Genomic DNA, 52,441 nt, shown 5'->3' with positions numbered 1-52,441 from the left:
CTGCCACGCCCACCAAGCCACACCCACAGAACCAGTAGTAAAAAATTTTGAAACCCACCATTGGTGGAGATAGTTGTAGACTTGTTGGAATTCTTGAGTAAATCTTGGACCAAATACATCTCCAAACCAGAAAATTGTTAAGGGTGGAAATACATTTTCACTGGTATTGTGATAATGTTTACTAAAAGTAGGGCTATATTGTACTTCGCTTGGGAATAGGAAGCTCAATGTATCTTCCTGTTATTTATTTATTACCTGGAAATAAACACCATTTGAAAAAGTAGTATTAATTGCTACCATGCTACCAAAGGCAACTTCTGTTTCACCATATTTGTTCCTACAGGCATGCTTTCAGTTAGATAAAATGGGCCTTCTAACAGATTTGCAAATGATGATTAGCACAACTACTCACAGCGCTGGGCACCACAGATAGATGTGTGAACATAGACGCCTTCCAGGAAAAAAAATACCCTTCAAAATTTATTTATTACATGAATGTGCTCTAAAGTTTCTCAATAAATTTCCATTAGTATAAAGATAAAGTATAAAGACAAAGTATAAAGATCAGTTCCCCTTTTATGTAGTGGTGGGTTTCATTTTTTTTTACTACTGGTTCAATTTTTTTTACTACCGGCTTGGTGGGCATGGCATGGCATGGTGGGCATGGCTTGGTGGGCATGGGAGGGGAAGGATACTGTATGGCATTATTAGGGAAGGATACTGTGGGCATGGCTTGGTGGGCATGGGAGGGGAAGGATACTGTAAAATCTCCATTCCCTCCAGGGAAAAGATACTGTAAAATCTCCATTCCCACCCCACTCAAGGGAAAGGTTACTGCAAAATCCCCATTTCCGCCCGATCAGCTGGGACTTGGGAGGCAGAGAATAGATGGGGATGGGGCCAGTCAGAATTTTTACTACCGGTCTCCGAACTACTCAAAATTTCCGCTACCGGTTCTCCAGAACTGGTCAGAACCTGCTGAAACCCACCTCTGGACACAGTCGATCCTACATACATGCTGCATTCCAAGCACCCAACTTTTGATCCGGTTTTTGCAGGGTTGTTGCAATGGTCACAAGTGCTGGGAGCAGGCATATCACTTGACCAGTCACTAAACAAATGGCTGTAAGTTGAAGACTATCTGTGTGTGTCTAATCTGCAGAGATTTCAGGGGATTCAAAAAAGTCAAGATGGGGGCAATAATCTTCATAAGATTTAGTCGTCCAGGAAACTACTCAAAATTTCCGCTACCGGTTCCCCAGAATCGGTCAGAACCTGCTGCAACCCACCTCTGCTTTTTATGCAATTTTGGAAGAATAAGGGAAAGTCCATCTCATTCTCCAATTTAATGTTGATTTGGCTCCTGTGGACAAAGGATAAATAAATACAACAGTAGAGATGAAGTATGCATGGCCTTATGTTTTGTTAACATTATGCCTCTAAGAAAACTACAGGAACCATTTGCAAAGGTTTTTCCTTCCTTTTCCTAGGTGTGTGTGGATTGTTTTGTCCCCTATGTCTGGGATGCCAAGTTGCCGCAGATATGGATGAATGCTGTCTCTGTGGTTTAAGCATGGCCATTCGATCTGTCTATCGAACAAAATACGGCATTCCGGTGAGTAGAGGATCTCTACAGTACTTCCTTCCTCTTTTCATTTGGCTCTTGCAAATACCTGATTGAACCTGGTTGGCTATGGAGATTGTCAATCATCTAGCTCATGGTTGTCCCAAAGGTGCTTTTTCAAGAGGTAACTGGACTTTCTTGGTTTTTGTCTTTGAAAACATTCCGCTTCTCATTCAAGAAGCTTCTTCCGTTTTGAAGAACTGAAGCAAAACATTTTAAAAGATTTTTTTTAAGAAAAAAAATGTTAAATTTAAAAAAAAACACCCAAGAAAGTCTAGTTGCACTTTTGAAAAACCACCTTTGGGATGTTAAGCTGTTTCTTGGATTAACCTTTTTCTGAATTTGTAAAGGTAAAGGTTCCCCTCGCACACATCAATCAAAATATTGCCAGTTCAGCGGTTCGAATCCCTAGTGCCGCCTAATGGGGTGAGCTCCTGTTATTTGTCCCACCTTCTGCCAACCTAGCAGTTCGAAAGCACATAAAAAATGCAAGTAGAAAAATAGGGGCCACCTTTGGTGGGAAGGTAACAGCGTTCCGTGCGCCTTTGGCATTGAGTCATGCCGGCCACATGACCACAGAGACGTCTTTGGACAGTGCTGGCTCTTCAACTTTGAAATGGAGATGAGAACCGCCCCCTTGTGCGAACCAGGGAACCTTTACCTTAAATCAAAATTGCCTTTTTTTGGGACTACATGTATTAATTAATTAATTAATAAACTGGAGGATTCCTTCCTGAATTGTCAAATTCAAGTCTGAGAATTCTCAGCAGTGATTGTCTTGGCTGGGGACTTCTGAAATTTGAAATCCATACATCTAAATGACGAGCAGTCGGAAAAGGAAGTTCTACAGTCTGAAATATTTACGCCATCCATATTTGACATGTGAACAGCCCTCAAGCATTTCATTGGTTTATCATGTGACTCTCTTGTCTACTTGTAAAAGAATCGTTTTGCTCTTAACCCATCTTTCTGCTTAACAGGGATCCCTCATGGGCGACTTTTTCGCAACAATATGTTGCCCTCTTTGTAGTGTTTGCCAACTCAAGAGAGACATCAATCAACGAAAAGACAGGGGAATCTTCTAAGAAGGTTGGTTTTTACTCGCTGGACATAACGTGCTAAACCTCCGGCATGCAATCTGAGAAGCTAGGGAAGAATTACAATAGGATACAAAAGTGGCACAGTGTCATGTCCCCCTCCTCCTCTGACGGCCGGGTCTGTAAAGTCTGTATCAAGCGTGGCCACGAAGCCTCTGCAGCTTTGCCAAAGTCCTATCAGAGTCCTCAGGGCAGGCAGGAATCCAAGGTGTGACTTCAGCAACCAGATTAGACGTTGCCTGACTCAAGGAATGCCAGAAAGCAGATCCTTTATATAGGCCATGGGGTGTGGCTCTATGACTCAGCACTTATCCAGGCCTGCCCCTCCCTTCCTTTTGCTGACGTCGCCTCTCCATTCTCCGGAAGCGGAGATCTCTCCACTCTTCGTCTGCCTGCCCAGCTGCCGGAAATTCTAGCTCGTGACTGGCTTCATGCTCATCATGCTCACACGCTGTGGGCGGGGGGGAGGTTTATTTGCTCAATCTGTCCGGGCATGGTGCCAGGACTGGGGGCTGGAGGCATGCCAGGCCCTTCGTCTGCACGATCAGTCTCTGGCTGAGATAGCAGGAGATGGGAGGGGCCCGGCTGCGGAGAGGGGGGCGGGCGAGGCACAACACACAGGTGCTCTAATGGAATCACAAACTCATAGGATCTAAAAATACAGGTAATCCTCGACTTACAGCAGTTCATTTAGTGACCGTTCAAAGTTACAATGACACTGAAAAAAGTGGCTTCTGACCATTTTTCAGACTTCTGACCAGGGGTGGTATTCACTGACTTTCCCTACCGGTTCGCAAATGTGAGCATGCACGCACACTCACTTCGCTCGCACGCGCCCCGTCCATGCATGCACCTGGCCTTCCATTCATGTGCTATGTTGGCGTGGCATAGAGCCGGACTGGGCCCACCTGCAATTTCTGCTACCGGTTCAGGCGAACCGGCCCGAACCAGCTGAATACCATCTCTGCTTTTGACCGTCACAGCATCTCCATGGTCTCCTGATTTACGTTCGGATGCTTGACAACTGGTTCATATTTATGACGGCTGCAGTGTCCCCCGGGGTCATGTGACCATCTTTTGTGACCTTCTGACAAGCAAAGTCGAGTGGGGAAGCCAGATTCACTAAACAACTGTGATACTAATTTAACAACTGCAGTGATTCACTTAATGACGGTGGCAAGAAAAGTCATAAGATGGGGCAAAGCTCAACAAATTTCTCACGTAGCAACATAAATCCTGGCCTCAATTGTGCTCGTATTTCAAGGACGACCTGAATAAAAGGATGTTTTCCAGACTTCCATTACAGGAAAGTCCAGATAGTCCTTGACATATGACCACAATTGAACCCCAAATTTCCGTTGCTAAGCAAAACAATTGCTAAGTGAGTTTTGCCCCATTTTATAACCCTACCACAGTTTTTATGGGAATCAGTGCTTTGTTAAGTTAGCGACATGGTCGTTAAGTGAATCTGGCTCCCCCCTTGACTTCACTTGTCAGAAAGTTGCAAAAAGGGATCACACGATTCTCTGATACCACAACACTCATAAATAAAGGTCAAAATTTTGGTCATGTGACCAAAATGCTGCAATGGTCGTAAGTATGAAAAATGGTCATAAGTCATTTTTTCCAGTCCCGTTGTAGCTTTGTGCAGTCAGTAAATGAATGGTTATAAGTCGAGGACTACTTGTATGGCCTAAAAGAGAAGGGAGGAGAAGGTTTTGTTGCCAAAGGAAGCATTTTCATTATTGGTCTTAACTAATAATGTGCTAGTACCGTGTTTCCCTGAAAATAAGGCATCCCCTGATAATAAGCCCAATCAGGCTTTTGAGCGCATGCACTAAAATAAGCCCTCCCCTGAAAATAAGCCCTCCCCAAAAAAATAAGCCCTCCCCGAAAACATTTAAACGCATGCACAGCCAGCCCCCACCATTTCTTCTGGTTAGGTTAGAGAGACAGAGCTGGAAATTAGGTAAGATGGCAAGAGGAGCCCTAACTTACTCTAAACGCCCCAAAATAATAAGACCTCCCCGAAAATAAGGCCAATAATAATAAGCACTTATTTTGGGGTTCAAAAAAATATAAGACAGGTTCTTATTTTCAGTAGGAACCCACTGACATAAGAAAGTCTCCAGAGACAATTAATGTTCACTATTCTAGGATCCTGTTAATTTACAGCAAAAAATGAAAAATCATTAAAAAAAATTAATTAATTTTTTATTTATTATTTCTTAGTGCTTAATAAACATCGAGTTCTCTGGGTATTAAATTTGCTTAACAATACATATTACAATTTCAGTCTCCACCCCTTTTTTCCAACCACTGATAAAATAGATACCATGTTTGGTAATAGTCCGTATCTTCTTTCTGTTTCATTTTTAATGTCACTCTGTCCATTTCTGCACATGTCTAGTATCTTCTTAATTATTTCTTCATCTTGTGGTTGTTTCTTCCTTTTTCCAGCATTGCACAAATACAATCCTTGCTGCTGACAAGATGTGCAATATTAAATGCATTCTTTTCTTTACCTAATATTATTTATTACCTAATATATAATAAGTAATATTGTTAGGTTTACCTATTATACCTATTAGGCATATTAGGTAGTTTGCCTAACTGCCTAATATTTATATAAGTTTATTTATAAGTTTACCTAATATTATACCTAATAAAAAATAGTTCAGGTTTAAAATCTACATGCTTTCCAATCATCTTTTCTAGCCATTTATGTATTTGCTTCCCAAAATTTTTTGCTTTGCCACAAGTCCACCATATATGATAGTATGTGCCCATTTTTTGATTACATGTCCAACATTTGCTAGACATATTTTGAAACATTTTAGCTAACCTAGCCGGGGGTAAGTGCCATCTAAAAAATAATAATTACCGTATTTTTTGCTCCATAAGATGGACCTGACCATAAGATACACTTCTGTTTTCGGCCTCCCCGAGTCCTGTTTTTGGCCTACGTGAGTCCCATTTTTGGCCTGCGTGAGTCCCGTTTTTGACCTGCATGAGTCCCGTTTTTGGCCTCCACACATCCCATTTTCAGCCTCCATGCATCCCATTTTTGGCGTCCACATGTCCTGTTTTCAGACACCGCTTGCCCCATTTTTGGCTGCTCCAAGACTAAAACTGGGGCGCGCAGAGGCCAAAACTGGGACACGCAGAGCCAAAAAACAGCCGGCAGGTGGGGGCCGGTAGGTGGGGGCTGGCAGGTGGGTGGGGCTTCAACAATATTTGCTCTATAAGACACACAGACATTTCCACCCACCCAAGTGCATCTTATGGAGCAAAAAATATGGTACATTCTTTACTCCTGCACTGCAAATCCAATAAAATTTGCTTCCAGAACCCTGCCTTCTAACCAGTGGTGGGATTCAAGTAATTTAACAACCGGTTCTCTGTCCTAATGATTTCTTCCAACAACCAGTTTGCCAAACTGCTCAGAAAGTTAACAACCGGTTCTCCCGAAGTGGTGTGAACTGGCTGAATTCCATCACTGCTTCTAACTATGTATTATAGATAATCCTCAACTTCTAATTCACAATAAGGACCAGAAAATTCACTGTTAAGCAGTGTAGTTAAACGAGGCATCAGAGGACACCATCAGATTTTGCAACTGTTCTTGCCACGTTGTAAAATAATCGTGTGATTATGACTTGCCGCTTCCTGCCGGTTTCCCATTACTTGATGGAAGCCGACGAGGTCGTAAAATGAGACCACGTGACTGCAGAACTCTACAACTCTCATAAAGTGTGAACTGATGGCCAAGCGCCCAGATTGTGAGGAACTTGCCCGCAGGGATATTGCAATGGTCATAAATTGGTCGTTTGTCCCTTTTTTCAGCACCGTTGCAACTTCAAACGGTCCCTAAATAAATAAGTCATAAATCAAGGACCACCTGTAGTTTGATATGCTAATATTTGGACAGAGAGTAAAATATTTCCAGCAAAATAGAGTAAGAAAGTTTAAAAAGCCCTAACCCACACCCAAACTAAAAGAATTATAAATGTTTGACTTTGAATTTTCTCTTTTCTCTTTCAGGTTTGGCTGTATTTAGCAGTGCACGTCCTACCATCTCAAATCCATTTTATGCTTCCCAAAATAGCTTTCATAATCAAACCAAATTGTTCTTTGAAATGATCCCCATTAAATGCGTTCTCTGCAAGATAATACACCAGATACAAAATAATACAGCTTTTTGAAGAAAGATAATGTGTGTAGTTTTCTTATTGGAAATTTATTAAGAATTAAAATGAAATCTTATGCCATTTACTCACCCTCAGGTAGGCAGAAATACAAATACAAACACACACACAAATTTGCTGTCTCAATTAAGCGGTGGGTCAGTGACTAAGACGCTGAGCTTGTCAATCAAAAGGTCGGCAGTTCAGCGGTTCAAATCCCTAGTGCCGTGTAACGGGGTGAGCTCCCGTTACTTGTCCCAGCTTCTGCCAACCTAGCAGTTTGAAAGCACATAAAAAATACAAGGAGAAAAATAGGGACCACCTTTGGTGGGAAGGTAACAGTGTTCCGTGAGCCTTTGGTGTTTAGTCATGCCGGCCACATGACCATGGAGACGTCTTCGGACAGCACTGGCTCTTTGGCTTTGAAACAGAGATGAGCAACGCCCCCTAGAGTCAGGAACGACTAGCACATATGTACGAGGGGAACCTTTACCTTTATTGTCTCAATTATGGTGAAATGAAAGCAACTCTGAAGAGGGAATGAAGGTATTGTTACGGCATTTTTTTGCCATATTGAGATGAAAGTTGGAAAGTGGGAAAAGTCAGCTCCAGATTCATTTTAATTCTAAGCAGAAGCAGTGTTTCATGTACTTTCGGATTAGTTACTGGTAGTCCTCAATTTATGACCACAATTGAGCTAAGCGAGACATTAGTTAAGTGAGTTTTGCCCCATTTTACGACCTTTCTTGACGCCATTGATAAGTGAATCATTGCAGTTGTTAAGTTAGAAACAAAGCTGTTAAGTGAATCTGGCTTTCCTGTTGGCTTTGCTTATCAGAAGGCCACAAAAGGGGATCACGTGACCCCGAGACATTGCGACCGTCATAAATATGAACCAGTTTCCAAGTGTCTGAATTTTGATCATATGACCATGGGGATGCTGCAATGGCCATAAGTGTGATAAACGATCCTAAGTCACTTTTTTCAGTGTCATTGTAACTCTGAATGGTCACTAAACGGTTGTAAATTCAGGACTCTCTATTTACTATTTCAGAATTGAATGATTCACTTAGAAACTAGGTTATCTTTTGTTTTATATAGGGCTTTCAATGTATGCAGAGTTTTATGCTATAAAGCACAAGAAATGAGCGATTGTCCATAATGTCAGGAAAACAGTAAAAAAAAAGAAATAATAGATGGGGATAACTTTAGCTGAAAAGCTATATTCAGAGTTTGGAGAAAGGTTTAAGGCAGGACATCAGTACATGCGCAGTAGTAACCATGGGTTATATTTAACAAAGCAAAATCTCAAAATGAGCATGACAAATATATGAACTTACCAGTGGTGAAAATCAATTTTTTTTACTACCGGTTCTGTGGGCATGGCTTGGTGGGCATGGTGTGGTTTGGTGGGCGTGGCAGGGGAAGGATACTGCAAAATCTCCATTCCCACCCCACTCTGGGGCCAGCCCAGAGGTGGTATTTGCTGGTTCTCTGAACTGCTCAAAATTTCTGCTACCGGTTCTCCAGAACCTGTCAGAACCTGCTGGATTTCACCCCTGGAACATAACCAAACTGCTTATTACTACTCCTAATAATAATGTTACTATGGCTAGTTTTATGATAGATATATAGACAGTATGATCACTCCATCCATTACAGAATTATGATATGAGACATCCTTCAAATAGATCGGCAGATAGCATTGATATGCTGTAAAGCTCACATGTTACATAGCAAGACATCCACAGACAGAAAGACATCCATGCAACAAACCTGTGCACATTTATCAAAGACATATTCTAAACCAGTCCTGTGTTGTGAATGCGTAATGGATGTGTGTGTCACTACCCAAAGTAAAACCAATTTTATCCAATTCTGGGTAATTTGCCCAGGTCTGAGAAGCAAGTTTGACCCTCTAATAGCCATAGTACTTAGACTTATATACCGCTTCACAGCGCTTTCCAGCCTTCTCTAAGCAGTTGACAGAGTCAGCTATTGCCCCCAACAATTTTGGTCCCACCTAAATTACCTACCTCAGAAGGATGGAAGGCCTAAATTACCCACCTCGGAAGGATGGAAGGCTGAGTCAACCTTGAGCCTGGTGAGATTTGAGCTGCCAAATTGCAGGCAGCTGGCAATCAGCAGAAGGAGCCTGCAGTACTGCACTCTAACCACTGTGCCACCGCAGCTCATATAGTAAATGTAAACACCATGTAGTCTTGCATCCCAGTGACAGCTCAAACATAAACCTGCTGGACATAACAGATATATTTGCCCACAACTCTAAATAGACATATGATATGGATTGAAGCTGTGAGGGTCACCAAAGGAAGCCATCACTTAAACCAGTGGTAGTCAACCTGGTCCCTACTGCCCACTAGTGGGCGTTCCAGCCTTTATGGTGGGCGGTAAGGGTTTTGTCAGATACTGAAGCACTTTTTTTTAAAATTTAATTGACTTTTTAAAAAAATTTCATAGCATTATTTTAAAACATTTTCATTAGGTTTTCATAAAATTCCCCGTGAAAATTTAAATTTCTGAAAATATACTATTTGTATCGCCCGCGCTTAAGTTTAGTTCACGTTACATCAGTGAAACTAAATGGCGTTATAGTGCGACCGCAAACAAAAGAGCCTTATCCCAGAATAGCTCGCGCATCTCCCCCCACACCACCCAGCTGTAACAGACAAGCAGAGCTGGTAGCCGGCGCCCCCCCCCCCAAACCCAATCTACGATGCGCGAGAGGCATGCACAGATGACGATACATGGCACATTACTGTGGAATCGGTGGGCGGTTAGAAAATTTTACTACTAACAGAGATACAAAAGTGGGCGGTAGGTATAAAAAGGTTGACTACCCCTGACTTAAACAGAAGGGGAGATATTGTCAAAACTAGGAAACAAGTAACCACGCAGCTGATAACTCAGTGGTATGAGGAAGGACCCAGGATTCAAATGTTGGGATTAATACATACAAAGGCCAAGATTTTTAGGTGTCTTTAGGTGGGTGATGTCTTATAGACTTATACAATAGGCATGGGCTCCTAAATACCTGCATTGAACCTATTATTTTATTTATTTATTTGTTTATTTTATTTATTTATCTTGTTGAGTACATATTAGATAATATATATGTATAAGCATGAATTGAATGCATACAATGAATACAGTTAAAGGGAGCATTAGGATTATTAATTATTAGCATTATTAATTTAATCTTCTTGTCTGCTTTATTGTGCAAAGCTTAAAACATAGAATAATAGAGTTGGAAGGGACCTTGGAGGTCTTGTAATTCAACCCCCTCCTCAAGCAGGGGACCTTGTACCATTTCAGACAAATGATTGTCTAGTCTCTTTTTGAAAGCCTCTAGTTATGAAGCACCCACAACGTCTGAAGGCAAGCTGTTCCATTGGTTGATTGCTCTCACTGTTAGGACATTTCTCCTTGGTTGTAAGCTGCTTCTTTTCTTGGTTAGCTTCCAGCTATTGTTTCTTGTCTTGCCTTTTCGTGAATTAAACGGAGAATCTAATTTCCATACATGTAAGAAACAAAATCTAGACAGCATACTAAAAAGCAGAGACATCCCCCTGCCAAAAAAAAAGTGTGTATAATCAAGGCTATGGTTTTCCCAGTTGCAATGTGTGGTTGTGACCATAAGAAAGGCTGAGCAACAAAGAATTGAGGCCTTTGAACTCTGGTGCTGGAGAAGATTCCTGCCAGTCCCTTGGACTGCAAGGAGATCAAACCGGTCAGTCCTAGAGGAGGTCAACCCTGACTGCTCTTTAGAAGGCCAGATCCTGAAGATGAAACTGAAATACTTTGGCCACCTAATGAGAAAGAAGGACTCACTGGAGAAGAGCCTAATGCTGGGAAAGATTGAGGGCAAAAGAAGAAGGGGACGACAGAGAACAAGGTGGCTGGATGGAGTCACTGAAGCAGTAGGCATGAGTTTAAATGGACTCTGGAGGATGTTAGAGGGCAGGAAGGCCTGGAGGAATGTTGTCCTTGGGGTCACGATGGGTTGGACATGACTTCGCAACTAACAAAAAAAAAAAATACCCAAAAGTTTCACATCTATGCATACATTGATAATCTGCCTGGAAGAAAGAGGAAGCAATGTAACTTCTCATTTTCTCCTGATGATCTTATTGCTGATAACAGTTCCCACTCAACAGTTCTTACTCAGTTCTCATTTAGCAATAGGAAAGCACTAATTGCCTTCCTTGTTGTCAGGAAATGGTTACTGTTGGGTTAAGGGGATCCTCTTTTGTATTAACCTTATAGTGAGGATGGGTTTGAAAGATTGGAGGTGAAGCCTTTAAGATGAAGCTATGATTCAACCAACTGGGGAGAAAAATATGTGTATATGGAAGATTCCAGAATATTGAATTACTCTGGATTTCAGAATAGAAACCGCTGCACAATAAATCTATTAAAAAAATGAAGTTGGAATTGAATAAATATCTCCAGAATTGTTGGGGTTTACTTAACATGTAATAGAACCGTTGCTGGAATAGATACCACAGCTCAGAAAAGTTCCCCCAAATAAAGGAGAATGCCATCATAGTTAGCAATAATGAATATATTAATAACAGATGCTTCCAAAACTGAAACACCGATCCAAATGAATAACAGAACACAATTCTCAAAGTGAGGATGAATAGAAAGCAAACAATTCATGAGGTCCTGTGAATTCTTGTAAGAAAAATCTGAAACTTTGATCTTTTCAAAATATATATGTAATATACTCTCTGTCCGTCATGCATCCAGCATAGAGTTTGTGCTGTGGCCTGTCAGCCACCAGCCCCTCCAGGAACCAAATCAGATGAGGAGGAGGCACAGGAGTCAGGGCCAGCATCAAGGCAATCTGAGAGCTCTGAGGGGGAAGAGGGAATGGAGCTGTCAGAGATAGAAATAGAGGCAGAGCCTGGGCCGTCCATCAGCCCTCAGATGGAGAGTCAACAGCCCCCAGGTCTGGAGGTGGCTGATGGGGAAGAGGAGGAACAGCTGGGTCCAGTACCTGATGTGCGGATGAGCAGAAGGCAGAGGAGAGGAGAGCACTGGAAATCCATGGGCCGGTCCTTGGGACGAAAGAGCCACTACTGCTAGTGAAGCCCCACCCTAGCTCTGGGGATAAAAGGCAGGGGGAGGAGATGAATAGGTGTGGCAGACAACTATTCATCTCCTCACTGGTCCGCCACTGATAGCCTGCACTTCCAAATTCTGTTGAAAATTGTCAGAATTCTTCTTGGAATCTGTGTGTGTCTCTGCTGCTGGAAGAACAACGGTAGGCACGTTTGTGCACTTATGCACTCCCCTTATGGTCCTCTTAGGAATGGGGTGAGGTCAATAGTAGAAAGTTTTTGATTAAAGCTTTTAGGATTATGGGAAGAGACCACAGAGTCAGGTAAAGTATTCCAAGCACTGATGATTCTGTTACAGAAGTCATATTTTCTGCAATCTAGATTAAAGCGGTTGACATTAAGTTTAAATCTATTGGTTGCTCTAGCATTATTGCAATTAAAGCTGAAGTAATCTTTAACAGGAAGGACATTACAATAGATGATTCTATGAGTTAAACTTAGGTCTTGTCGAAGGCGACGGAGTTCCAAGTTTTCTAAGCCTAGGATTTCAAGTCTGGTGGGATAATGTATTTTGGGGCGTGCATATAAGCGCACAAACGTGCCTACCGTTCCTGTCCTATTGTTTTTCTTTTCTTCTTCCTATATATATATATATGCTTATACCTCCTTATATTTACTCATATATGTGTTTATATACTATATAATCTTTTTGTATGATACCTACATATATTGTTGTGACAAAATAAATAAATAAATAAATAAATAAATAAATAAATAAATAAATAAATAAATAAATAAATAAATAAATAAATAAATAAATAAATAAATAAGAAAGCAAACACACCTTCCAGGACTTCCTTTGCAAATGTGGGAAGAGAGGGAGAGAGAGAGTCCTGGTGTGTTGGGCCAGTTCAGGGGGAAAGGGAGCAAGCGTCACTTTCCACAGGACTTAGAGACTTTTTTATTTATTTATTTATTTACATTTATATCCCGCCCGTTTCCGAAGATTCAGGGCGGCTTACAGTGTATAAGGCAATAGTCTCATTCTATTTGTATATTTACAAAGTCAACTTATTGCCCCCCCAACAATCTGGGTCCTCATTTTACCTACCTTATAAAGGATGGAAGGCTGAGTCAACCTTGGGCCGGGCTTGAACCTGCAGTAATTGCAGGCTACTGTGTTCTAATAACAGGCTCCTTACAGCCTGAGCTATCCACTTCATAGCCTGTTGTGAGAGAGTGGCTGCTGGCACCCCTAATAAAGGGAACGTTTCCTTAACTATAAAGGGCTTGCGGTGTTTGGGAGCCGGGTCAGAACAGTTTGTGTATTTTTATTGCTGTTCTTTAAAATGTATCGAGCTCCATCTGGTGGACAAACACAATTTTTTCCAACTTTTTGGAAAGTTGGTTTTGGTGGTTTTAGAGCACCCCATCATTCTGGAAAAAAGGTGCATCCTGAGAAGCCAGACTCCATTTTGTAGCTTTCTGAGGTAACAGAAACATCTAGAAGAGTCCAGCTTAGTCCATGAGACATGTTCTTCTGAGGACAAAATCTATAAGGGGCGTGCATAAGAGCACAAACGTGCCTACCGTTCCTGTCCTATTGTTTCCTTTCATTATATCCAATTAATATAGTTATTACATACTTATATATATGCTTATATATTATATAGTTACTTTCATGCTTATGCTTATATATACTGTTGTGACAAAATAAATAAATAAAAAATAAATAAAATAAATATATCCCATACATGGCATCACTATTTCACCTATCCTGTTCTTTAATAAAGTATCAAGATCTATGTTTACAGTCTGGCTTATTGAGGTATAGAAGGATTTAGCTGCATGTCGAGCTACACAGAGGGTAATATGTAGTGAGGCCAGAACAGCCCCAGTGGCTGGAAAATGGGCAATAGAAAACCAGTTTTAAAATGGGATTCAGAGAATCCAAGAAACTGCAGGAAAGAACACCTTCAGGACAATTACTTTAGTTTATGAAAAAAAGAAGTTTCATCTCACTAATGTTTTTCACTTTTTTTCAGATAGCTGCCTCCAAATATACAGCCTTTTAAGATTTTCAAAAGGTTTTCAATAAAGCCTAAAATCGAGATGTCAGAGCAGCGTTAGCAGTGCTGGAGGAGATATAAGAGTCAGGGTGTCAAAAAAATTAGTTCTGGAATGAAATCTCCTAGCACTTAGCAAGTTAGTCAAGCCAACTGTTGATATCCAACTATTTAGGGTTGTTCAGACTAAAAAGGGTATGGATGTGATCTCAGAGTAAATAAACAAAGAGTAAAATGATATCACTGGGAATGAAGAAAAGAAAAGAGAAAAGAAAAGAAAAGAAAAGAAGAAACAAAAAAGGAAAGGAAAGGAAAGGAAAAGAAAAGAAAAGAAAAGAAAAGTTTTCAAGGAAAAACAAAGAAAGTCCAATTGCCTTTTGAAAAAGCACCTTTAAGACAACCATGACTGTTAGATCGGGCAATGGAGGGAACACGAGACCAAGCTAGTGACAACAGCTGTTTTATTTAGTGTGAGACTTCAGCAAAGAATACAGGCAGAAGGTCCCCCTTTTATACACACCTGGACCAGGTGTCAGCCAATAGGATTTGAATGTTTTCCCGCTGGAAATTCACACCAATAGGAACATACACAACAATGACCTGGCTGACTGAGAATCACCATAGAAAAAAGAAAGAAGAGGAGAGGAAAGGAAAGGAAAGGAGAGGAGAGTGAATGGAAGGGAAGGTAGGAGAGGAAGGGAAAAAGAGGAGGAGAGAAGAGAAGAGAAGAGAGAAGGGAAGAGAAGAGAAGAGAAGAGAAGAGAAGAGAAGAGAAAAGAGAAGGGAAGAGAAGAGAAGAGAAGCACCTGGTGGTGTGTAAACAAGAAAAGAATCTTGCAAATATCAATCCAATTATCAAATGACCTTGGAAGACAGGAGGAAGACTAGGCAAAGGTCAGATAAGAGGCAGCTGAGCCCACAGATAAAATGGGGCATGGCAAAGAAGGGACCCTTTGGTGTGTGTTTTTTTCTTGGACACTAATGGTGGGGAGGAGGGCAAGATGTACTTCCAGACTGGGAAGATTCTGTTAATGCAACCTTACAATAAAAAGAGAACTGGTACTCCTGCATTTGATTCTTGTCTGGACTGCCCTGCAAGGCTGATACAAATACTCTTATTAAAGATCCTGAGGGGGTCTTGTTGCTTGTGGAAAGCAATGCTATCTTGCTTCATGTTCTGAATATTAAATTAGGCTGTTCACCAGTTTTAGAAAATCTGGAAAGATTTTGATACTTCCCCACAAAGTGCAGGGTAGCAAAGACATCACTCCTGATTCCACCTCCGTACCGATTTTTCGTAGACCAGAAGAAGATACAGAAACGTGGTGTGAAGAAGCCGATTTTCACAAAAAATCAAAGAAAAACAAAACTTTTTTTTAAAAAAATTCTGTATAGAAGCAGAAGGGGACGTCTCTTGGGTTTCATAGCCAAGGAACCTTCTGGAAATCAGTTTGAGTTATTTGTATACAATTTACCACAGAAGAGAAAAATAAGAGAATGGCTGATTGATTACAAAGTTACATGACAGACACCCATTCTCACAAAGCAAAGCTATCCCATAATATTCTATTAACTTCTTACTCCTATTTCCTTACCATATACCGTATTTTTCGGAGTATAAGATGCACCTTTTCCCCCCAAAAAAGTGGGTGCAAATCTGGGTGCGTCTTATATTCCGAATGTAACCCTGTCCAGCTTCTCAAACGGAGGTTTCAGAGGCTGAAAGAAGCTTCAGAAAAAAAGCCCCCAAACAGAGCTTCAGAAAAAAAGCCTCTGAAAGGAATTTCCAGAGGCTTTTTTTTTGAAGCTCTGTTTCGGAGGCTTTCACAGTCAGAAAAAACAGTTTTTTTCTGAAACAGAGTTCCAGAAGTTTCAGAGGCATAAAAAAAGCAGAAAAAAGCAAGGCACAGAGCTCACAACCAACGAATCTTTTGCCAAAATTCACCTCTGGGAACAGCTAATTGGGGATATTCTGGGAGGCCGATCTACCTGCCATTTTTCTTATTTTCCTCCCCAAAAACTATGGTGCGTCTTATACTCCAAAAAATACGGTATGTTCACTATCCCTTGTTGTGTTTTTTTACTTATACTTATAATAAACTTTGCTCATTTTTGGATCCTTGTGCAGACTGCTTAAGCTAAATATCATGCCATTTTCCTGAATTCCAGTATTGGGCTCAATTGCATTGGTAGCCATTTATAGGGTGGCCACACACTCTGGTTCTTGCTGACAGAAAATGTTACTTCTTGCAAGGGAATGCATGGCTAATCTAGCTGAAGTTAATTCAGAGCTATTATTAGTATTATTATTATTATTAATACTATTATTAAAAATTATTAATAAAACTTAGGCAAATTTCCACTTGTTCTACATTATATATTCACATTTAAGAGTTGTTTTTGAGAGCCAGTTTGGTCTAGTAGTGGTTAAGGCACCCAGTGAGAAACTAGGAGACCGGGAGTTCTAGTCCTAGTACTTTAGACATGAAAGGGCCTCTGGTGGCTCAACAGACTAAGACAGTCTGTTATTAACACAGCTGCTTGCAATTACTGCAAGTTCAAGTCCCACCAGCCCAAGGTTGACTCAGCCTTCCATCCTTTATAAGGTAGGTAAAATGAGGACCCAGATTGTTGGGGGCAATAAGTTGACTTTGTATATAATATACAAATGGATGAAGACTATTGCTTGACATAGTGTAAGCCGCCCTGAGTCTTCGGAGAAGAGCGGGATATAAATGCAAATTTAAAAAAAAAGCTGTCTGGCTTTGGGCCAATCCGGTATGTGACAACTTGGTGCGGTCAACTCGCCATGGCCAACTCGCTACAGGACAACTTGCCATGACTAACTCACCACAGGATAACTCACTGCAGGACAATTCAACAATGGGGCATGGCAAAGAAGGGACCCTTTGGTGTGTTTTTTTTTCTTGGACGCTAATGGTGGGGAGGAGGGCAAGGTGTACTTCCAGACTGGGAAGATTCTGTTAATGCAACCTTACAATAAAAAGAGAACTGGTACTCCTGCATTTGATTCTTGTCTGGACTGCCCTGCAAGGCTGATACAAATACTCTTATTAAAGATCCTGAGGGGGTCTTGTTGCTTGTGGAAAACAATGCTATCTTGCTTCATGTTCTGAATATTAAATTAGGCTGTTCACCAGTTTTAGAAAATCTGGAAAGATTTCGATACTTCCCCACAAAGTGCAGGGTAGCAAAGACATCACTCCTGATTCCACCTCTGTACCGATTTTTCGTAGGCCAGAAGAAGATACAGAAACGTGGTGTGAAGAAGCCGATTTCCACAAAAAATCAAAGAAAAACAAAACTTTTTTTAAAAAAATTCTGTATAGAAGCAGAAGGGGACGTCTCTTGGGTTTCATACCCAAGGAACCTTCTGGAAATCAGTTTGAGTTATTTGTATACAATTTACCACAGGAGACAAAAATAAGAGAATGGCTGATTGATTACAAAGTTACATGACAGACACCCATTCTCACAAAGCAAAGCTATCCCATAATATTCTATTAACTTCTTACTCCTATTTCCTTACCATATACCGTATTTTTCGGAGTATAAGATGCACCTTTCCCCCCAAAAAAAGTGGGTGAAAATCTGGGTGCGTCTTATATTCCGAATGTAGCTCCGTCCAGCTTCTCAAACGGAGGTTTCAGAGGCTGAAAGAAGCTTCAGAAAAAAAGCCCCCAAACAGAGCTTCAGAAAAAAAGCCTCTGAAAGGAATTTCCAGAGGCTTTTTTTCTGAAGCTCTGTTTCGGAGGCTTTCACAGTCAGAAAAAACAGTTTTTTTCTGAAACAGAGTTCCAGAAGTTTCAGAGGCATAAAAAAAGCAGAAAAAAGCAAGGCACAGAGCTCACAACCAACAAATCTTTTGCCAAAATTCACCTCTGAGAACAGCTAATTGGGGATATTCTGGGAGGCCGATCTAACTGCCATTTTTCTTATTTTCCTCCCCAAAAACTATGGTGCGTTTTATACTCCAAAAAATACGGTATGTTCACTATCCCTTGTGTTTTTTTACTTATACTTACTTACACTTATAATAAACTTTGCTCATTTTTGGATCCTTATGCAGACTGCTTAAGTTAAATATCATGTCATTTTCCTGAATTCCAGTATTGGGCTCAATTGTATTGGTAGCCATTTATAGGGTGGCCACACACTCTGGTTCTTGCTGACAGAAAATGTTACTTCTTGCAAGGGAATGCATGGCTAATCTAGCTGAAGTTAATTCAGAGCTATTATTAGTAATATTATTATAAATACTATTATTAAAAATTATTAATAAAACTTAGGCAAATTTCCACTTGTTCTACATTATATATTCACATTTAAGAGTTGTTTTTGAGAGCCAGTTTGGTCTAGTAGTGGTTAAGGCACCCAGTGAGAAACTAGGAGACCGGGAGTTCTAGTCCTAGTACTTTAGACATGAAAGGGCCTCTGGTGGCTCAACAGACTAAGACAGTCTGTTTTTAACACAGCTGTTTGCAATTACTGCAAGTTCAAGTCCCACCAGGCCCAAGGTTGACTCAGCCTTCCATCCTTTATAAGGTAGGTAAAATGAGGACCCAGATTGTTGGGGGCAATAAATTGACTTTGTATATAATATACAAATGGATGAAGACTATTGCTTGACATAGTGTAAGCCGCCCTGAGTCTTCGGAGAAGGGTGGGATATAAATGCAAATAAAAAAAAAAAGCTGGCTGGCTTTGGGCCAATCCGGTATGTGACAACTTGGTGCGGTCAACTCGCCATGGCCAACTCGCTACAGGACAACTTGCCATGACCAACTCACCACAGGATAACTCACTGCAGGACAATTCAACAATTCGAGTATGTAAAAATAATTTAAAAAAATATTTTAATTTTTGTCATTCACATTTCATTTTGTCTTTCCTTTTGCATCCATTCCTTAATGATTCTATTCCACCATTTCTTCGATATTAGTGTAATTCTTGTCCTGCAGTAAGTTGGCCTCAGAGAGTTGGCTGTAGCAAGCAGGCCGCTTTGAGTTGGCCACGCCGAGTTGTCCTAGACCAGGGGTGTCCAAACTACGGCCCGCGGGCCAATTGCGGCCCGCGGGTCAGTTTTTTTTGGCCCGCAGCAAATTCTGGAACTATAATTTAAAATGGCCCTTTTAAGCTGCGGCTCATGGCTCCTCCCCATGGGCGGGGAATAATGAAGGGAGGGGGCAGAGGAGGCGGCGAGCGGGAAAGAGGCTGCTGGCTGTGCCTGCCCCCAGCAGTTCTACCCTCACCTTCCTCGGGCCGCCATCGAGAAACAGGTGAGGAGGGGTTCTGTCCTCGCCTTCCTCGGGTGGGAATAACAAAGGGAGGGGGGGAGGCGGCAGCAAGCGCGAAAGAGGCTGCTGGCCGTGCCCGGCCCAGCCGCCCTGTCCTCGCCTTCCTCGGGTGGGGATAACGGGGAGGGGAGGCGGCAGCAGCGCGAAGAGGCTGTTGGCGTGCCCGCCCAGCAGCTCTGTCTCGCCTTCCTCGGGTGGGAATAACGAAGGGAGGGGGGGGGAGGCGGCAGCAAGCGCGAAAGAGGCAGCAAGCGCGAAAGCAGCGCGTCACCAAAAGGAGAGACCCGACAGTCTTTTAATCCGGTGTAAAATTGGAGGCTTGGGTGGAATTTTAAATCAAAGGAATGCATTGATCAAACCAATATGCAATTCGGGGGGAAAAATCCTGCTGGGCGTGTTGCACGAACTGGACACATCAATCCACGCGCCTTGGTTGCACTGAAGTAAATTCCGCGCAAATCCCGAGTTAAAAGCTCGGAGGGTTAACAGCGCCTGCCGTCTAGACAGGGGAAAAAGGGAGCGCGCTCCATTTCTAAGGGTGGGTGGGAAATGAGCGGACTGCTAGGCGGCGCAAGAAGAAATCTCAGGAATAAGAAATGCAAAACCCAAATCCGAGCCAAAGTCTTTCCAGGGTTTGAAAACCTGGGCAAGGCGGATTTTCTGGCTTCTGCAGAAGCGGGAACCAGGAGTCTGCCGGGGAAGGATCCGCCGAGTATCTTCCGGGTTTTCTCCAGTTTCAAAGAAACCCTCTTTTCCCCCCGGCGCGCTTCTTCCAATCTGCAGGGCTCGAATCGCCAGCCTGGGGGCTGATCGCCGCCTTGCTGCTCTCTTCCGGCTGCCCCACCTGCTCTCCTCTGGCAGCAACCAAGGCCCGACTCCTCCGGCCGGCAGACTGCGGGCTCTGCCTCCCTTCCCCGGCGCTTCCTCTTCTTCCTCCTCCTCTTGCTTTTACCGCACCCGCGGCTACCGCTGCAGCCCTTGACGCAGCTTGACCGACGGGCGGAGCGGATCCGGCCAGTCTTGCCTCCTCCCTCCTTGTGTCCCGGGGGAAGGAAGGATCCAGTTTGCTATGGCGCTGTGCCGGTTTCTATGGCTACCCTCCGATACTGGAGCCGCCGCCGCCGCCGCCTCTTGCCAAGACAAACCACTCGGCGGCGCCTGCAGCCACCACTTTTCACCCTAAATCCCTCCGCGGGCTGATCCCTGCAGGAGCCATAAGCATCCCTCTCCTGTACCTCTTCCTTCTCCCGGTCTGGAGAGAAAAACAAAAGTATCCAGGTGGGCCTCGATGGGAGAATTGCAATTATCTTGAAAAGGAATAGCCGGACTAGGGGACACCCCCGAGGGGGTATCTTAATTTTTGGATAAACTTCTTTCTTTTGGATGCTTCTGGGTGGAAATTCCTGGGGAGAACACCAGACCCCAAAGAGTGAAGCTCATACCCTGGGAGTCCGCAGGTTACTCGACAGATGCTCAGAGGTATTGGGTTTTTTCCCCCCTTTATACAGATTCTGTATAAAGTCAGCACCCACCCACCCACCCTCCTACAGAATGAAGTATTTTGGGGGATATTAAAAACAAATAGAATTAGAATAGAATAGAATTGAATTGAATTGAATTGAATTGAATTCTTTATTGGCCAGGTGTGATTGGACACACAAACTCGGTAACTTTAAAGTAGGTGGACTTCAGCTCCCAGAATTCCCCAGCTATCAATGGTACTCATCAAGAAAATTGAATTGCATGTTGTTATGTTACTACAAACTGAATGTGACTCAGCCATATAACATGATGCCCAGAGTTGCATTATCACAGAGATGGAAGGCATATAAATTCAATAAATAATGGCTGCGATATAAATAATGCAAATGTATTTTATCTTGCATTATCAGAAATAGGTCTTTTTTCTGCATTAATCATTCTTTACTTTCAGTACAGGGTCCAATTTTGAGTACCACAAATATGGATTGAGACCAATTTAGATACATTTGGAGAGAAGCAACAGGGATGATCGAGAGTCTAGAACAGGGGTGTCCAAACTTGGTCTCTTTGAGACTTGTGGACTTCAGTTCCCAGAGTTCCTCAGCCAGCTTTGAATTTACTCAGTCACATGAGCAGTTAGCCACGCCCACCAGTCACATGACCACCAAGCCACACCCCAAAATAAGCCACGCCCATTCCCCCCCCCCCCCCGTGGCCCGGGCCTTTGCTTATTTTTCTGTATTTGGCCCTCACTCAAAAAAGTTTGGACACCCCTGTCCTAGACCCAAGCCAATCACTAGGAGACAGTGAATTCAAGTTTCATTTTAGGCATGAAATCCAACTGGGTGGCTTTGGGCCAGGCACCCTCTCCCATCCCATAATTTTAAACTCAGGTGACAAGCTGATCAGTCAATTCCTGTCACAATCAATGGATCGACACTTACCGGTAGGTTGATCTGACAAAAAAACCCCAAAACATCTAACTTTGTGTTTATGGGAAAATGCTAGGAAGATTTTTTTTATATAAAGGCCTATCTTCCATTAGCAGAAATCCACATCAGTATTTTTGATCTGCAAGTACTTTTCTTTAACATAAACATCTAATTACTTTGCTGGGAAACTGCACAGGTTTCCAGTTGCTATGCTGAAATACCTCTGTAATTATCTTTTGATTTGACAGAGAAGACACCACAGCTGCTGCTAAGGGCTTGGTTAAGTGGCAACTGTCTCACCTCTCCGTAATATTACAAGCCAATAGGATCTAAATAGAAAGCCTTGAAAATTTGGGAGCTCCCTGGAAAACAAACAGGAGGGTAATCTGATCATTAATTTTCATTTTTCCAAGTCAGAAGATGATGACAAGAAAGGGTTCCTAGCAGAAGAAGGACTTTCTAACTCCTCAAAAGCATTATCACAGGTCAGAAACAGAATTAATTGATTTGATATTTCTTTGTCCTAATCCGATTTAGTTGCCAAAGATGGACTGATGCAAAACGCAGAAGGTACTGAGAATTAAGAGGACAGAACACAAGGGAACAATCTGGCCCATAATAATGGCCCACGTTAAAGACGGGTTCATGAAGCAATTCAATACTGTATTTTTAATACGTACTAATCATTTTGGAATGAACCTTAATATGAATTGCTTTAAAACCCCATTAGCTTTGGATCACATCTGTGTTGTAGGCTATTGTTTTCAGTAAGTCTTGAAAATAGGTCTTCATAGCAGGGAAGTTTATAAAAACTTTAGAATTTGTAACCGTGTGCTATAGAACTCAATATATAGTAGTTATTTTTCTGACTCAGATTGAGTGAATACCGATTCTCCAGGTTTAGTCTTACTTTACTCTCCTTTAATAATTGCTCCCTCTGATTATCACCAAGTAGCACTTATTTCTAAAATTTCTTAGATTCGGAGAAATTACAAAGCCAGACATTTTAATGGGCAAGATAATCTTTTTAATAGGATTCATTTGAATGCAGAATCAACCCACAAACATAGCACAGGTCTGCAATTTGCAAAACATCATGGAGGGTTTTTTTTCCCACAAGAAAAAATAATTTGAACACATGCACCTTCAGTTTTTTCCACCTGACTCTTTAATTTACCTGGCAGGGTTTGCAATGGAATCTTTAAGGTTTCCATCCCGGGCCAAGGACTTTCAACATCTTTATCTATGGAGATTCTCAATCATCCAGATCATGGTTATCCCAAATATGCTTTTTCAAGAAGCAACTGGACTTTAACTGGAGTTGAAGTCATAAAAAGGCCATCGTTCCTGTCATACGTAGATGGTAAACTGATGCCTGGTTGATTTTGTCTTTATATGAAGCTAAAAACAATTTCAGGTTAGGAAACTGGACGAGAAGAGAACCCTCTAGCACAGGGATATCGAACTCGATTTCATTGAGGGCCGCATCAGGGTTGTGTTTGACCTCGGGGTGGGGGGGAATGGGCATGGCCAGCTCAACATCACTTGTGTTGGGGGCACCTGTGGGGGCCCGAGTGCTCTGCCAGTTAAAATAGACTCACGAGCTCCGTTTTTGGCTGCAAAGGCCTCCTGCAACCCTCTGCCAGCAAAAATGGCGCTTGGGAGGGCTGCCTGCAGCTCTACCGAGCTCCATGTTCCCTGGCAGAGGCACTATGGGCCGGTCCTTTGCTGTTTCCAGGGTGGCCCACAGGCCAGATCTAAGCACCCTGCAGGGCAGATCCCGCCTCCAGGCCTTGCATTTGACGCCCCTGTTCTAGCAAATAATAGGACCGGTGATAAGCAGGAGACTGAGAGTTCAAGTTTCTCCCGAGCCATGAAAGCCAGCTGGATAACTTGGGCCAGTCTCTCTCTCTGTCTTAACCCAATTCACCTTACAAGGTTATTGTTATGGGGAAAATCAAATCCTGTTCCTGTCAGGAGTGGCGTTCCTCAAGGCAGCGTTCTTGGACCAACACTCTTCATATTATACATTAATGATCTCTGTGACCATATCACAAGTAATTGTGTTCTCTTTGCTGACGATGTCAAACTATTTAACACCACCAACAATACAACTACCCTTCAAAAAGACCTTGACTTTGTATCCAAATGGTCTAAAACTTGGCAACTCCAAATCTCAACCAGCAAATGCTCAGTCTTACATATTGGAAAAAAGAACCCAAACACTAAGTACAAGCTTGATGGACATTACCTTACAGATGACCCCCACCCTGTTAAAGACCTTGGAGTTTTAATATCAAATGATCTAAGTGCCAAAGCCCACTGCAACTACATCGCAAAAAAGGTTTTAAGAGTTGTAAACCTAATCTTGCGTAGCTTCTTCTCCAAAAACACTACACTACTAACCAGAGCATATAAAACATTTGCTAGACCAATTCTTGAATACAGCTCGCCTGTCTGGAACCCATACCAAATTTCTGACATCAACACAATTGAACGTGTCCTGAAATATTTTACAAGAAGAGTTCTCCACTCCTCTGAAAACAACAAAATACCTTATGCCACCAGACTTGAAATCCTAGGTTTAGAAAACTTAGAACTCTGCCGCCTTCGACATGACCTGAGTTTAACTCATAGAATCATCTATTGCAATATCCTTCCAAAACTACTTCAGCTTCAATTGCAACAATACAAGAGCAAACAATAGATTTAAACTTACTGTTAACCGCTTCAAACTTGATTGCAGAAAATATGATTTCTGTAACAGAGTCATTAACACTTGGAACACACGACCTGACTCTGTGATCTCTTCTCAAAATCCCAAAATCTTTAACCAAAAACTATCTACTATTGACCTTACCGCATTCCTAAGAGGACTGTCAGGGACGTGCATAAGAGCAAAAAAGTGCCTACCGTTCCTGTCCTATCGTTTCTTTTCATTATATCCAATTAATATAGTTATTACATACTTATGCTCATATATATGCTTATAAATTATATAGCTATTTCATTTCATGTTAATGCCTATATATACTGATATGACAAAATTAAACAAAATGGGAGAAGGAATGTATGCTGGATATGTTTGCCGCCTTGAATTATTTGTAAAAAAACAATAACAAAGGCAGGATGCAAATAAAATAAAATGGTCAGAGGTATTGGAAGGGTCAAAAATAGAATAGAATAGAATAGAATAGAATAGAATAGAATAGAATAGAATAGAATAGAATAGAATATCAGAATTGTTTCTAAAGACAGTACAAGGAAGAGGCGATTTAAAGATAATTTCTACATATTCCCAATCATTACATCTCACGATTTCATTTAATCCAAGTTTCATTCCTCCTCCAACCATTTTTTTTCCCCCTTAAGTTTGTTTTTTTTCTTCCCTTGACTGAAACAAAAATTACTTCCTCATTTAAAAAAAGATCTAGCCTATTGTCTAGTAGGATAATCCCCCGTCAATTTTAAAATATATTGAATATAATATAAAATATATATATATATATTGACCATCAATTGTGTTGTAAATGTTGTACCTTGATGAAGGTATCTTTTCTTTTATGTACACTGAGAGCATATGCACCAAGACAAATTCCTTGTGTGTCCAATCACACTTGGCCAATAAAAAATTCTATTCTATTCTATTCTATTCTATTCTAAAACACAAAAGCAGGAGTCAGCCAGTGGGCAGAATTTATTACAGCTCAGTGAAGAGAAGTCAAAAGAGGAAGAAGACGGGGGCGGGGGAAAGGCTTGAAATCTTGCCTTGTGTGATAAAGCAAAGAAATATTGGAGTAGGATTCGTATCCTAATACAGAGAATTCTCTTAAAGTGAATATAGAAAGAAAACCAGAGACTTTTCTTTTGAGTTGAATGGAAAAAGACTTGGATTTTCTTTTTAATGGAACTTTGATATCACATATGTTGATGGCAGCAAGATTACTTTACGCACAGAAATGGAAGGTTACCTCAATCCCCACAAATGGATGAATGGCTGCAAAAACTGATGGAGTTAACAGAGATGGCTAAATCGACTGTTTTGATCAAAGGAAAAAAAATACAAATACCTTTATTTCTACTTGGAAACCACTGCTGGACTTCATGCTTGAGGCAGGAAAAAAAAATGAAACTTTGATTTTGGGTTTTACCGATCAGATAGATTTGTTGTTATAGAAATGGCTAGTTTATTCTATTATGTAACAATAAAAAGTTGAGATTAGATGTTGATGCCTTATTCTACTGCACTAAAGGGAGTCAGAACTCAATGGCTTTTTTTTTCCTTTTTCCCTTGCTTTCCCCACACTAACCACTTCTCTTTTCCCTTCCTGAATTTCTCTACTATTTACTTTTGTATTCTCTTTGCATGCTATGTTATAAAATAATAAAAATTGTATAATAAAATAAAAATAAAAGAAATCTTGCTTTGCTTGAAACTTTTCTGCCTTTGTTTTGTATTTATTTTAAACTAAACTAAGTTTTCCAAGTTTTTATCTCCCTGGATCAAATTTGCTTGTTGAAAAGACCCTCTTGTAAAATTTGTATTATATTACAGAATGTGAATCCACATTTAAAAAAAAAATTGGGGGGATCAGATTCAAAAGTAACACAAATATAAAGGTGACCATTTTTACAGAGGAAAGCTAAGGATAAATTAAGCATTTCATTTCTAATTCTCACCCTCACCCTCCCAATGTCTAAATTTTGAAATGCTTGTTTATTTTTATTTATTGAATATCTATACTGTCTACTATAATTTAAAGAGGAAAAACAAGAAGAAAACAGTTTTTCTGCGGCCGTGAAGAATCTCTGCTGCTTGCAATACAGCTGATACAGCACCAGAAGGCAAGACAAGAAACGATGGATGGAAACTAATCAAGGAGAGAAGCAACTTGGAACTTCCTAACAGTGAGGACAATTAACCAGTGGAACAGCTTGCCTTCAGAAGCTGTGCATTCCCCATCACTGCAGATTTTAAAGAGAAGACTGGACAGCCACCTATTTGAAATGGTCTCCTGCTTGAGCAAGGGGTTGGACTACAAGACCTCCAAGGTCCCTTCAAACTCTATTCTGATTGGTTGGTTGATTGGTTGGTTGGTTGGTTGATTGATAAGACACTCTGAAGATATTAAAATTTGCTTCCCTCCCTTACAGTTGTTCCTATAAGACTATTTGTTAATTGCGCAGCATGGAAAAGCACCTTTGGAACAACCACGACCTAGATGAAAACCAACCATGACCTGAAAATCTCCATAGACAAAAAAAAAGGAAGATGTAGGATAGAAAGTAACTCTATCATGCTAGAATACTAGACTGTCTTTGACTATCAGCAATAGGACAGAGCATTGGTCAACTTAATTTGCTTTCAGAGAGTGAGATAAGCCAATGGCTTGCCAGCAGCCAACCAGTTTCAAGATCACAAAGCATAAGGACTAGAACCAAGGGAGGAAGGAGCAATTGTCTGAGTGCAGATGGAATCTGTGTTTCAAAACAACAGAGGCCAACTGGCCATTCAGTATGGCTCTGTCCCAGGTTGAGAGAAAGATTCTCACAGTACAAATTTGTGTATCTGAAAAACTTCATCCAGAATCCAATCTAGCAACCAGATTCCATCCAGTGGAGTTGGGACTGAGATCATGATCTACCCAGCCTGTTCATTAATCTCTTTTCTTTTTGACTCTGTTTTTCTTTTTCTTAGAATATTGCCCACCATGAGTGTTCAACCAAAGGTTGTCACTCAGCCACAGGTGGTGGCGGCCCAGCCCAAGACAAACAACTGGCAAACGGACTTATGTGACTGCTTTAGCGACTGTGGAGTCTGTAAGTGACCAGGCCAATAACTGACAATGGGGTTTTCAAAGCCTTCTTAGGCACTTCGAAAGATTGGGATGAATATCCCTCCAGATTGGATAGGTTGCAGAAATAAATTATTCTTTATAATTTGAGCAATGGATGTTTAATTATTGATCAGTCTATTGGATTGGAATTAGGATGGCAAGATATAAAAGGAGACACGTCTTCTATGCTATTAAAAGTTGTGTATGGAACTTTAAATATTTATTTTATTTATTTATTTTGTCACAACTATGTAAGTATAATACAAAAAGATTATATAGTATATAAACATATATATGAGTAAATATTAGGAGGTATAAGCATATATATATATAGGAAGAAGAAAAGAAAAACAATAGGATAGGAACGGTAGGCACGTTTGTGCTCTTATGCACGCCCCTTATGGTCCTCTTAGGAATGGGGTGAGGTCAATAGTAGAAAGTTTTTGGTTAAAGTTTTTAGGATTTTGGGAAGAGACCACAGAGCCAGGTAAAGTGTTCCAAGCACTGATGATTCTGTTACAGAAGTCATATTTTCTGCAATCTAGATTAAAGCGGTTAACATTAATACATGTAAATAAATACATGTAGGAGATGACGAGACTGAGCCCGAAGGTGGAGTCAAACATACCATCAGTTTGGAGTTGCTATGCTCCCACAAGAGATCTAAATCCAGCCCCCGATGAATTCTGTTGACTCTTATTTAACACCAACCTGCCTTGACCGTTAGTAGATCAGATTCTTGTATAAAGCATGAGGTAAACCCATAGTACTTTTGAACTCTCTCCCGGCACCTGGATTCTTGTGCCTGATGCTACACAACTGAAGAATTATGCTAAAAGGTGTTTGTTTGTTTTTTAAAGAAAAGAATATGATGTTCTCCTGAGGTTTTGAATTTTAATTTTCATAAACTTGCTGTTTTCAGAGCTTGGTTGTTTTCTTGCCCATGTTTCATTACCCAGGTAGGGAATATCATCAGTTCTGGGACAGCATCCATGCTAGTACTAAAGCTGTTACTTACTTCGGCAATGAAATATCTGCAACGAAACAACCAAGTTCAGAGAGCACCAAGGTCACAACAGTTCAAATGTGAGTTACAAATATTACTTTCTATTGGTAATTGTCAGCCACAGTTAATCAGATCTATTTTCTTGCACATGTTTCATTACCCAGGTAGGCAGGGTTGGGTTCTACTTACTTTCACTACCAGTTAGCTCTCGGTAACACGCACACGCGAAGCACACGTGCATCGGTTCTGCACATGTGCAGAATGTCTGTGATGACATCCGGGTGGGTGGGCAGAGCCTCCCGCTGCCACCGCAACCGGTTTGCACAAAGCGGGGCGAACCGGTAGCAACCCACCTTTCCAGATAGGGAATATCATCAGGGCTAGGACAGCATCACTGCTAGTACTAAAGATGTTACTTACTTTGGTAATGAAATATCTGAAAGAAAACAACCAAGTTCAGAGAGCACCAAGGACACAACAGTTCCAATGTGAGTTACAAATATTACCTTCTATTGGTAATTTTCAGGCACAATTAATCAGATCTATGTGCGAAGAATTCAATTAGCTCTTTTATTACTGTAGCTATAACATAGAAATCTTCTCAGACTGGCAGTATGCACCTGGGTCAGACTAGATAAGGTTAAGAATAGAATAGAATAGAATTTTTATTGGCCAAGTGTGATTGGACACACAAGGAATTTGTCTTGGTGCATATGCTCTCAATGTACATAAAAGAAAAGATACGTTCATCAAGGTACAACATTTACAACACAATTGATAAGCACATTCAAGGAAGATCACACTTCATTCTCTTATGCCCATGTACGGATTCCAGATTCCACCTTGATGAACGTATCTCTTCTTTTATGTACACTGAGAGCATATGCACCAAGACAAATTCCTTGTGTGTCCAATCACACTTGGCCAATAAAATTCTATTCTATTCTATTCTATTCTATTCGTTCCCTGTTTGATCCCACTCCCTGGCTCAGCCAGTCTCTTTCTGACAGTAATTTCCTTAATTCTACAACTGAGTGTGCTATTAATTTAATATTTAGAATTTAGAATAGAATTTAGAATTTAGAATAGAATTTTATTGGCCAAGTGTGATTGGACACACAAGGAATTTGTCTTGGTGCATATGCTCTCAGTGTACATAAAAGAAAAGATACGTTCATCAAGGTACGACATTTACAACACAATTGATGGTCAATATATCAATATAAATCATAAGGATTGCCAGCAACAAGTTATAGTCATACAGTCATAATTTATTTATTTATTTATTTATTTTATTTATTTTATTTAATTTTTATACCGCCCTTCTCCCGAAGGACTCAGGGCGGTGTACAGGCATAATAAAAACCAGCAATACAATATACAAATTTAAAATCCCATTTAAAAAACTTATTTAAATTAGCCCAATGATTAAAATTTACTCTACTAAAACCCCATTTAAAATTAATAAATTTAAATTTAAAATCCCAATTTAAGCCAGCCAGCGGATAAAAGGTGAGTCTTGAGTTCGACGAAATGTCCGAAGGTCAGGAATTTGGCGTAAGCCGGGAAGCTCGTTCCAGAGGGGGGGACCCCCCACAGAGAAGGCCCTCCCCCTGGGGCCCGCCAGCCGACATTGTTTGGCGGACGGCACCCTGAGTAGTCCCTCTCTGTGGGAGCGTACGGGTCGGCACCCTGAGTAGTCCCTCTCTGTGGGAGCGTACGGGTCGGTGGGAGGCGTATGGTAACAGCAGGCGGTCCCGTAAGTGGAAAGAGATTGGTGATGGGAACTATGAAACGATTAATAGTAGTGCAGATTCAGTAAATAGTCTGACAGTGTTGAGGGAATTATTTGTTTAGCAGAGTGATGGCCTTCAGGAAAAAACTGTTCTTGTGTCTAGTTGTTCTGTTGTGCAGTGCTCTATAGCGTCGTTTTGAGGGTAGGAGTTGAAACAGTTTATGTCCAGGATGGGAGTGATCTGCAAATATTTTCACGGCCCTCTTCTTGATTCGTGCAGTATACAGGTCCCCAATGGAAGGCAAGTTGGTAGCAATTATTTTTTCTGCAGTTCTAATTATCCTCTGAAGTCTGTGCCTTTCTTGTTGGGTTGCAGAACCGAACCAGACAGTTATAGAGGTGCAAATGACAGACTCAATAATTCCTCTGTAGAACTGAATCAGCAGCTCCTTGGGCAGTTTGAGCTTACTGAGTTGGCGCAGAAAGAACATTCTTTGCTGTCCTTTTTTAATGATGTTTTTGATATTAGCTGTCCATTTGAGATCTTGCAATATGATAGAACCTAGAAATTTGAAATTTAATATGTTTTGTAAATGAGTTTTTTCAACTCTCCTCCATGCTAGGTGGTGTTTTTAACTAGCATTTCCATTTTCAGTTTTGACGTTGCAGAAATAGTATGATTTGCACTTTCTGGACCATAAATTTTATGTCATTCAAGACTATACAAAACTATTTCTACATTTTTTTTCTTTCTCTCTATAGGTCTCTGTGGATGTTTCTGTTTCCCTTGTTTGTCATGCCAAGTTGCTACAGCTATGAATGAATGTTGTTGCTGTGGCGGAACTGTCACCATGCGAGCGGTTTACAGGACAAAATACAATCTCCCTGTAAGTAGATTATCTTGCCTAAGACTAGACAAACATCAGGTTTATAAACTCTAGTTAAAAAACAAACAAACTAGAGTCTTAAGTAATACTTGTGAAATCGGAGAGAAATACCAAGTCAGACACGGGCTGGGACAACCAACTTGCTGCAGGATAACTTGTCATGGCCAACTCGTCATGGGACAACTCACCAAGGGGAAATTCAACAATTCACTTTAATTATTTAAAATAATTATTTTAATTTCAGTCATTTTAATTTTAGTCATTCACAACTGGGGGGGGGAAGAAACATTATGGCTAAAATTTCAATTAAGAATTTTTTTTAAAATTTACATTTATATCCCGCCCTTCTCCGAAGACTCAGGGCGGCTTACAGTGTGTAAGGCAATAGTCTCATTCTATTTGTATATATTTACAAAGTCAACTTATTGCCCCCCCAACAATCTGGGTCCTCATTTTACCTACCTTATAAAGGATGGAAGGCTGAGTCAACCTTGGGCCTGGTGGGGCTTGAACCTGCAGTAATTGCAGGCTGCTGTGTTTTAATAACAGGCTTCTTACAGCCTGAGCCACTACGGCCCTTTTATTTTTATTTGAATATTTTGAATTGTTTATGATAAGAAAATGTAAATACTCTGTTCATGAACTATGGTTGTGTGGAAGGGGGGGGAATTAAAAAAACAATAAAAACTTGTTAAAAAAAAGGATGGGAAGGCAAGTTGGTAGCAATTATTTTTCTGCAGTTCTAATTATCCTCTGAAGTCTGTGCCTTTCTTGTTGGGTTGCAGAAACGAACCAGACAGTTATAGAGGTGCAAATGACAGACTCAATAATTCCTCTGTAGAACTGAATCAGCAGCTCCTTGGGCAGTTTGAGCTTACTGAGTTGGCGCAGAAAGAACATTCTTTGTTGTTCTTTTTTAATGATGTTTTTGATATTAGCTGTCCATTTGAGATCTTGCAATATGATAGAACCTAGAAATTTGAAATTTAATATGTTTTGTAAATGAGTTTTCAACTCTCCTCCATGCTAGGTGGTGTTTTTAACTAGCATTTCCATTTTCAGTTTTGACGTTGCAGAAATAGTATGATTTGCACTTTCTGGACCATAAATTTTATGTCATTCAAGACTATACAAAACTATTTCTACATTTTTTTCTTTCTCTATAGGCCTCTGTGGATGTTTCTGTTTCCCTTGTTTGTCATGCCAAGTTGCTACAGCTATGAATGAATGTTGTTGCTGTGGCGGAACTGTCACCATGCGAGCGGTTTACAGGACAAAATACAATCTCCCTGTAAGTAGATTATCTTGCCTAAGACTAGACAAACATCAGGTTTATAAACTCTAGTTAAAAAACAAACAAACTAGAGTCTTAAGTAATACTTGTGAAATCGGAGAGAAATACCAAGTCAGACACGGGCTGGGACAACCAACTTGCTGCAGGATAACTTGTCATGGCCAACTCGTCATGGGACAACTCACCAAGGGGAAATTCAACAATTCACTTTAATTATTTAAAATAATTATTTTAATTTCAGTCATTTTAATTTTAGTCATTCACAACTGGGGGGGAGGAAAGAAACATTATGGCTAAAATTTCAATTAAGAATTTTTTTTTAATTTACATTTATATCCCGCCCTTCTCCGAAGACTCAGGGCGGCTTACAGTGTGTAAGGCAATAGTCTCATTCTATTTGTATATATTTACAAAGTCAACTTATTGCCCCCCCAACAATCTGGGTCCTCATTTTACCTACCTTATAAAGGATGGAAGGCTGAGTCAACCTTGGGCCTGGTGGGGCTTGAACCTGCAGTAATTGCAGGCTGCTGTGTTTTAATAACAGGCTTCTTACAGCCTGAGCCACTACGGCCCTTTTATTTTTATTTGAATATTTTGAATTGTTTATGATAAGAAAATGTAAATACTCTGTTCATGAACTATGGTTGTGTGGAAGGGGGGGGAATTAAAAAAACAATAAAAACTTGTTAAAAAAAAGGATGGGAAGGCAAGTCCCATGGATTAGGGATTGTCATCTGTGGCACCATGAAAAAGGATATTCTTGGTGGTAGCCCCTCGGTGCTCCCCTACCCTATTGCTTTGTAACTTTGAACGGTAACTGAATAAACTGTTGTAAGTCAAGGACTGCCTGTATTTTGCCATCCAACACAAACTTAGCCTTTCATGATTCCACATCTCTACATCACGATTTTATTGAAAAGGTTATGGATTCATTTGATCTCTTTTCTTTTCAACAGGGATCCATCTGTGGGGATACCTGTGTTGTGGCCTGTTTCCCTGCTTGTTCTCTCTGCCAAGTCCAGAGAGATATCAAAAAAAGGAAAGAAATGGGAATATTCTAGAAGACTTCCGCCTAAACTCCTTTACATTCATCCTTTTTGCATTAGAATTCTGAGAAGTAAGACGCAGGATAGTAGCTTGTGGGAAGTACCATTATTTAGAGGCACCCTTGCTTTATAATTCTAAGCATATTCTTCACTCAGAAGTTAAATTTTAGTACTGATTCAAAGCTCGAAATCCAATCACACAAAAATCTGCCGTTTTTTGTCCTGTGTTTGCGTGATCTCCCTATTTCATTTAAAATGGAAAACAAAACATTTTGGTTGATGCTGCTATTAAAAAGTTAGGATAGGGGGGAAAAATAGGGGGAAAAAGACATTAGTAGACCTTTGAAGATTTATTGGTGTATCTATCATTCTGCTGTTCCTATTTTAAGGCTATTGGTGATTTTGGTTTGCAAGATGTAGTAACTGGAGAATTACAGTCTAGAGCCATTAGCCATAACTAGCCTACCTGGAACTGTTTGCTGTCCAGATGTGAGGGACTAAAATTATTGTGATTCCCAGCCATCACAGCTTTAATTAAAGGAGATATAAAACAACATATATGGAGAATACCATCTTAAGAAAAATTAGTGTATGTGATTGCTTAGCTAGTAAACTATGTTGTTCTTACTCTCCTAGCTAGTGGTACTTTCCTAATGCTGGAAACTGCCAGGCAGGCTGCAAGGAGGAATCAAGTGAGAGTCTAGCTTGGAGTCCTTGAGCTCCAGAAGGTTACACCTGACAGCTGGTAGTCTCTGTCTGTTTCCATCACTACCATGAAGTTTCATTTCTCTGAGACTGTCATATCTCATAGTAAAATTAAAGCTCTTTTACTTGAAATTCTTCAAGTAGAATTTACTCTGATTGTTTACACTGGTTGTCCCAAAGGTCCATTTTTCAAAAGACAACTTGACTTTGTTTTTTTCAAAAGCAATGGAAGAACAAAGTCCAGTTGCCTTTTGAAAAATCACCTTTAAGTTAGGACAGAAATGTCAATTATGTCAAGAAATAATTGACCTGATCTGCCATTTGATCATCCCTAGTAATTTGACTTTGTAACCTTGATTGTCTAAAAGTCTAATGATAACATAATCTGACTTTGCTCAGGGCCTTTATCTGCTTAATAAAATCCTAATTACAGGTACTCCTCAACTTAGCTGGTTAAGTGAGACATTTGTTAAGTGAGTTTTGCCCAATTTTATGACCTTTCTTGCCACAGTTGTTAAATGAATCACTGCAGTTGTTAAATTAGTAACCTGGCTGTTAAGTGAATCTGGCTTCCCCATTGACTTTGTTTGTCAGAAGGTCACAAAAGGGGATCACATCACCCTGGGATACTGCAATCGTCATTAATATGAACCAGTTGTCAAACATGCAAATTATAAATCACGTGACCATGGGATGTTGTAGCAGTCCTAAGTGTGAACAATAGCAATAGTACTTAGACTTATATACCGCTTTACAGTGCTTTACAGCTGTCTCTACACGGTTTAGAGTCATCATATTGCCCCCAACAATCTGGGTCCTCATTTTACTGGCCTTGGAAGGATGGACTTCTGAGTCAGCCTTGAGCCTGGTGGGATTTGAACTGTCAAATTGCAGGCCGCCAGCAGTCAGCAGAAGTAGCCTGCAGTTCTGCACTCTAACCACTGCACTACTGTGGGCTCATGGTCATAAGTCACTTTTTTCAGTGCCGTTATAAATTTGAACAGTCACTAAACAAGTTGGCCACCTGTACTGAAGAACTGGAGGCATGCTCATTTACATTCTTTCTGTTCTTTTTTTAAAAAAAAACTATCCTAGTGTCTTTAAATGCACTGTGAAACCCACAATAGTAAAACTTACGTTGGCAAAAGTATAAAACATACCCCTGAAAATTTTATTAGCTACTTCCTCTTGGTTCTACTTAGTATTTGGGATTTAACCAACGTCATACTGTATTCACCTATGCATTGTAGCCTGTTCCATAAAACAGCTTATGGTAAAACCAAGGGACAAAAATAAATTATCCAATAAAGTGATTCCAGGAGCCTTAAATATAACAACCTGAATGCATTCTCTTTTTCACAGCTCTGCATATTTCAGAAATATATGGGCCAGAGCCATGTGTGAGAATAATTGCTTCATACTTTATATGGTGGCCCAAAACCCCACCTTATCATTAAGTGATATTGCAATTAATTTGGGAGAAAGGCAGTCTGGAAAATATTACTGTTTGCTCCGTTGTATTGAATACGCCATTCTGTACAGAGAATTTACCTAGCAATTAATAAAAATAGCCTTGTGTTTCTTATCTCACATTTTGCGTGTTTCAAATATTATTCTGCTGTACGGAAAAGCAGCATTGTAGTGTCAATTCACTAGATTGTTTTTATGGTGTAATGGTTATTTTATTAATCTAAAGGCTAAGAATTTCATCTTTATATATAAAATAAGGACCGGGTTATCTACGAGACCACCTGCTGCTACCAATAGCCTCCCATCGATCTGTGCGCTCCCATAGAGAGGGTCTCCTCAGGGTGCCGTCGGTCAAACAATGTAGACTGGCGACCCCCAGGGGGAGAGCCTTCTCTGTGGGGGCTCCTACCCTCTGGAATGAGCTGCCTCCGAGGATACGTCAACTTCCTGATCTCCGAACCTTTCGCCGCGAGCTAAAGACTTTTTTATTTCATCGTGCAGGGCTGGCTTAATGAAGTTTTTATTGGGGTTTTACTATAGTTTTATATTTTTTTCAGCTTTTAATTTTTTGAGTTGTGCTTTTACCTTGGTTTACCTGTAAACCGCCCTGAGTCCTTCGGGAGAAGGACGGTATATAAATAAAATAAAATAAAATAAAATAAAATAAAATAAATAAATAAATAAATAAAATGGGACAGGACGATATGGACAAATCTTTTATTTTTATACTGGAATTTCAAAAATAAGGTAAATTGATGCAAATGTCAGTCAGCCTTTTCTATGGTTTTCCATCAACACAATGGAAAGACTAAACAATGTGATTCTGTGGGTTTTGTTTTAATTTCCTTTGGGTCAGCGTTGGTTCCTGGCAACTGTCAGAAGCAGTTCCTGCAGTTTTCTTGACAACATTTTCAGAAGTAGTTTGCCCTTGCTTCCTTCTTGGGGCTCAGAGGTCTGACTGGCCCAAGGGCTCCCAGCTAACTTTGTCCCTAAGGCAGGACAGTCTCCTGGTTCCTAGCATGTTGCCTTAACCATTACATAATTCTAAATGATTCTGTGTAGGAAAAGCTTAAAGCGTTGCCTAGCAACTGAATCCCTTTCACTTATCTGTTGTAATACATCTTTGACAATGTGTTTTAGTTTTTCTAGGTTTTGTTTCCTTGTTTAAGTTTTTTTCCTTCGAGGGAAACAACATTATGTCAAGTGCAAAAAGATTGAGAAATAGCAAGCTAAATAATCTAAAGTTAAGGTAAAGGTAAAGGTTCCCCTTGCACATATGCGCTAGTCGTTCCCGACTCTAGGCGGCGGTGCTCAACTCTGTGTCATCATTCCACAAAAGGACCCAACTCCAAGTAAAAACTCTGAAGCAAGCATCTTTCAAGTTCTATTTACTAGGATAGGTAAACTGGCACATCTGGGAAAACCCGAATCTGAGAGGTCCGGGTTTTCCCTGAGTAAATCAAAACCCCCAAAACCATCCCCTCACTCCTCAGTCGATCACGTGCTACAATCGCCAACCATCCCATTTTGAGACAGCACTCCGACCACTCCTTCTCCAGATGCAGGATCGGCCTGACCTTGACCGACAGGAAGAATGCTATTATGTCTAAAGACAACCCCTCTACTAAATCCCCCCCTCCTACTTTCTCACACATGAGAACATGGTAGCACGGAATCTTCCGGCCTAATATGGCTTCCAAAGCTGACACTCTGTTTCAAAGCCGAAGAGCCAGTGTTGTCCAAAGACGTCTCCATAGTCATATGGCCAGCATGACTAAATGCCAAAGACGCACGGAATGCTCTTACCTTCCCACCAAAGGCGGTCCCTATTTTTCTATTTGCATTTTTTACGTGCTTTCGAACTGCTAGGTTGGCAGAAGCTGGGACAAGTAACGTGAGCTCACCCTGTTACGCGGCACTAGGGATTCAAACCACTGAACTGCCGACCTTCTGATCGACAAGCTCAGCGTCTTAGCCACTGAGCCACTGCTTCCTTCAATCTAAGATTAGAAAATCTAAAGTTAGAAAAAGCAAAAAACATATAGAATTTAAATCGCGTTTATATACCATTACAGTATCCTTGCTTCCATCCTGATTCTACCTTAATTTATATCCTGGCTTTTGTTCTTTGAACCTCTGTCTTTTTGAGGATCACATTAATTCTACCTTCATTGTGCAATTTGATTCACGTTCTTTCTCCCCCAATTTTATTTTTTCCCATACCTTCAAGCCAGTTTCTTGACAACTGTGCAGACCGGCCCGTGCAGTGCGTTTTCTCAGCAAAATTTCCGAAGTGGTTTGCCATTACAAGTAGACCTTGACTTAAAACCAAATTTAGGACCAGAATTTCCGTTGCTAAGCAAGGCAGTTTTCAAGGAAATCATGGCTGATTTTATGACCTTTTTTTTTTGGGCCAAGGTTGTTAAGCGAATCAGGCTGTCATTAAGTAAATCTGCTTCCCGCATTGACTTTGCTTGTTGGAAGCCAGCTAAGATGGTTGCAAATGGTGATCACATGACCAGTAAAATATTGGCTGGTTGCCAAAGCTCTGAATTTTGATCACGAGGATACTGTGACTGCGGTTGTTTTGGGAATTGATCAAAATTGCTTTTTTCAGTGCCACCTGCATTTTAAATGTTGCTTAATCAATGGTTTTAAGTCAAGGACTATCTGTGATCAGAGGTTCTGGAAGGGTCAGAAATGTTATTGTTGTTGTTAGTTGCGAAGTCATGTCCGACCCATCGCGACCCCATGGACAACATTCCTCCAGGCCTTCCTGTCCTCTACCATCCTCTGATGTCCATTTAAACTCATGCCTACTGCTTCAGTGACTCCATCCAGCCACCTCGTTCTCTGTCGTCCCCTTCTTTTGCCCTCCATCTTTCCCATCATGAGGCTCTTCTCCAGGGAGTCCTTCCTTCTCATTAGGTGGCCAAAGTATTTCAGTTTCTTCATCAGGATCTGGCCTTCTAAAGAGCAGTCAGGGTTGATCTCCTCTACCGTTTGACTGGTTTGATCGCCTTGCAGTCCAAGGGACTCACAGGAGTCTTCTCCAGCACCATAGTTCAAAGGCCTCAATTCTTCGGCACTCAGCCTTTCTTATGGTCCAACTTTCACAGCCATACATTGCAACTGGGAAAACCATAGCTTTGACTATACGCACTTTTGTTGGCAGGGTGATGTCTCTGCTTGTTAGTACGCTGTCTAGATTTGCCATAGCTTTCCTCCCCAGGAGCAAGCGTCTTTTAATTTCTTGGCTGCAGTCCCCATCTGCGGTGATCTTGGAGCCCAGGAAAATAAAATCTGTCACTACCTCCATTTCTTCACCATCTATCTGCCAGGAATTGAAAGGCACGGATGCCATGATTTTAGTTTTCTTAATGTTGAGTTTCAAGCCAACTTTTGCACTCTCCTCCTTCACCCGCATCAAGAGACTGTAGTTCCTCTTCACTTTCTGCCATTAGAGTGGTATCATCTGCATATCTGAGGTTGTTGATATTTCTTCCAGCAATCTTAATTCCAATTTTTGATTCATCTAGCCCCGCTTTTCTCATGATGTGTTCTGCATATAAGTTAAATAGGCAGGGTGATAGTAAACAGCCTTGCCGGACTCCTTTCCCAATTTTGAACCAATCAGTGGTTCCGTGGCCAGTTCTCACTGTGGCTTCTTGACCCGCATACAGGTTTCTCAAGAGACAAATAAGATGGTCTGGTGCTCCCATCTCTTTAAGAACTTGCCACAATTTGTTGTGATCCACGCAATCAAAGGCTTTAGCATAGTCAATGAAGCAGAAGTGGATGTTTTTCTGGAATTCCCTAGCTTTCTCCATGATCCAGCGTATGTTGGCAATTTGATCTCTAGTTCCTCTGCCTCTACGAAATCCTGCCTGTACTTCTGGTAGTTCTCGATCCACATACTGCTGGAGCCTAGCTTGTAGGATTTTAAGCATAACCTTACTAGCATGTGAAATGAGTGCAATGGTGCGATAGTTTGAACATTCTTTGGCATTGCCTTTCTTTGGAATTGGAATGTAAACTGACCTTTTCCAATCCTGTGGCCATTGTTGAGTTTTCCAAATTCTGTCTATCAGATCTAATTCTTTAAATCTATTTGTCACCTCTACTGTATATTCATCAGGGATATGATTTAGTTCATACCTGAGTGGCCTGGTGCTTTTCCCTACTTTCTTTAGTTTAAGCCTAAATTTTGCAAGAAGAAGCTCATGATCTGAGCCACAGTCAGCTCCTGGTCTTGTTTTTACTGACTGTATAGAGCTTCTCCATCTTTGGCTGCAGAGGTGAGGGATCTGCTATTTGACTCCTAGAATCTGAAATGGAAAAAAAGCAGAAATATCAGAATGGTTTCTAAAGACGGAGCAAGGAAGAATCAAATTAAATATAAATTCTAAACATTCCCAATCATTACATCTCATGATTCCTTCTAAACCAAGTTTCGTTTGTTTGTTTTTTTAAAAACCCACCAAACAAACAAAAAACGCCCATCTGACCGAAAGAAAAATTACTTCCTCATTTAAAAAAATATCTAGGCAAGTTGTTTAGTTAGTTAATTTCCTTTCAGTTCTAAACCACAAAAGCAGGAGGAGGCAGCCAGCAGGCAAAGTTTATTGCAGCTCTGCAAAGGAGAAGCCAAACGACGAAGAAAAGAAGGGGGGAAAAAAGGTTTGAAATCTTGCTTTCTTTGAAATCTTTCTGCCTTTGCTTTTGAATTTATTCTAAAGTAATAAAGTTTTCCGAGTTTTTAATCTCCCTGGATCTAATCTGGTTGTTGAAAGACCGTCTCTTGTGCCATTCTGTATTACATAGCAGAATCTGAGTCCTCATTTTTTTTTAATTTGGAGGGAAATAAGAGTGGATTCCTAAAGTAACAGAAATATAAAGATGGTCATTTTTGAAGAGGAAAGCTAAGAAGTGACTAGGATAAATCGTTTCGTTTCTAACTCCCACCCTTATATCTCCCCAGTGCCTAAGTTTTTGAAATGCTTATTTTTATTTATTGGATATCCATGCTGCCTATTTAAATATCCATACTGTATTTAAAGGGGTGAAACAGGAATGGAATGGAACAGAACAGAACAGAACAGAACAGAGCAGAACAGAACAGAACAGAACAGAACAGAACAGAATAGAATAGAATAGAATAGAATAGAATAGAATAGAATAGCAATAAAGGATAATGTTTGTAGTTCAGGATTGAAATGAGGGTCCTTGGTGTTCTCTGAGCTTGCTTGTTTTCATGTAGACATTTTGTTACCCTAACTAGGTAACATCATCAGTGTAATAAGGAGGGCTGTTTGCTCTCAGTTTATATTCTGGTGACTTGCCTGTCTGTGTGGGTAGGGGCAATCTTGGTTGTGCTGTTTATTGATGACTCTTTGGCAGTTTGAGCCCAAAATGTATGTTGCTAAATGAGGCATTTGTTAAGTAAGTTTTACCCTATTTTACGAACCTTTCTTGCCACATTCCTTAAACGAATCACTGCAGTTGTTAAATTAGTAACAAGATTGTTAAGTGCATCTGGCTTGCCGTTGGCTTTTCTTCTCAGAAAGATGCAAAAGGGAATCACATTATCACAGGACACTGCAGCTACCATAAATGTTTCCCAATTGAAACTATGGTTAAATCTGTATATCTGTTGCAAAATGAAAGTATTTCCACCATGTGTATTTTACTGGCAGTTTAATTTCGCAACATACACTTAAGAACTGCAGTGATTCACTTAACAAATGTGGCAATTAGCACTACCAATAGTAGAACAGAACAGAACAGAACAGAACAGAACAGGGACCTTGGAGATCTTCTAGTCCAACCCCCTGCTCAGGCAGGAAACCTTATATACCACTTCAGACAAATGGTTGTCCAATCTCTTCTTAAAAACTTCCAGTGTTGGAGCATTGGCAACTTCTGGAGACAAGTTGTTCCACCGCTTAATTGTTCTAACTGGCAGGAAATTTCTTCTCAGTTCTAGATTGTTTCTTTCTTTGATTAGTTTCCATCCATTCAAGAAGAAAACTAGTTTGTCTATGACCACTGACAGGAAAGACACCAGAGTATAGACTTTTAGCTATACAATTTGGTAAAAAATCCTTCCATTCCCCACTATCCTGTCAGAGCTGAAGATGTTTCTCGGATGAGAAGCGAAACATCTTCAAAGAAAAAGTCCAGTTGCCTCCTGAAAAAGCACCTTTGGGACAACCATGGCCTGGATCAGGATCTCTAACCTTGGCAACTTTAAGACTTGTGGACTTCAACTCCCAGAATACCTCAGCCAGCAAAGCTGTTGAAGTCCACAAGTCTTAAAGTTGCCAAGGTTAGAGACCTCGGACGTGGATGACTGAGAACCTCTACAGACTTTTAGCTATACAATTTGGGATGAAAACCCTTTGACTGATGTGGGAGTAGGAGTGGATTTCTAAAGGAAAAATTGCAGCCTACAGGAACCAGAAGCACTAACTCAGATGACCCTGAGGACACAGATAAACCTCTAGGCAACCTTAAGGACCAGCTATAAAAGGATGCAAATGACCAGCTGTCTGCAAGGACTATAAATCCTTCCATTCCCCACCATTCTGTCAGAGATGAAGAAGCTTCTTGGATGAGAAGTGAAACGTCTTCAAAAGAAAAAAACAAGAAAGTCCAGTTGCCTCCTGAAAAAAAGCACCTTTGGGAAAAACCATAACCTGGATGACTGATAATCTCTACAGACACCAGAATATAAATTGACAGCAAGCAGTACTCCATACTACACTGATGATGTTACTAGTTTGGGTAATGAAATGTCTGGATGAAAACAAGCAGGCTCAGAGAGCTCAGAGAGGGTAAATAGAATAGAATACAGGTAGAATACATTTCCTGACCTGGCATAGGTTGGCGGCAAGCAAGTGAGACTCTGGGGCCTTGGGGAATGGCGCATTCCAGGATCCCAGCCCCTGACCAAAGGCAAAGGGTGAGCGAGTGGCATGCTTACCTTTGGTGAGCTGAGCAGAGTGGGCAAGGTGCAGAGATAATTGGCAAGGCAATTAGCTGGGTCATGCGGTGAAGGCAACATATATAGGGCGGGGGTGGGCAGGGAGAGCAGTGAGTGGGCAGGCGGAGTGAGTGGACAGATGGGGTGAGCAGTGAGCAGGTGAATGGGAGGGTGTGGGCGGGGCCAACCAGAGGTGGTATTTACTGGTTCAGCAAACCAATCCAATTGCCGCTACTAGTTCACCTGAACCAGTCCAAACCAGCTGAATACCATCTCTGAGCAGAGTTCTCCATCCCTGTGCTGGCTTCTCCCTGTTTGTGGGCTCCAAAAGGAGCCAATATCGCCTTGGAGGGGTGGCGAAGCTAAGGAGGGGCGTCTTGTGATGTCGTAGGTGAGAGCGCAACTCTTCTGCAGAACTCCAGGGCATTTTCTTCCCTCTATGCCATAGCAAAGAGGAGATGCAGCTTAAGATGGCTGCCACAGAGCTGAAGACAGTTTAACACATAAGAAGAGTGCTGGAGCAGATTTGGTGAACAGTATTTGGAACTGGGTGAGAAGAATCCTTTTTATTGAAAGTGTAACCCCAAAAGAATATTCAGGAAAAGAGAATCTCATAGTTATCTATAAAGTGGATGCGACCCAATACCTTGAGCAAAACTTTAAAACTTTAAAATGGAAGGGAAAATAATCAAAGGAAGAACATAGAAAATTTGTTAAAAATATAGTAAATTGGATTTTCTAATTGGACAGGCGTTGGCTTGGGCTAGGCATTTTAACATGCTGGAGCTATTTACATAAAAAGCTAATATCACATTTATATTTTGGTGTACTATAGCAAAACTAGATAAGAATGGTTAAGATTGAAATCTGATTTAAGAGTGCCTCCTGCTGTCAAAAGAACATATTCCCAAAATTCTGGAAAGACTTGGCTTTTGGAGATCTAAACGTGAGAATAAGAAAAACTATATTACTAAAAAGACCCCTGAAAGTTTCAATATAACTGAACTGGCAGAGGGATTTATGAAGGTTCCACTTTTGGATTAACTAGAGCAACAGATTTTGGATAAAGACCCTTGGGCATTGGACATTGACATTTTTGAGAAGTGGCTTTAGGTTTGAATATAAGATTGCTGGACTATTGAACAAAAAAAAGAAGAAAGTAACTCTATTGTACTAGAACCTTGTCTTTGACTATCAGCCATAGGACAGAGCATTGGTCAACTTAATTTGCTTTCAGAGAGTGAAATAAGCCACCGGTTTGCCAGCAGCCACCCAGTTTCAAGGTCACAAAGTATAGAGACTAGAACCAATTTGGGAGGAAGGAGCAATTGCCTGAGTGCAGAGGGAAGCACTGTTTCAAAACAAAAGAGGACAATTGGATATTCAGTATGGCTCTGTCCCAGGTTTAGAGTTTAACATTCCCACAGTACCAATTTGTGTATCAGAAAGACTTCATCCAGAGTCAAATGATAGCAACCACATCCCACTCTTTGGAGTTGGCACTGAGATCACCTTCTACCAAGCCTGTTCATTAATCTCTTCTCTTTTTGGCTCTCTTCTTTCTTTTTCTTAGAATATTGCCCACCATGAATGTTCAGCCAACGGTTGTCACTCAGCCACAGGTGGTGGTGACGGTCCAGCCCAACAGAAACTATTGGCAAACTGACTTATGTGATTGCTTTAGCGACTGTGGAGTCTGTAAGTGACCAGGCCAGTAACTGACAGTGGGGCTCTCAAAACCTTCTTAGGAACATGGGAAGATTGGGCTGAATATCCTTCCAGACTGGATAGCTTGCAGAAATAAATTATTCTTTATAATTTGAACCATAGATGTTTAATTATTGACTAGCCCACAGGATTGGAATTAGAGGATGGCAAGATATAAAAGGAGACACAGCTTCTATACTATTAAAAGTTGTGTATGGAACTTTGAAGTTCTACATGAAGGAGATGACCAGGCTGAGCCTGAAGGTGGGGTCAAACGCACCATAAGTTTGGAGTCCCACAAAATATCTAGATCCATCCCACCCTCCTGAATTCTGTTTTTCTCTTATTTAGCGCCAATCTGCCATGATCATTAATAGATCAGATTCTGTTATAGAAGTAAACTCTATTCTGGCACCTCGTTTCTTGTGCCTGATGCTACACAACTGAAGAATTATTCTGAAAGGTTTTTTTTTAAAGAAAAGGATATGATGTCCTCCTAATGTTTTGAATTTTAATGTTCATAATGAGGGGTCGTTGCTACTTTTGGAGTTTGGTTGTTTTCTTACACATGTTTCATTACCCAGGTAGGCAGGGGTGGGTTCCACTTACTTTTACTACCAGTTAGCTCTCAGGAACACCCGCACGCAAAGCACACGCACATCGCTTCTGCGCATGTGCAGAACATCTGTGATGACATCCGGGTGGGTGGGTGGAGCCTCCCGCTACCAGTTTGCGCAAACCAGGTGTCAGCCTCCGCATGCTACATTTGTTGTTTTACTGCTGCCAGTTAATTTTTTTTTTATTTCATTTTGTCACAACAGTATACACAAACATTGTCATAAATAAAACAACGTATCATGAAGAAAATATATATATATATATAAGTAAAAAAGATATGCATCAGCTATATTAACTTGATATAATGAAGGGAACAATAGGACAAGGACGGTAGGCACTTTTGTGCTCTTATGCACGCCCCTTATAGTCCTTTTAGGAATGGGGTGAGGTCAATAGTAGACAGTTTTTGGTTGAAGATTTTGGGATTTTGAGTAGAGACTATGGAGCCAGGTAATGAGTTCCAAGCATTAACAACTCTGTTACAGAAGTCATATTTTCTGCAATCAAGTTTGAAGCGGTTGACATTAAGCTTGAATCTATTTTTTGCTCTTGTAATATTGCGATGGAAGCTGAAGTAGTCTTTTATTTTAATTGTTTTATGGGTTTATTGCTGTCTTTTATTGCTAGGCATATAGTAGTGGGTAATGTTTCCCTTGCTTCAGCTGTCATAAAATGGAGGGAGGGGGGAGTTTGGCCAGTTTGTGCAGAATCGAAACTTATCTGTAGAAACTTAATGTGTTGGGGATCCTCAGGTGGCACCTAAGAAGAAGGTGGATTGGACAAGATTGCCTGAACTTTGGGGGAAGGAGTGATTAATGTGAGAACTTCTATGTGTAAACCACACCTATTGCCCAGAGCTTGCTTCACTTGCGATGCATTCAGTTCATTCTCAGTAAAAGTACCTTCCTCTAAAAAACAATGGAGTTGGGGGTTTTCTTTCTTGAGTTTTGAAAGGAGGCACGCCTGACACCGGGGCGAACCGGTAGCAACCCACCATTGCAGGCAGGGAATATTATCAATGCTAGGACAGCATCACTGCTAGTACTAAAGATGTTACTTACTTCGGTAATGAAATATCTGAAAGAAAACAACCAAGTTCAGAGAGCACCAAGGACATGTTGGAAGAAATATCCATCTGGGTTCAGTTCCAAGTGGGGACAAAGACACCGGAAACATGGAGGCTGCTTGGAAAGATGGTTTAATGGCGGTCAGGATCACATGGCTTGAGATCCTGAACAGAAAAGGGCTGAGATCCTGTGTGCTCCCTGGTTTTATGCTTTTTCTGAGCTTTGAACTTTCTGGGGCACAAGAAGAGTACCCTGATTGGCTGTCAGACTCCCAGGGGGTGGGGGTCTTAGCTAGCCTTGCTGGCTGATGTAATCTTCCCAGGTGCCATGTGGTGAGTTTCAGTTGCTAAATGGGTTCTATTATGATGCAGATGATGGTTGACAAAGGTGGGGGGAAATGAGTGAGCTTGGTTGAGGCTTTAATGGCCCATTGACAAAGGTGGGGGGGAGTCAGGAAGCTGCAGGGAGCTGCTTTGTCTTTAAAACATGTTTCTCCATTTCTCATCCAGGGAAATATATTCTGCCTTTTAAATATTTTCTAAAATATTTCATTCTTCTAGGAGGAGGGTGGGTGCTAAATTCCTACAGACACAACAGTTCCAATGTGAGTTACAAATATTACCTTCTATTGGTAGTTGTCAGGCACAATTAATCAGATCTATGTGCGAAGAATTCAATTAGCTCTTTTATTACTGTAGCTATAACATAGAAATCTTCTCAGACTGGCAGTCTGCACCTGGGTCAGACTAGATAAAGTTAAGCAGCATTCAAGGAGGATTAGACTTCACTTTTTTATGCCCACGTAGGGATTCCAGATTAGTTCCTTGTTTGATTTCTCTCCTTGGCTCAGCCAGTCTCTCTCCGACAGTAATTTCCTTAATTCTAATTCATAATAGTTGGGAACATCAGTATACAGGAAAATGCAATGGAATGTGCTTTTAATGTACATTAGCTTTTTCAGCCTTTCCCTCTCTTAGGTGTTGTTTTAATTAGCATTTGCATTCACAGTTTTGATGTTGTACAAATAGCATAATTTGCACTTTCTGGGCCATAAATCTTATGTCATTAAACATTGTGCCAAGATATTTCTATAAGGGCTTTCTCCTCATCTCTATAGGTCTCTGCGGATGGTTCTGCTTTCCTTGTTTGGCATGCCAAGTTGCTGCAGCTATGAATGAATGTTGTTGCTGTGGCGCAAGTGTGGCCATGCGAGCGGTCTACAGGACAAAATACAATATCCCTGTAAGTAGATTGTCTTGCCTAAGATTAGACAAACTTCAGGTTTATAAACTCTAGTCAAAACCAAAACAACAACAACCCCAAATTAGAATCTTAAGAAATACTTGTGAAATTGGAGAAAAATACCAACTCAGAAATGGACTGGGGCAACCAACTTCCTGCGGGATAACTGGTCATGGCCAACCCACCATGGGACAATTTCCCAAGGGACAATTCAACAATTCAATCTAATTATTTAAAATATGTTTAAAACATTATTTTCATTTTTGTCATTCACCTTTCATTTTGTCCCTCCTTTGGCATCCTTTCTCCAGTGATTCAATTCCATCATTTTTTCAATGTCAGTGTAATTCTTGTCCCATGGCAAGTTGGCCTATGGTAAGTTGGCCATGTTGAGTTGGCCGTGGCGAGTTGGATGTGATGAGCTGTCCTAGACCCACTCAGAAAGGAGGTGAGTACACAATCCAGAAATTTGTGAGAAAAAAAACCTGACCTGGAAATGAACAGAGTTGCTATCTGCAGCAGACCATAATCTTTCAGAATTATAGGAATAAAAATAAAAATGACACTTGTTTCATGCCAAACATAACTATCACATCAACCTGGCCCATAAGAATAGGAAGGCAGAATTTGTTAAAAATCCCATGGATTAAGGATTGTCATCTGTGGGACCATGAAAAAAGACCTTCTTGGTGGTGGCCCCTCGGTGCCCCTGCTGCTTTTCTGAAAAGTCCCCGAAACACGGTTGTGTCAGTGGGCCTAAAGACCACATATAGAAATGGATCCGATCATGTGGTTAATTTGATTGTGTTGTTGAAGCCACTGGTGATGGATGAAGTGGATTTTTTATAGAATAGGGTTTTTTTTATTGGCCAAGTGTGATTGGACACACAAGGAATTTGTCTTGGTGCTCTCAGTGTACATAAAAGAAAAGATACCTTCATCAAGAATCATAAGGTACAACACTTAATGATAGTCATAGGGTCCAAATAAGCAATCAGGAAACAATCAATATCAATATAAATTGTAAGGATACAAACAACAAAGTTACAGTCCTACAGTCATAAGTGGAAGAAGATGGGTGATGGGAACGATGAGAAGATGAATAGTAGTGCAGATTTGGTAATAATTTGACAGTGTTGAGGGAATTATTTGTTTAGCAGAGTGATGGCATTTGGGAAGAAACTGTTCTTGTGTCTAGTTGTTCTGGTGTGCAGTGCTCTGTAGCATCGTTTTGAGGGTAACTTGTTGGACCATGCCCCACTACCCTGCGGCTTTGCACCTTTGAACGGTCACTAAATGAACTGCTGTAAATTGACTGCTTCCACCCAACATAGGGTTAGCTTTTCATGATTCCATATCTCTACATCATGATTTGATTGAAAAGGTTATTGATGCATTTGGTTTTTCTTTTCTTTTCAACAGGGATCCATCTGTGAGGATTACTGCATTGTGGGGTGTTTCCCTGTTTGTTCCCTCTGCCAAATCCAGAGAGATATCAAAGCAAGGAAAGCAATGGGGATATTCTAGAAGACTTCATCCTAAGCTCCTTTACATCCATCCTGTTTTTCATTAGAATTCTGAGAAGTAAGATGCATTAAAATAGCTTGTAGGAAGAACCATTATTTAGAGGCACCCTTGCTTTATAATTCTAAGCATACTCTTAATCCAGAAATTAAATTTCAGTAGTGATTCAGAGCTCAAAAGCCAGTCACATAAAAATTTGTTCTTGTTTGACCTGTCCTTCTCTGTGCTTGTTCTTCCTGGTTCTTTTAAAATGGAAAGGAAAACATTTTGGTCGCTGCTGCTATTAAACAATTGAGTTGAGGTGGGGAGAAACTACTAAACCTTTGAAGATTTATTGGTGGATCTATCATTCTGCTTTTCCTGTTTTAAGGCTACTGGTGATTTTAGTTTGCAAGATGTAGTCCCTGGAGAATATAAGATAAAATTAGCCATAACTAGCCTACCTGGAAGTGCTTGGTCTCCAGAAATGGGCGATTACTTGGCCAGGGCTGCTGGCGCTCCTAATAAAGGGAACATTTATTACAAACAGCGTGCTTGTCGTATTTGGGAGCTGGGTCAGAACATACTTGTGGGTTAAGACAGAATTGTCAATTATGTCAAGAAACAACTGACCTGATCTGCCATTTTCTCCTCTCTACTAATTTGACTCGGTAACCTTGATTGCCAATATGATCGCCAAGATCCGATGATCGATATTGCACAAGAAAAAGAGTCTTGATTGTCCAAAAGTCTAAGGATAACATAATCTGATTTGTTCAGGGCCTTTATCTGCTTAATAAAATCCTAACTACAGGTGCTTCCTCGACTTAGGACCACAATTTTGCCCAAAATTTAGGTGGTTAAATGAGACATTTGTGAAGTGAGTTTGGCCCCATTTTATGACTTTTCTTGCCACATGTGTTAAGTGAATCACTGCAGTTGTTAAGTGAATCTGGCTTCCCCATTGATTTTGCTTGTCAGACGGTCACAAAAGGGGATCACATGACCCCGGGACACTGCAACCGTCATTAATATGAACCCATGGTCAAGCATCCAAATATAAATCACGTGATCATGGGATGTTGTAACAGTCCTAAGTGTGAAAAATAGCAATAGCATTATACTTAGCAATAGCTTATATACCACTTCACAGTGCTTTACAGCCCTCTCTAAGCGGTTTACAGAGTCAGCCTCTTGCCCCCAACAATCTGAGTCCTCATTTGACCAACCTCAGAAGATGGAAGGCTGAGTCAACCTTGAGCCTGGTGGGATTTGAACTACCAAATTGCAGGCCGCTGGCAGTCAGCAGACGTAGCCTGTAGTACTGCACTCTAACTACTGCCCCACCATGGCTCATGGTTATGTCATTTTTTTCAGTGCTGTTGTAACTTCGAACAGTCACTAAATGAACTGTTGTAACTCAAGGACTGAAGAAATGGAGACATGCTTAATTACATTCTTTCTGTTCCTTTTTAAACAACTATCTTAACGCCTCACAACAGTAAACGTTATATGGGCAAAAGTATAAAACATACCCCTGAAAGTTTTGTTGGCAACTTCCTCTCGGTTCTGCTTAGTATTTGGCATTTAACCAACATCATAAAAATACTGTATTCACCTATGCATTGTAGCCTGTTCCGTAAAGCAGCTTATGGTAAAACCAAGGGACAAAAGTAAATTATCCAATAAAGTGATTCCAGGAGCCTTAAATATAACAGTCTGGATTCTTTCTCTTTTTAGCAACTTGGATGTTTTAGAACTCTGTGTGAGAATAATTGATTCATACTTTATATGGTGGCCCAAAAGCCCACCTTATCATTAAGTGATATTGCAATTAATTTGGGAGAAAGGCAGTCTGGAAAATATTACTGTTTGCTCAATTATATTGAATATGCCATTCTGTATGGAGAATTTACCTAGAAATTAATAAAAACCCTAACCCTTGTGTTTCTTATTTTATGTTCTGCATGTTTCAGATATTATTCTGCTATACGGAAAAGCAATATGTGTTATTTCTTTAGGCTGTTTTTATGGTGTAATGGTTATTTTATTAATCTAAAGGCTAACATTTTCATTTGCATATATGAAATGAGACAAATCTTTTTATTTTTGTAAAAGGATATGGACAAATCTTTTAATTTTGTACTGTAATTCCACAAATGACGTAAATTGATGCAAATGTCACTCTTAGCATTTTCTATGGTTTTCTATCAATTCAATGGAAAGAATAAACAATCTGATTCTGTGGTTTTTGTTTTAATTTCCTTCGAGTCAACTTTGGCTGCTAGCAACTGTCAGAACCAGTTCCTGCAGTTTTCTTGACAACATTTTCAGAAACAGTTTACCCTTGCTTCCTTCCTGGGGCTCAGAGGTCTGGTTGGCCCAAGGGCTCCCAGCTAGCTTTGTCCCTAAGGCAGGACTAGAATTCAGTCTTGTGGTTTCTAGCATGTTGCCTTAAATGATTCTGTGCAGGAAAAGTTTAAAGCGATGGTTAACCACCGAATCCTTTTCACTTATATATTGTAATACATCTTTTACAATGTGTTTTAGTTTTTGCTTCCTTGTTTTTAAGTTTCTTTTCCTTTCTTTTAAAGCAACATTATGTCAAGTGCAAAAAGACTGAGAAATAGCAAGCCAAATAATCTTAAGGTTAGAAAAAGCAAAAGAGTGGATAGAATTTAATTCATGTTTATACCATTATAGTATCCTTGCTTCCACCCTGATCCTACCTTAATTTATATCCTGGCTTTTGTCCTTTGAACTTCTGTCTTTTTGAAGATCTCATCAATTCCGCCTGTGAGAAATGCACCTCACCAGTCCGAAATGGGACAGAGTCACTAAGTGAAGCAGCAAGCAGTTTATTGTAAAATACTTTCTTGCAAGAGCAGGTGGCTAGTAAAGTAGGCACCAAAATAGATGTCAACAGGATTTAGTTCCTCCTTTTTTGGAATTACCCAACTGTTGGAAGAAATGTCCTGAGTTCCTTCTGTAAGATATGAGAAAATTCAAAAATAAAATAGTAATGAAGGGAATAATAATAAACTGGTTATTCTATTGTATAATATATCCTATTCTGCTATAAAAGTATTTTCCTTTTAAGCATTTATTTGTTAAGCATTTATAACACATGTACCTATGTAAAACATACGTATGAAATCAATTGTATCCTTCCTGCATTAAGATCTAAATATGGCTGAATTTTACAATGTAGTTAGATTATATGCTTTGTGGAACTTTTCTCCCATGTCTATAGTGCATTTGCTTGGAGAAGGACATGTGGACATTATAGGAGAGGGGCATGCTTAGGGTGCACAGAGACATTCCTTAAAACTGAGAGTTGCCTACTTCTTAAAAAAACTTTCCACTAATATAGCAGAACCCCTAAGTATAATCTTTGATAAAGCTTTCACTGCCAGTTCCCTTCCCAAACTTTGGGCACTGGCCACAGTCATCCTATCTTCAAAAAGGAGACCCCAGCTTAGTTGAAAATTGCAGACCGATCTCTGTGCGGCCACCTGCAAAGTCATGGAATCAATCATCAAC

General features: G+C 40.5%; 2 protein-coding genes across 4 annotated transcripts; both read left to right on the top strand.

Annotated features, from left to right (window-relative positions):
- Positions 1 to 22,245: 22,245 nt before the first annotated feature.
- On the top strand, positions 22,246 to 33,616 carry LOC131203243 (placenta-specific gene 8 protein-like). Its single transcript, XM_058193238.1, has 4 exons — positions 22,246 to 22,278; positions 27,492 to 27,613; positions 31,134 to 31,258; positions 33,512 to 33,616. The coding sequence occupies exons 2-4, from the start codon at positions 27,505 to 27,507 to the stop codon at positions 33,614 to 33,616; spliced, it is 339 nt and encodes a 112-aa protein (XP_058049221.1). The 5' UTR covers positions 22,246 to 22,278; positions 27,492 to 27,504.
- Positions 33,617 to 40,365: 6,749 nt separating this feature from the next.
- Positions 40,366 to 52,030, top strand: LOC131203240 (placenta-specific gene 8 protein-like). 3 transcript variants are annotated; one of them, XM_058193231.1, is made up of 4 exons: positions 40,366 to 40,456; positions 44,335 to 44,459; positions 47,271 to 47,395; positions 48,818 to 52,030. In XM_058193231.1, the coding sequence occupies exons 2-4, from the start codon at positions 44,348 to 44,350 to the stop codon at positions 48,920 to 48,922; spliced, it is 342 nt and encodes a 113-aa protein (XP_058049214.1). In that variant the 5' UTR covers positions 40,366 to 40,456; positions 44,335 to 44,347; the 3' UTR covers positions 48,923 to 52,030. The 3 variants fall into 3 exon arrangements, with proteins under 3 accessions (XP_058049214.1, XP_058049216.1, XP_058049215.1); XM_058193233.1 differs by lacking the exon at positions 40,366 to 40,456 and adding an exon at positions 43,113 to 43,152; XM_058193232.1 differs by lacking the exon at positions 40,366 to 40,456 and adding an exon at positions 43,278 to 43,311.
- The last annotated feature ends 411 nt before the right edge of the window (positions 52,031 to 52,441 follow it).

This window comes from Ahaetulla prasina, chromosome 8, assembly GCF_028640845.1.
Source record: "Ahaetulla prasina isolate Xishuangbanna chromosome 8, ASM2864084v1, whole genome shotgun sequence".
Classification (NCBI taxonomy): Eukaryota; Metazoa; Chordata; class Lepidosauria; order Squamata; family Colubridae; genus Ahaetulla; species Ahaetulla prasina.
This window is presented reverse-complemented; position numbering and strand designations above follow the sequence as displayed.

Bases quoted from the DNA above. Each gene is read 5' to 3' on its own strand.
- LOC131203243 (XM_058193238.1), top strand. From the start codon at position 27,505: ATGAGTGTTCAACCAAAGGTTGTCACTCAGCCACAGGTGGTGGCGGCC. The intron at 27,614-31,133 runs GTAAGTGACCAG...TTCTCTCTATAG, and splicing joins CTTTAGCGACTGTGGAGTCT to GTCTCTGTGGATGTTTCTGT. The intron at 31,259-33,511 runs GTAAGTAGATTA...TCTTTTCAACAG, and splicing joins GGACAAAATACAATCTCCCT to GGATCCATCTGTGGGGATAC.
- LOC131203240 (XM_058193231.1), top strand. From the start codon at position 44,348: ATGAATGTTCAGCCAACGGTTGTCACTCAGCCACAGGTGGTGGTGACG. The intron at 44,460-47,270 runs GTAAGTGACCAG...TCATCTCTATAG, and splicing joins CTTTAGCGACTGTGGAGTCT to GTCTCTGCGGATGGTTCTGC. The intron at 47,396-48,817 runs GTAAGTAGATTG...TCTTTTCAACAG, and splicing joins GGACAAAATACAATATCCCT to GGATCCATCTGTGAGGATTA.